Genomic DNA, 72,089 nt, shown 5'->3' with positions numbered 1-72,089 from the left:
CAGGGGCCATGGCAGGAGGCCGGCTCACCAGGCATCAGACACCTCCAGGTCCAATGGACCCTATGAGACGTGAAGTCACAAAGACTCCAGGGAGGAAGCAGAGTTAGTCAGGAACATGCTGCCCAGCTGCAGCGATATCCAAATCCATAATTTACTGCCAGCTGCAGCACAAGCGTAAACAACAGGGCGACTGAGTTTGCAGCCACGATGTCTCGTGCATAGTCCGAGTGAAGTTCCAACGCATCAATTCGTTGAGCAGCTACGTGTCTTGCCTGCCGTGCTCCATCAGGGTTTCCACCCGCGTACTGCAAACCGGCGCCACGTCAGCCAGTGTCCGGTGGAGCGAGAGAGTGTGCGTGGAAGTGTTGCTCACCTTTTATTTGTTGTCTTTTTTTTTACATTTCTTTTAACTGTTGGCACTAATCGGTCAAAGTACGTATTGTTGGTTGTTTGACGGTTAATTATTAACATCCAAAAAATTACACGCCCTGCCACGTAATTGCTCTTCCTTAATCTTCAGCCACACAGCTGTTCCAATGTCTGTTTTTATTTATCCCACCAGAAAACACACCAAAACAATCCCAGACTCTATCTCCGCTGAACAGTGAAGATATTCTGTGTGCTTGCCAGCCAATAAATTAATTTGAATTTGATCGCTGGCTCATTTAGCAGAATGTGATTCTTGCTTAGCTGGAAGACAATTAGAACCAATCAGCGATGAACACAGCTTTCCCATAAATCTTGTTCTCGAGTCCCACTGCTCATTCCTGTCTTACCTCAAACAAGACAACCCCCACCACTTTCCCTAAAAGCAACTGAGAGTATTGATTTTACCGTGTGATAATTATAGCTTTCATTAACAGAGTCCGCTAAACATATTGCAGTCTCCTCCAGAAGTCATTTCGCTTCCAAGGACGCGTGCGTGCGTGTGTGTGTGTGTGTGTGTGTGTGTGTGTGTGTGTGTGTGTGTGTGTTGTATTGTTCCCCAAATATGTGAGAGTGAATCTATTTCATGTCCAATGAATTGATTCGGAGCAGCTGTGCAAAAGTTATCAATAACAAGGTCAACTTCTGCTGAACTGTGTCTGCTGCCTTTCTCCACGCTGTGGAAAAACATGGCCGACCCGCTTCCCCACGTAGACGTGAAGGGGCTCATGAAAAAACTCCTTCTTAGTTCCAGGAGACTATCTTAGTCCATTTCCGCCAATAAACCCCTCCCTTAATCTGACCCACTTCCCTTTTTAAGCAGGCACGGTGTTTACCATCCTCACCGTCTAAGTGTGCTAGCACGCTAATATTTGCTCATTAGCGCTAAAGACAAAGTGCAGCTGGGGCTGGTGGGACAGTCATTAGTCTTGTCGCTATTTGAACATGAACCACAGTATTGGACATATTGAAAAATGTCAATTCTGGAGATCAGGGTCAATGTCTGCACCAAATTTCAGCGCAATCCACCCGTTGTTTAGTTTTTTTCTTTTCAATATGTCAGTCTGGATGGAAGAAAGGAATCCTTAGCTTGGTCTGGAGCACCGAGGGCCTGTACCTCTCAGCACAGGAAGGAGCTGGCTCAGGATGAAAACATTGGGATTCAGTTCCAGTCCTCTCCCCCTGTTTTCTATTCTGCCTGTGTGGAGCGGGGTGGGGGTGGGGGGAGGGGGCAGATAGACTGTTCTCTGTATCAGCACTCCGGGGGCCATGGCCGGCTGACACAAGTTTCTCCGTCGAATGGAGAGCTTCTCCTCTGTGTGCGCACGTTCGGAAAAAAACAGCCTGATATTTGAGAAATTGAAATGAGCTTTGCTCTGCTTTTAGTGAAAGTGCATGCTGGTGTAATATTTCAAAGTGACACGGCATCTGAAAGCCTGTAGCATTATAGCACAGGGAGAGTCAAAGTCCCTTATGAGAAACATATGTTTCAATGCGCCACAGTTAACCTTGGCTATGGAGAGGTTTGTTCTATGTGTGTGTGTGTGTGTGTGTGTGTGTTAGAAGGAGGTACATCATCCCTCCACTTGAGTAGCAAGCTGCCCTTGGGTTACTGCAGTATTTCTATCTCACTCTCTGTCGCCCTTTATTACAGTCTCTCTCTCTCTCTCTCTCTCTCTCTCTCTCTCTCTCACCATCGTGTAATTGTATCAGACATAAACTTGCAGACGTGCTTACTAGCATATGCTGCAGTCACACACTCACAGACACACACACACACACACTCTCAGGGCAGATGCGCAGGCTTGAATGACCCGCTGCTCTCGAGCGGTTGCTAAAAAAAGCATCTCACCCTGCCCCGACTTGATGGAATTGCTTAATGAATGTGATGTCAGCATTGTTCTTCCCACGGTAACAAGTGACGCCGACGGGCGACGGAGGCGAGGAGCGGGCGGCGTGATTAAGGGAGATATAGGGGCGAGAGAAAAAAAAAGCAGAGAGTGTTGAGAACCCAAAGGAGAGAGTCAAAAGTAAGTGAGATTGTCTTGTTTTTTATGTCACAACACACTAGCTGTACGTAATGTTTACGTAATGTTTTGTAGCGACGCTCAGAATCACGAGTGGAATAAAAATCTTGTTAAAGCCGACCAATTTGTGAAAGTCATGGTTGAAATATTTGAGCTCTCCGGTCTATCTGCTGGTTCAAAGGGTCACCGGGGTCACCGGCCAAGCAGCTCACTGCAGTGACGGAGGAAGTCTTCACCACAATGCAGAAAGTCCTGCATTCAAAAGTGTTACCTAAATGATCAAGAGTGAAAGTAGCAGATTGGATGCATTCTTGGATTAATATTACTGACGCATACATTAACTGCGAGGCAATTACTGAGTAACTGTCACAGCACTTTCACCCAGGAGACCGCTGTTGGTGTCCTGTGGGAACGCAAAAGTCAACGCTGACCTATTCTGCTGCCGCTGCTGCAGACTTTCATTTTGTGTTGATCTTGAGAAAAATAACTCTCATTTACCTGCAGCCGGGTCTCAGAGTCGGCCCCCGTGCAGGTTCTGGTTCTCCCGTGCATCCCTTCCCTCCAGCAGCGAGGTGTTGGCTCTCAGCGGCGACCGGTGGAGGAGCCACTTACTAACGTTCCAAGATTACCTACCAAAACAACACTTATTTCAACCCTAACCAAGTGGTCTTGTTGCCTGAACAGGTTCTGCTCTGCAGGGACTTGAGGAGGCGCTCTAATCCGTCGCGTTGCTGGACTTTCGTAGGAAGAATCAAAAATGACTTTTCATTCGATATCATATGAGCTGCTGTACGAGGATATGTTGACCAACAACATCATCTACCTCCTTGTCCCCGCTTGCTTCAAACGCCATATCTCTACTAACTCAGGGAAGGGGGTCTGATTAGGGGCCCACGGCTCGTTATTGTCCCGGGGTCATCATGACTACAACAAACACCCTTGAAATGCAGCAAAGTATAAAAGCAGTGTTCAGTAAAGTGTCCTGCCGGTTGTGGCCTCCTCCGGTGTCGCTCAGCTTTAAATCAAGACAGGAGGGAAGAAGGTGGAAGTCTTTAGAAACGGGGAACACGGCGGGCTGAACCACTTTCACAGCTGAATGATAGTGTTGATTTTCTGCCTCACCAGATTCATTTGCGGTCATCCCGCTCCAGCGTTCGCTGCTCGCTGAGCTCATCCTCACTCATTAATCTCAAACGGTTGCTCACTCGCTTGGCAGCAGGTTGTTCAGCTCAGTTGTTCATAAGCACGTTTCCCCCCCTGGCCGGCCCCCCCCCCCCCCCCTGTTACTGGGGAACACTAGTCTGTGTCTGCATACTTACAAACGGGACGGCAAAACGAAACATGCACGACGACATGTTGAATACGACACGATGACATATTAAATAGAAATATTTAATATTAAGCTCTCTACTATTTTATGTGGTTATTCTGAAATTAAAAAGTGAACATATCTTAACTTTGGATGGCAACACTGTCTACGTTAGTTTACTGTTCCAGCCTCACCTAACTTCATGATCCCGTGTGAATGCAGCGTGACGGTGGCTCTTTTTCCTCGTTGCTTGGTGCCTCAGCGCCGCTCTTCCTCACACACACTCAATATAGCCCACTGCTGTGTCACAAGCAGCCACGTCGGAGCCTCACGAGCATCTGACTCAGCTGAGGAAGAAGCCTGTGCCGTGGATGAAGGTCACAAGACAGTTATGGATTTCTTTTTTCTCACGAAGTGCTTTAAAATCTATAAACAGATCTGAGTCTACATCTTGTTATTTCTTCATCTGTACACTTTTTAAAGCTGCCTTAATCGTACTTCGATGGCGGTAGCAAAAACATCTGCTTCGACCGACATGTTAGCAAACAGTTTTCTTCTTTTCACATCCAGCAGACACAATCAGCATCGTCAGCATTTATTTGGGGCGTCTCTAGCGGATCTCCTTTTAGCTCCGCTGTATCCAGCAACACTGGAGAAAAACACGTAGCCGAACGCGGCGCTGAGTTCACTAGCGAGTCGCTCGCTTTGTCTGCCGTGTAGTGGACAAAAACCATGAGCTAAAAGAGGAGAAATAAAAAATAATTCCATAATGTTTGCAGAGTGGGATGATAGTTCTTTGTGGATTCATTGTTATGAGCAAAACATTTCACAACGCAGGTACTTATGTGATGGATTTTTACTGCAAAAATATTATATGGTGCAGCTTTAACACCGGAGAATTAAAGCTAGTGTCAAAGTAAAAGAAAAAAGGTATGTGTTCATATTTTATTGTGAACATGATTGGTTAGTGACAAGCAAAAACAAGGAAGGCAAGGAAAGACGATGTATTAGGAGCAATTTCAATTCAATTCAGTTTATTTAGTATAGCCCAATATCACAAATTACAAATTTGCCTCAGAGGGCTTTACAATCTGTACACATACGACATCCCTGTCCCAGGACCTCACATCGGATCCATTCACAACAGAAGAAAAACATCAAAAGTGAATATGAAAGAAAATAAGAAATGTTGGGAACTTTTGGAAACTACATAGGCATATTTGAAGAACTGAAGAACGACAATGTATTTTCTAGCAGTTTGTCCAATCTGTCCAACACAAGCTTACACAAGATGCCTCATCATGACTGTGCAGCGGCATGAAAACATGGCTTTGTTCCATCGACAGATAGTATGAAATATTGCCATCATTATCTTGACAGCTAGAACAATAACATCTGGTATAGAGCTAATCAATCCCTAAAGGATCTGTTCTATTTTTCTAATGGATGTGCCTTCAGCGCAGCTAATGAGATTTTTTTTTCTTCTTTTCTTTTATTAGCATTTCATTTGACAGTTGCGTAGAAACGTAGCTGGTGTATGACTCTCTCAGTGATGAATTTTGATGTCTTTTTCTTGTTATCTTATGGGGCCAAACATGTGACATGTTGGTTGAGTCTTGAGAGTAGCAGAAGGAGGACGTTTGAGTCCCGGCTCTGACTGGTTGAGTCACCAACTCAACTTCCCAGAAGGCATTGTTCCAAAGACGTGTAAGAGGGATTATAAGTGACATAAAAAGCCTTTTGGGCCCTTTTAGAACGCATCCCCGGTCACATCATGAACCTATTTAACGGTATTTGCAAAGGAAAATTACAATAAATCGATTTCATCGTCTCTCATTTTTGTATCGCTCTATTATTTTTCACTGGGGAATATGTCACAGTACAGAAGCTAAAGATGTTTTCACTTTCGTTTCACTGAAATCAAAACGTTCTCATTAGGATTAGACCGCTAAAAAGTGGGCGGGCTTAAAATGGAGCTACTATGGCTCCTCCCTTGTTGCAGATGGATTGACGGATTGATGTCATGATATTATTGGTTGGAATTGATTGGTTCTAGCTTAAGCGCAGGACGAAAAAATGTTGTTTATTTTATCGTTTTTAAGGTTGTTTATATATTATATTTATATATTTATATACGTCGTTGGGTCCAGTCCTTGGAGATAAATTGAAAACGAGTTCCAAACGGGAACATGTCCTAAAAATAGAGGCTCGGATCATAATGTAATATTACAAAGGCAATTATATTCTTGACCTGAGAATATTTAGACCCCATGTCTATTAAAACGCTGTGAATCCACAAACCCGTCACACTGCAGTAAAAGTCCCAAAGCAGGAACCGCCTCTCAAGACAACCTCAATTTCTAACAGGTTCGAAGCTGAAAAACAACATCATGCTGTTTTGGAGAAATAGCCATCTAATTACCATGTAGGGTCGGGAAAAAAATAATGAGAGAAAGCGCTGGAATGCAGCAGGAGGAGGAAGCAGGTGCCGAGACCTCTATTGTTCAGAGCTGTGGAGCGTCTGAGTTAACCAATTGTCTAATAGGCTGGAGAAAGTGTTGAAAATGAAACATTGGAAAGTATTTTCTGCCACTGTTCCTCGATCCCTCACCTTCGGATCCCCTTTACTGTTCCATATTGTGACGGACAGCACACAAAATAAATAAACAAAAGGCTTTGCTTTATTTCGGTGTCAGACGTACGGTCGTTGACTTAAAATCTCCCTTCTGGTGGCATCAGTGTAATCCTGTTTTATGGCTCTCAATCAAGCCAGACGGCAGGCCCATATCTGGACCTGGACCTGGACCTGGACCTGGACCTGGACCTGGACCTGGACCTGGACCTGGACCTGGCACTGTCGCTGCGTTGCAGTTGGAGTCCGGACCAAAGCGTCACGATGGACCGTGTAAGTGCTCCGTCACCTAAAGGTGAACAGCAGGGGGAGCGCCGCTCAGCAAACAGCCCGTGTCCCCCCAGCTATGACGTGTGTGTGCATTGCCGTCACACAGTTTACCAAGTGGGAGCAGCAGGAATTGTTCCCAGTTGTGAATGTGATCATGCCGCCCTCCCCATCCCATGACACACAGACACACAGACACACCTACACACACACACACACACACACACACACACACATACACATGCACACTCCTCTTAATGTTAAGCTGAGGCCTGGAGATAAGTCCAAATATAGCAGAGGGGGGTGAGTGAGTCATCAGGATCAACTGAATGTGTGTGTGCGTGCGTGTGTGTGTGTGTGTGTGTGTGTGTGTGTGTCCATGTTCATTTTGGAAACAGGGGAACTGAGAAACATTGTGTGTCTGAATAAAGATACCATTTAAATTTACGCACACAGAATAAGGTTGCACTTAACATCAGATGTCTCTTTTTAAAATGTTTTTTTTTTGCTCCTAAACATCCTGCTCGACATTAAAAAACTTGTCTTTTTCTAAATAATTGAGATATTGTAGAGAGTAGGGGTTGCTAGGTTGCCAATTTGAAACCATTTTGAGCAATTGGCAACAAATTCTTGCCACCAGTAGCAATCACTCAGCAAACAGCTAAACGTGTAGCCCAATATGAAAATGTTTTATGAGTTGCTGCATTAGAGATACATTTGACAAACAACGCTGCACATGCGTTCTGTTTGGTTGCTGTAATAAAGCTTTTATTGTCACATGTCGTGCTTTCATTATTATTTTCATTATTATTATTGTTCTTGGCTTTCCACAACTGCTCCTGAGTCATATTTATCCAAGCGGAGAGTTTTCCTCCGTTCTTACCTTTCACAATAAAAGCCTTGGACGTATAAACTGCATAACTGTGAACCAGAGGCAACTCATATTCACGTTTCACATTAAAGGAAACTCAATAAAACAGCATACGGTAGCTCAGGCTTTACAACTATTTACCTCAGACAGAATGCCAGACGCTGCTCCGGGTCAACAGGATCCTGCTGATTGGTCGTCTGTCTGCAAGAATCTATTTTTATTGAAAACTGTTGCAAATTTGCATGGTTGCCAGCACAAATTGTTCTCAAGCGAAATATAAAAAATTCCAGTTACCATGGTGTATAGGTTGGATGCAGACATCTCGAAAACCTTGTTAAATATAAACCGAAACCATCTGCATGGCTTCTCGCAAGTAAAGGTAAGTGAGAAAAGTTTTTTTTTTTTACCCGCAATTTGGGTGACGCGACCCCCGCAGATAATAGCGATAGTCATCAGGAATACGATTATTCAACCTCCAAACATGCACGGGCATATAAAAGAACATAACGTACCAAAGCCTGTGTGAGCCCAGAGCCGCTAGCATCAGCTGCACTGCAGCTGGAATGAACGCTCAGGAGGATTGGATACAGTCGGAGTGGCACGAGGAGAGCTTGAAAGAAGAAGGGAAAAAAAGGAGAATCATATTGGCGGCTTCCCTGGAGATGAACCGTAAACCTTGAGAAGATGAGACGAGAACCACAGGCGGTGACTCATCTCATTGCGTTTTTAACAGCGGCCTCCATCTTTATTCAAGCCGTCCTGGAACGAGTGGATCCACGGTGCGAACTCGAAGGCTTTCCCAGTAGAGTGGCTGTGCTGCGTCACAGCAAATCTAATGGAGCGGAGTGGTTTTTTTTTTTCATTTAAGTTTCATCAAGCTGCTCCTGAGCCCCCCCCCCCCCCTTCAGCCATGTGGCTGAAGACCAAATCTAACAGAGTCGAGTCTCTCTTCATCCACCGCCCCTCTGCGCTTCCCTTTATCCCATTATAACCAGGGCAGGGTGGGCACGGGTATCGGTGACCAGTGGGCCCCGAATCCGCCAGCCCACCCTACCTACGCTTCAGGTGGCTCCGCTATCGGAGCATGATTAAAGGAATATTTCCCACGGTGCTAAAGCGGTTGCATTCCCCTCAAATCAAATCATGTGATGTTTATGACCAAAACGTTTAGTGCTTCAGAAGCACTTGCTCAATTTGGAATCTGCTATGGATTTGGTCCCTGATTACAGTTTACAGGAGGTAAACAGTCAGTGTGTGTGTGTGCGTGTGTGTGTGCGTGTGTGTGTGTGTGTGTGTGGCTTAACAGATTTTTGTATGTGTTTAGGCTGTTATTTGTGTCAATATGTCTCTGCAATTCAGAACAAATTTGAGGTGGGAGTGTAGTCGTGCTGGTCCGTGTGTTGAGTGTGTGTGTGTGTGTGTGTGTGTGTGTGTGTGTGTGTGTGTGTGTGTGAGTGTGTGTGCGTGAACACCATGTACCCAGGCACAGTTTTCCTGGGTCGTGTCCAAGTGTCTGCTTGCAGCTATGTACTTGGTGGACACCTCCCGTCACGTCCCCCCCCCCCCCCACCCCCCATTCTCTGACCTCACCCTAACCAGATCTACCCATGTGACCTTAACTTCTCCCCCCACTGAAGTACATTCTGCTACTGACACCCCTCCAATGCCCTTGGATGGCTTTCTCCTCACTTCTTCACTCTCCTTCAGCTCTTGTATTCTAAACCTGACCTCCCCCCCCCCCCCCCCCCCTCTCCATCCATACAGGCTCTACCTTTCACTTGTCCTCTGGAAGTTTAGGGAAGTAGAGGGTTTTGTCATGTGAGGTGAACACGGTCTCCTGTGCCAAGCCTGCAGGCCAGTGCCATCTAGACCAAACAGAACCCCTAAAACACACACACACACACACACACACACACACTCTCTCTCTCTCTCTCTCTCTCTCTCTCTCTCTCAAGCGCTACACTAACACGTGCACTGAGAATTTAAAGTAGTAATCCTAGAGATCCTCTCGTTTTTATTTTGGCAACAGGTCTGGCGCTAAGCGGCCCTTTCCGTGGTGTTTTGTTCTCTGTGGCCAGGATCTTTGTGTTTCTAACGACAGGCTGTCCTCCATTTATCCATTTAAATAATAATTAAAAAAACCTCTTGATGTTTGGGTATGCTGGGGCAATGTCAGTTTTGCTCTCACTTTGTTGCAGTGGTCAAATGTGTTACCTTAACCCTCAAAGGTGCTACATGTGAGATCGGGAGCATTTCTGTTGCCTCCACATGGCTCTCAACATGGCGACGGCTAGCTAACGTTGCAAACAGTGCATCAATACAAAATGTAATTAATTGCAGTAGAAGCTCTTCAGGATCTCGGAGGAGGGAGGCGGATCCGACATGATAGAGAAAGACTGATACAGAAAGAGGAATGGGTGGAGAGAGTGAGAGTGGGGGAAGAAGGAGGGAACCGACGGGATGAGCGAGGGAAATCTGGGTTTAAGAGCTTTGCTCCGCTTTAACATGAGTAATTTATTCAGAGCCTGCAAACAATGGAGCCAGGAGAGGAAGAGGACACAGCTGAGATCAACACCATGTAGGAATTAATGAAGTTCAACACACGGCAGAGAGATTTTACAGCCCGGAGGCTGGAGACACTCGACTAATTGTGTTTTGATAAAACACAAATGTCTCAAACTTCGTTTTCCAATTAAAAATGCCGCATTGATTAAGACAGGATGATTTTCTTTTCTTTTTTTTTGCCGTTTTGTCACACAATTGACAAAAGTTGAGTAAAAACTTCACAAATAAATATACCAGCAGCAAGCGAGTTTTTCTCATTTTTTACTGACAACCGTGTCAAAATGTGTCGACTGTGACTAAATCATCCCCAGCAGCAACAACAGTCATATTCAGATGAATTACTTCAGTCAACTTAGAAGTGCCACCATGTGAATATTCTCCTTTACAAGTAAAAGTTGTGCATTCAAAATGTTAGTGGAGATTGCCACTAAGTGAAACTTCTCCTGGGGCTACCATGGCGACCGGCTCCGTGAAGAGGACCCGCCCTGTACGTAGATACATACACGGAGACACAAAGGAAGAAAAAGTACTTTTTTTTTTCCAACAGATACCCCTAAATGCTTCACACTGCTCCTTTAAAGCTGCACTCATCAATACTATCTTTTAGGCTCTTTAAGCTTGTGGTTTTGTTTTGCTTTTATGAACTCGCTTCTCAGCAATGAAAGAGCTGGCAGACGGACTCAGATAGCAAATAGCTAGCGAATATAGTGGAGACACAAACCGAGCTAAAAGGAGAGGGACACTTGACTTCCAATGAATTAATTCCTATTTCCATATTGCTCTAATGTGAAGCTAAATCAGGCCCCTCACTCGTGACGCTGATGTTTACGCTGCTGTCTGTCTGCCGGTGACGATGAGAGTGTCACATGGGAGTGTGTAGCGGCCTTGATAGATCATGTATCGATCTCACTCGCACACACACACACACACACACACACACACACACACACACACGCGCACACACACACACACACACACACACACACACACACACACACACACACTCTCTGTGCCTTTCTGTTCTGCCAGCCCCCTGATTAAACTTCTAAAGCAGATTGCATAATACATGCAACAGAAGCGAGGCAGTCGAGATTTAGAACAGTAGCCTCTGTTCCCCTCTCTCTGTCTCTCTCACTCTCTCTCTCTCTCTCTCTCTCTCTGATGAAGGCATTGCATGAGGAAGGAGAGGGGATGGATTCGGGTCACGGTGGCTCTGGGAGCCAGTGTGAGTGATTAGACCAGACACACTCAGGCAACTCCAGCTCGCTCCCAGCCTGGAGAGGATTCTGGGAGGCAGGGAAGTGGAGGAGAGTCAGACAAGAGACCGGCCTTCCAGACCCCCAACCCATTCCACTTGACTGCTGTTCTATTCCTGACCAGGCCGTGTGCCGTTCCCAAAATAAAACACGACGAAGGGGTGGGTGAACACTTGCACACGCGAGCTCCCCCTCCTCCCGCAAACACACGTCTGCACGCTCTCTGCAAACCGGTAGACCTTCGCAGGGGATGAAATGGAATGGGATGAAATGGAAAAGTCATCGATAAAAGAAAGAAAGAAATCTCCAAATGCTCATCTAAGGGACACATTTGTCACGGGGGAAAAGTGCAAAAAGAGAAAAAGAACACTTTTGTTTGTGTAGGTACACCATGGGATTTCTTCTCACAGTGGTAGTTGGTCTCTTTTAGATTGCCTTGGTTGTATTGACCCGTATTGAAAGTCTTATACATAGAAATTCAAACAAGGGACGTAACCACAGAGAAAGAAATTCTCTCTGAACTACACATGTGTTTAAAAGGTCAAGAAAGTAAACAATGTCAAATTGATAGTGTACTTTATTAATTGGCACAATTCAAACAAGATCAACATATTATTTGTCTCTGGCCATTGCATTGGACTACCATACATATTCCTGGAGTTGGATCCTATAAGGACACTGGAAAGGGGGGGACTTGGACTTTGCCTAGCTTAGCCTAAAGATGAAGCAGGAGCAAAAGGCTAGTCTGCTTCTTTCTGAAGTTCAAAAACACACCAACCAAAACCTCTAAAGCACTCAGACTGACAGGCTGTATCTGGTTTATTAAACATATACATCCAGCTACAAGTATCAATAAATTATCCAAAACATTCTTTTCCTGAAAACAGTTGAACATTTCTGCTTGGAGTATTGGAGGCAAGAGGAAACAGCTAGCCTAGCTCGCTATTAAGTTATCTTCTAAGGCTTAATAAACTAATATAGCAATGGCATTTTGTGTTATAAGGGACGGGTTAAGTGTGGGAACTATTTATTCATATTTTAATGTGTTAGCTATAGAGGTGCTGGCAGTTCAGCTAGCTGTGTCCCCTCACTTCCAGTCTTCATGCTAGCGCGACGCGTCCTGCATAACTCCACACTGAATGCAAAGACACCAAATGCTTTCATAGTTCTCAAAAACCTCTCAAGTAGAAATTAAGGAGAAACTGTGCTTTAAGGCATTGAATGTGGTGTCACATGACGCTACTTACACACCTTCTGCTATTGTCATAGGTGTAGTTCCAGCTATATTTCTACCTTTGACCACAGACGTGTGTACACGCATATGTCCTTTGACTGTGTACATGACCTGTGTACACACACTAATCTCCTCACACCTCCAGTCATCAAGCACATGATGTTAAATGTTTAATGTGAAAAAAACACTTAACACATAACGACGCTATGTACTCTTTGCTGATATTTACTATTCTAATGATTTCCATAACACACAGTCAGCATGGGATCTCATTATGCACACACATCAAAAACAACAACTGATGGCACCGATGAAATATCCAGGCGCAGTCAATCGAGACCGTTAAACTGCTTCTGTGTCACTCTATCTCGCCGCCGCGTGACGTGGAGATACATGAAGGCAGGATGCACCTTCCCCCTCCTCATTTACCACCAGTCAGTCACCGTTTGTTTGACTGTGAGCAGGGAAACCTGCTGAGTGTGCACTGTGTGTGCCTGTGTGTGGTTACATGTTGCCCCAGCCTTTTTATTACATAAGCAGCAGTGGAACGGACGTGACCGCGGGCTCAGTAACTGGTTTACAGTGGGAGGTTGTAAAAAGCCTAATCCGGCTGCTGGATGGGAGACAGCAGCCTGCAGTCCATTTGAATATAGCTCCCTTTAACGTCTGCATTACATGCTCAATTATCTGGGCCTTACATCCCAGCAGAGGACAGTAAAACTCCAGCAGCACCAGGACTGCCTTCCCCTGAACGTGATCCTGCATTGCGGGCTAATAAGGTTGTGACAAGCAGACCATTGGGCTCAGAAGTGGTCTACATGCTGCATGAGTCCATGAGACAACACACCAGCAGGTGGGATGTGAAGTGGAACGATGCTGCACGTCACTGGGCTTCAGACACATTACGTGAGGTCCCTCTGCCCTCTAGTGGAGCTGGAGGGGTACTTCAGCATCCCAGGGAAGCTGAGAGAAATCGGCCGACCGCAATTGCATTAGTTTCTTTTATAGTGTTGCCTGCTTGTTGTCATATGGGGCAGGAGCTTGACCCAGCATGCACCGTGAAAGTTACAAGGTTTAATCTATTGCTAGGATTTAGTTCACCCTTTTAAATAAAGATAATAATTAATTAATGAATGTGCCCTGATGGTGCCTAGATAGCTGCGTTAGTCCTTATAGTAATATAAACATTACAATATGTATTGATTATAAAACCAGAGGCCTTTAAAGACAAAGATGTCATAGGACACTTTTCTAAAAGAATGTTACTTTCTATGATGGTATGATAGCACAGTTCAATACACTAAATGAGTTGTGCAAAGTAACAACAACAACAACAACAACAACAACAAGACAACAATAAAGTGAGGGTCATGAGATCTCTGGTGCGAGTGGGAGAGGAGACGAGCAGCTGAGTTATGGATGTATTGTAGTTTGTTGGTGGTTTTGATGGATGTGCTGTACAGGATGCTGTTGCAGTGGTCCAGTCGAGAGGTGATGAAGACGAGGATGAGTGTTTCTGTGGCTGAAGAGGAGAGGGAGGGGCTTAGACGGGCAATGTTTTTAAGACGAAAGAAGGCGTTTTTTGTGATGTGCTTGACGTGGCGTTCAAAGGAGAGGTTTGGATCAAAGATGACACCGAGGTTACAGATGTGTGTGGAAGCAGGAACAGCATCGATGTAGAGGGAAAAGTTGTGGTGGGATGTGTTGAGTGATTTGGGACCGATGATGAGGATTTCAGATGTGTCGCTGTTGAGTTTGAGGAAGTTGGCTTGCATCCAGGTCTTTGTATCTGTGAGGCAGTTGCTGAAGGTGGAGTGGGTAGTGGGTGTGATGGATTCGGTGGCGATGTAAAGCTGTGTTTCGTCAGCATAGCAGTGGAAATGGAGACTATGTATGATGTTACCAAGGAAGGTAGAGGATGAAGAGGAGGGGACCAAGTACTGAACCTTGGGGGGACACCTTGAGACACTGGTGCTGCGTTAGAGTTTAATTTATTGATACTAATGAACTGAGAGCGGTCTGAGAGGTATGACTTGAACCAGGAGAGGGCTGTACCAGTTATATGAAGGGAGTACTCAAGACGGGAGAGGAGGGTGGAGGGGTTGATGGTGTCAAAGGCTGCACAGAGGTCAGGTATGATTAGGATGCTGACGGAGTGGTCATCAGAGGAGACAAGGGGGCAGTTTCTGTGCTGGGATCTGAATCCGGATTGTATTCATAGAGTTGGTTGGAGTCAAGGGGGGTTTTGAGTTGGTTTGCAACAGTGTGTTCCACTATTTCAGAGATGGGTCTGTCGTTGTTGGTGATGTCGGGGTCAAGGCCAGGCTTTTGTAAAGGATTGTTGTGATAATAATAATTTTGTGAGCAATCAGTCTGATAGCTGTAAATATATAAATACTTTGGTGACGCTCGTAATGGCTCTGTTAGGACCGCGCCAATGGAGGAAATGAGGAGGGAAGGAGTGTTCAGGGATCCCTCGATGCAGAAGTCTCAGAGCTTATCTCCAGGCATCAACACTCATGAGCTGCTTTGCGTTGACCAATCATGGTTGAATGTGGCCGTGCAGAGGGCGGGACATGAGGCTGAACCAGCTGCACACGTTTACATTGATTTGTGATTTATAAAAGGAAATTGTCCACAAGCTTTTATTTTTACTTTTGTAGACATTTTACACACATTGTGACTATTTGCTATGATTTTCTTCAACATAGAGTACCTTACTGTGACTTTCTTTTTACTTTTCTTTTTGTTGGCTTTCTTCAACATACTATACTATAACTCATTTGACTTTTCTATGACTTTCTTTTTACTTCAACACAGTAGGAAATTACTTTTTTTGGCAAACTATGCAATTACTTTTTGTTGACTATTTTCTACATTACTACACTATGCCTTTTTCTACTTTATTCAACTTGTTTACTTTTAAATATGTTTGACCTCCAATATTAATAATAATATTACAATACTATTAAAAACTATTTTTACTTACTTCCACATCCGATAAAATATATATTGTTTTGCATACATATTATATTTCACCTTTTTTAGACTTCCTGTACTATTACTTATTTTTGATATTATTTGGAAAATGATTCCAGTAATCACAGTGCTATAATGTTGTGCCACAGACCAAATGGTAATTAATTAGCCACTGTAGAATCTATCCTTAAATATAAAAAAATAAAATGTAATCACTGAGTGAACCGATATGTTATTAGTTTTTATTTCTGCCTCCTAAAATTAGATAATTGTGCTGAACAAGAGCAGCTTTACATAATCTAAGCAGTTGGCATTGACAGAAATAGGCTGTAAATAAAAATTGCACCATAACTAATAATACTGCAACTGAACATGTTATAGACACAGAGTTTAATTACCGTAACAAACCATAACCTTAAGCAAGAGAACATATATCAACAGAATCATGTACGAAGTCTGCTCAACACAACACCTTATGACACAGAAAGAGAAACAAGTGAAACACATTAGTGGCAAACATTAACCATAACTACAAGCAAGAAGCTTAGTTATTTAGATTAATCCTGCTTCATAAACTCTACAATCTTACACTAATTGTGTGATATTGTCCATGAGCCTGTATGCTTGTAGCTTTCCCTTAGTGCTACTCCACGGGTGGCGTTGACTTCCTCTGCAAACAACAATAGGAAAACTATAACAAAAGCAATAAAAGAATGCAGAGTCCTTCACACAATTATTTGACATCACCAAAACAGTGTTACAGGTACCGGCTGGTACCGGATAGACAGACCATAATTCATGCAAATAGGACAAATAAATAAGACAGAGCGACTTCACGCCCGTTCAGCAGAATGAGGGAAAACAAAGCCTAAATGGTCCTAAAGCAACGTGTGCACACACTATTAAATATCTAACAATAACACACCTCTTAATCAGATATGTCCTACACTTCCAGCTTGTTGGGACTTTTCCTAACAACCTGTCATACTGAATACTTCCAGCCTCTTGTCAATGGATCTATGTGCTGAACGTCTGTAGCAGCTTCATATACACAAGCTTTGCTTCAACACCAGAGGATGCTGTGGCTCACACAACCTAGTCTGAGCTGCACTGACACAGGGGCCACTACACTCTGCGCGAATGAGATTAAATATGAGCTTTATGCTCCATAAGGGCAGAAATGGGAGCGACGCCCACCTTCCGAACGCTACTTAATTGATCAGCACATTTGGGAAAACCAAACGAAAGGCTTCCGATTTGATGAGTAGAGAAATATAAGATTCTCAAACTCGACACTAGAATAATGATACTTTTATATGAATTATTCATTTCCTGGCTTTCACCCACACTGATTACCTTATCAGAGAAAGTGTCACTTCTGTCCGGGCCGCATTTCGAGGGGTGAAGTGCCTTACGAGTGTGATTCGAGGCCGTTCACTCAATCCTTTCCCCATCCAGAGCACAGCAGCTACCGGCTTCAAACGCTCCCCCTGTCACTGCCCTCAGGATGATATACGGCCATGGGACCGTGTTCATCTCCCGTCAATGCGTGTGAGTGGCTACTGTATCTTTTCAATAGACGTTCCAAATGATATGGCCATAACAGATGCAGGTCATGAATCAGAGGTCCTAAACCACCCGGCTAGCTGATCTGTTCAACAGGTGCCAGTGTCCGCTCTGCTCTGGATGCACGACGTGGAGGGCTGCGCATAGAGATACATGCCGGGAGCAAGCGGCTGTGTGTGGCGGCCTCCGCTGTCCTCTCTACCTGGCGCAGGTCTACATCGGGGCCCCGCATCGGGACCACACTGACTTCTCCTGCCTTGTGTGAACTGAGCTCGTGAACGCGTTGACCCCATGAAATGAGCAAAGGCTGAGAGGGGGGCGGGGGAGAAAATATATGAGAGAAAATTCCGCAGTGCATATCAAAGCATAACTCTTGTACCCTTTCACTTGGCCCGACTCAAATTAGAAAAGCATAAAAGGACTTGATCACACATGTTTTACATTTTAATTGATAATAAATTGTGCTTTTGTGGACCCCAGACTATGCATTTAAGTGGTTACAGGTGTTTTTTTGTTTTTTTTAAATGTATTTTTATGGGTGTAAAAATCTGAGGAGAGGAAAGATAATTGATGGCATTCGAGGTTGTTTGGAGGGTTTGTAGTTTGATAGGTGAACTGGTTCCCTCAGCTGAACTGTTGGTTGCATCTGTGATTGCTATCAAATTCACCAATTGGACTCGATCCAAGCTACAATAGCGGGACAAGAGACACATGCACCCCCGAACCCATTAAGAAACCATGAGTTCACCCCAAAGCTCCAGTCTGCGGCTTTAAGAGATCGTCGTCCAGCGGTTCCCAACCGGTTTGGCTGATCCTTTAAAATATTACACAGCGTACCTGTGGTTCAGTGGTTCAGACCACGAGCCAGGACCTTGGCCCCCTCTCTCCCTCATGTCCTGGTGTCTCTATCTAATAAATACAGAAGAGGAGTAGGACCAGGCATAAGGGGGAAATGAGATCAGGAAGAATGTAGTATTATTTTAAAGTTTTGTGGTTTCTTCTCAAAAGTTGGACGTTTATTCTCGAGATTTTGTCCTGATTCTCAAAATAGTGTTTCCACTGTATTCTTAACATATCCATTTTATTCTCAAAACGGTATTTTGCCTTCATTCTCAACATTAATATTTATGGTATTAAAACTTTACTGAGACGGAACTGAAAAAGCTCAACCATATACTTTATTCTTTCAATTAATAATGAATACATCGCCTTCATCTCATTTTTTATACTTTGCCTGAGAAGGTGAAAATAAACTATATATTTATAATAATATAAAGAATTAAAATAATTTTGTGCAACAAGCAATTTCCTTCTTTTTTTTGACATTATTACTTTAATCATTTCCACTGAAGTATATTCACTGGTAGATGCTCAGCATTGGTGAATGTGCTTTGAATACAGCACATACACATGTGTTGATAAACTATAATACATCATACTGCAACTTAAAAAAAACATAAATTCTCTTATTCCATCCACAAACCATCCCACTCGACTTAATGAAGAGATACTACGCACTTTCATTTGAAACTTGACTTAACCTCTCATCATTTTGAATTCATGAGTAAAATGTTTAACTTACAGTACTATATCTATTAATATTGTGATTCTAATCAAATTAATTAATCATGCATTCATATTCATCTATCTCTTTTCCTGGAGGAAATGTTCAATTCAATTCAATTCAATTCAGTATATTTTGTTTTATTTTTATTTTGTTTAAATGTGCTTTCATAGGATTGATAAATGCACACAAGCATGCAGCATGGACCATGCCTATAGACGTAAGATGTATAACACCAAAAGACAATACTTTTCATAAGAACATTTGTAGATGTATATTGCTTAAATGGACGGACCGTCAGTCTATTGGATCTAAATCTGGTTAGTTTCCCAACATGACCACCTCTAGCTTTAAAGAAGCATTTGGACACTCTTTCCTGCTAGTGTTTAAATCAGCTGCAGACCATCATAAATAAAACCTTCCGCGTGACTCCGCGTATGAACCCATCCAACCCACTGACCCCAGAACGTGCGCAGCAGCTAAATTCTGTATACGTAACCGTTCGGTGGGGGGAAATAAGAAGTGTGTGATTTTGAAACAAATAAACAGCGCTCGTCGAAAAGCGATAACATGTCTGTTGGTGGGTTCACGTCGAAGTGAGCCTTGTTTATATGGCTTTCTGATGCGATCCAAGGTGCTGCACATGTAACAGTTCTCTGCTTCAGAGTCCTAACAGCTGCTGAAGTGCAGGTTTGAACTCCCTGGTGGTTTGTCCAGCACATGGGCTGATCTCCTGCCTCCCTCAACCGCTCTGGATGAGAGAAACAGAATCTCATCTGGGAAGTGGAACACCCTCGTCGAAGCCCACCAAGGCCTGTTCCTATAACCCAGAGACGCCTGCTGGCACGGCATGAAACACATAACTCTTGTTTGGGATTGGATCTGAGGTTCACAGCTTGGGCTCCTTACCCAATTAGACTGGATCACGGAGGCGAAGCCAAACAGGGTGAAGTTTTTACAATGCCACAGGGGTCTCTAGAATGGATGGGTTCTGTTTGGTGTTTTTTAGAGGATGGGAAGGGGGAGGGCTGGGGATTCGCTATTCCCTAGTCTCTTTTATCACAGCCTGTCAGAGTAGCCACACAGGTTCAAGGAGCAGCCGCTCTCTGTCCTCCATCAGGTACAGAGGCAAAGAAACCAAACTCAGATCGGGTCCCTCAGTCACTGTGGACCTATACCATCAGCTTCAAAACACGAACGCACTCGGCCCCTGTAATTGAATATAGTGCAATAGTACATGGATATGAACAAAATTGATCAGAATCAATGAAAGGAGACTGATGGGAAAATTCCAAATCTTTATTTTCTTTGCAGAATTATACAAAATAATTTTAGAGGGAGAGCATGAAGTGCAAAAACAAGATAAAAGAAAAGCAGACAGGATAATAAATAGCCCAAAACGTAATAGCAAGTAGATGCCAATAATAAAATGACTGACTGGGACAAAATGTGGTTGTTAATAAAATATAATACAACTCATTAATTTGGATGAACCAAATCGTACCTAGCTGTATGTGCAATACGCTGCACGGGTGTATGGATGCATTTATACAACACGGAAACTGAAAAAAGATAAGGGGTAAATGTATGAAGTAAGGAGTGTGAACAGATATCAAAGGTGACAGCCGTGGAAATACGGCTGGAAAATAAAAAACAACGGAAAAATTGCAATCGCTTCAATTATGTACATGAAAATCTAACTCAATCGTGTCTGTTTTGCGCTTCAATGCAAATTCTGCAGCCTCCATTTGGGCCGGAGTCAGGAGAGGGCATGAGGGAAGTCAGAGTCTGGGGGATTAAGGCAACAGGAGGATCATGATGGATGTCTCTCGTCAACAACACTAATGGCTGCGCGGGGCCCCACACTACGGGAATCCTGAAAACTTTCAAAAACAAGAAAGACATCCATTAAATGTAGAGAATGGTCCTTAAATTCAAAACACTACTGCAGTTAATGCTCAGAAGAGAGCCGCCCGGTGTAGTCTAACCTAAACTTGATGGACATGTTACATCCCTAGTCCTAACCCTACTGCGGGCTGTTGGTGATCGCTTTGAGAATGTCACACGTGTTCTTGGAGATGACCTCTCTCAGCTTCCGTACACGGCGAGGGCTGGAGGAGCCCACGTAGCTCTCCTGGTGAAGGACGGCCATGCCGTCGCTCACGTTGCCCATGATGATGACCTGTCCCTCGGCGGCGACGCCCGTGATGTTCGGGCACGGGCAATTCCAGTCCATGTTGAGGAAGGTGACCTCGAGGGGCTCCTTGCCGAAGAACCGGAGACCCATCTTCTCGTCCCTCAGGATCTCCTCCACGGTCACGAGGGCGTGGCCCGAGTCCTTCTCCTCCGTGAGCTCCGTCATGCGGCCCAGGATGACGAAGTCGCTCCGGCAGAAGCTCGTCACCATCTTGCCTCTCGGCTTGCAGGCCTTGCAGTGGTGGTTCTTCGGGTAGGGGCACATCTCCTCGCAGGCTTCTTTGGATTCAAAGTTGTTGTCGTTGCCCTCACACCCGCCGTAGATGAAGGACTGACACTGCCGCAGGTTGCTGCTGTAAGCCCAGCGCGGTTCGTAGGCCTTACAGGGCCCCTGCAGGTTGGGGAGCCCGCAGGGGCCCGAGAGCTCAGGACCACAGCACTGCAAACACTCCTCGGAAGTCTCGAAGACCTTCCTGGGCTGCTGGTTGTCGACCTGGCAGTCGGTGAAGGAGAAGCAGTTGTTGGTCTTGGGCTCGTAGTACCAGTTGACTTTCTCCATCTCGCTCCCACAATCCTCAGGGTTATCGGGGGGTTTCCAGCACTCTTCGGGCATGCAGCGGGTCACATTCTTGGGCGCGGGGGTTTTGGGTTTGGGTGGCTCCGTGGGCAGCACAGTAAGCGGGTGGTCGGCCCGCACCGAGCCAGATGGGTTCTGAGCCGTGCAGGTGTAGATGCCTGAATCGTGCGGCTGGGCGTTGTAGATGACCAGCTGACCGATGTTCGTAACCACCATGTTCCCCCGCACATGATTAGGCCCCATGGCCACCTTCTCCACCCCCTCCAGCTGCTGCTTCTCCCAGGTGATCTCAGGCCGGGGGCGACCCGACACGTCGCACAGGAAGCTGGCCGTGTCCCCCATAGCCACAGTCTGGTGAGCGGGGCTGCTGACCACGGCGAGCTTCTCGGGCTCGGTGGGAGGCGGGACAGTCGCCAGAGGAGGAGCAGTGGTTGGGCGAAGAGTGGTCTCCTGGGGCAACGGCGGGCTGGTGTTGGGCCAGGTGAGGTGGAAGCGGCACGTGACAACGGCCAGGGCGATGCCCTTGGAGCACGCCTCTGCGTCCATGTAGCACTTGTTGTAGTAGGTCATGCCGTCGGACGCGCAGGTGAAGTGCGGCTCCCTCTCGCAGCGGTCCCGGCACTTACACACCGGCTGGCCGTCCCAGATGTCACACTCGGACCCCTGCTGGGTGCACATGAAGCTGTTGCAGGAGGCTTCCTTGGGCATCCCCATGGGTCCTTTCTTCCCGTCCAGGAAACGGGCCGCCACACAGCTCCGGTTCCCACACACATTCTGGCAACACTTCTCAAAGGACTCGCACTCCTGTAAGAGGAGAAAAAAGAGTTACAGATGCGGGAGGCTGCCGGCATCTGGAAGGCATTTCCATCCAGTCAACAATGAGAAATAACAGAATAGAGATTCTTTACAATCCAGAGCAGGAAATGAACAAACGTATTAAAATATAATTTAGTTAATACAGAGATGGCATGCAGCATAACAAGAGCACTTCCTTCTGAAAGGATACTTTAAAGGTATTACCAGATCAGATTCACACTCCCGTGTGCAGGTGCTCATGGCATCCACCCACAGGTTGGGGTTCATGTCGTTGGGGCAGATCCCCGGGTGTGAATAGGTGACATCGGGCAGAACTCCGTCCTGCTGCTCCATCCACACTGACACACACGCCAGGAACCAGATCCAGCGAGGAAACAGCATCCACCACATCTCCAGAGCGGAACGCAACTCGACAAGTGCTGAAGACTTCTTTCTTTCTTTCTCTCTGTCTTTTGAAGTTGCTAGATTTCTGATATCTCCAGCAATTGAGCAACACTCCACGGCTCTGAATGTAAAAGTAGCTCAATGGCACGTCCCAGGCATGTGAGTCTGATGCGTGTCAGCTGGTTTATCCCGTTTAAGAGCCCTCTTCTGCGGCCGAAGATGCGCTGTTTTATTCTAAGGAGCTGCAGCCATCCCCGTGAACATGACTCGCCAAGTTCCTCGCAACATGACAGTTATGAGTTGCTCCCGAGATGTTGGAAGAAGCTTTTAAAAAAGTCAGCGGTGAGCTTTGGGCTGGGACTGGCGGGGCACCTGCCTGTTAAATGGATTGCTGGTAACCCCGTTTAACCCTTTGCGGGCTCCAGCAGAGAGAGAAGAGACTGCTTAAAAGAATATGTATATACATATAGGCTATTGTTTGATGATTGCACGCAAGGAAAATACAATTGCAACAATAGCGCATGTTTGTCGTTTTATAGCAAATAGAAATCACGCTGGAGGTGTACTTTGGGTTTAATGTAGACTGGTTATGACGGAATACTATTCGTATAGAAACCACTGAGTATTTGATATGCAAATATGTAAACCAATATATATATATATATATATATATATATATATATATATATGCTTACCTGTTGAACCAATAGAAACTCTTCTGACCATCACTCCTGTTTTAAATCATATCTATTTAATAACATTGAGTTTATTTTTACTTACTACAAGTCTCGTAATTTCAACAAATGTGTTTTTGCTGCAACAAAATAGATTTTTTTACTAAACCCTTCAGAGCCCCCACGATCATTTTACATGGTAGAGTCTGCGGTGCCCCAAGATCTGTGAGAAATTATAGTGATTATTTTAATGGGTGAGAGATCAAATTAATTCGTAATTATCACAAAAGAATGTAATATTTCTTTTGTGATCATTAATGACTATTATTAGACAGGCAATTGGAAAATACAATTATTTTTGATACGTGTACTTTTTAATCCCACAGGAAATATAAGAGGATGTGCTTTTTTTTCTTTTTTTTTTCTGCACATTATTATAATGTGAATCTGAAAAACGGATCAGTCATAAAGAAAGAACATCTTTTATTTGTGATCACCAATAATAGTACATTTCTTTCAGGTTTGACAAGATAATATAAAGTGAAATATGGTCAAATAATGACCGTATTCCCTTCAGTTTGGAGCATTACATTAGATAGTTAAATAATAGATAATAGATAGCAAAAATAAATATAATCAAAATTCAAACTGAATATTAAAATACAGAGGGACCTGATGCAGTCAGAGCTTACATGTTGCTGTCCTGTAGAAAGTACCATTGTAATCGACTGAATAACTGCCTTAAACACACTTTATAGTTTCCTTGATTATTAGTTGTATAAAATGTTAAATGTTAAATAAACGGATTAGCTTACAATAAAATGAAATATGAAAGATGTACAAACACTCGATCATAACCGAATACATTGCATATAAATGTTATATTGATTAAGAGGTATTTTCCCCTGTCTCAGCATGTGACCGGTGATACGTGACTGCTGCTGCACAACCATTTCCATCCTTTCACTTACACTGAACAGCATACATGTTGCACGCACTACAAAGCGTGTCTTTGTACACAGGATTGGTGTCAACACGGCCGTTGCAAAAGCAGGCAGCAGTTACACAACTTCATTGCAACCTTACAACAGGTTACCACCCAGCACTCGCAGGTTTTAATTAATGGGTTTGGCTTCAAATGCCTTTGGAAACCTAAAATAGCAATACTCCCCCCTTTTCCCAATCCGTCTCGTATAGGCCAGCAGAGGTGAGGTGAGGACAGCCACTTTGAACATCAGGTGATGTGCTCCCCAGTGGGTGGGTGCGTTTGGCAGAGCATTTAATGAATGGAGGTGTAATTGCTCGCTCCTTTCCTGTGTACACTTCTCCGATTGGTTTCCTCCACAGTTCAGCCGAGGACAGCGCAGCGATTAGACTGCCTTCCAGTGCAATAACAGTGGACTCACGCTGTGTCCAAGTGTGTGTGTGGGAGATTGTTTGTTCTTGATGAAGACATCATTTCTGCGTGCGTGTGTGCGTGTGTGGCTGTGTGTGTGTGTGCATGACAAGCAAATACATATAGCCCATTTATCTCGAGTTTGCTGAACTTCCAGAGCTGCAGGTCTCAATCCTGTAAGAAGGATTATATTTTCTCTATTTCGCTCCCAATGACAAACAACTGCACACATTCTGCATGTATGATTAACTCTGTCAGTTTATTTGAACAGCCATTCATGTGTGTCTGGGTCTTTCCATTCTTCAGCTCTCTTATCGGCACTTTCTGTTCAACCTAACTGCAGAAATCCATGTTGATACGTACAAACTTCTCATCAGATATATGTAAAGAGCTCAATATTGCTGAAGAACAGGCACATCCAGACACTTGGCTCAGAAGTTGGCTCAACTTGCACGGCCCTTACAGTCTGAACCCGTCATGTAGAAACTTTTCGTTTGGAGGCAGAATTAACAACCTCTTGTCAAACTAAGTGAAGATGGATAAATCACAGGGCTACAAAGAGGCAGGAAATGATAGGCTTATTTTTCAGGAAATATCAATTATATAATAAAAGCACAAAATTATAACCTCTGTCAAGAGGATTCAAGCTTCAATAAAAGTAACAGCGACTAGAACAAGTCCTTAACTACATTCTTGTGTAACTTTAATAAGTAAATCCCACTCAGTGAATTGAGACTTCTTGAATCCAGAGTCAAACCAAACAGCTTCGGAACCTCAGTGCAGCTGACATTAGACTATTGAACACCTGATAATGAGCTTATACTGTTCCGTTCATGAATGGATACCGGGCACAGGTCCAAAGGCAAAACATATCAGGGGACCCCCGACCCTTCACCTGCAAAAGGTATTCAAAGAGAATCGTACCGACTACAAAAGTGATGACACAAATTGACAACAACGGGACACAAAACCACTCCAAAGAGACAGAAAACCACCACAAAACAAGAACAAAGAAACACAAAACAAGTACAAACAAGTACAAGAAACACAAAACAAGTAGAAAGAAACACAAAACAAGTACAAATAAACACAAAACAAGTACAAATAAACACAGAATAAGTACAAAGAAATGCAAAATAAGTACAAATAAACATAAAACAAGTACAAAGAAACACAATACAAGTACAAATAAACACAAAACAAGTACAAAGAAACGCAAAACAAGTACAAAGAAATGCAAAATAAGTACAAATAAACATAAAACAAGTACAAAGAAACACAATACAAGTACAAAGAAACACAAAACAAGTACAAAGAAACGCAAAACAAGTACAAAGAAATGCAAAATAAGTACAAATAAACACAAAACAAGTACAAAGAAACACAATACAAGTACAAAGAAACACAAAACAAGTACAAATAAACATAAAACAAGTACAAAGAAACACAAAACAAGTACAACGAAATGCAAAATAAGTACAAAGAGATCCAGAAATCCAGACACAAATCATGTAGAAAACACCCAAAATGACTGCAGGGACAAAACAACCAAAACAGACACAAAAAGACTGAAATATTAAATGAGCACAAAACACAAAGTGATAACATACACATTTCTAACAAAGAGATTCAAACATCTAGTGTGCATTCTTTGCAATCATTGGTTTAAATAAAGTGTTTTTTGGGGGTCAAAAACGACATACATATACACAGTAGCTACACCCAAAAGATGGCCACCCCTCAACAAATGTAGTTGTGTTTAAACTTTAGTTTGAATATGAATTTAACAAATGAGATGTTGCCTAACGTGTTAGCTGGCTGCTGGTTGTCGCCTCATAGTATTCAGACGTGAGGCTACAGCTAGCTTAGCTTAGCACAAAGCTGTGTCCATGTTTCCAATGCTAAGCTAACCATACCACGTGCTGCCTGTAGCTTCCTTTGGAGCGTACAGACACGTATCAACCTTCTTACTGAACTCTCATCAGGTAATCATGTTTTCCAAGATTCCTTTCCTTTTAGACAACCGTGGGTGAATACAGCAAGAGAACATCCAGAAGGCCTATCGGGGTCGGTCTCCACAAGCAAACATCGCCCCACACTCAAGAACAACAAAGAGCTTCTACAATCTGACGTGTGGTTGCTGCGCCTGAAGCACACACTTAGCCGGCAAGTCATCGGTGTGTGTGCGTGTGCGTGTGTGTGTGTGTGTGTTTCAAAGCATCAGAAATAGGAGGAAAGTGTTGAGAAACGCTACCCACAGCTTCTCTGGGAAACATCAACCCACAGTGTCTGTGGGGAAAGAGACATGTAGCTGCCAGGGATCTGAGCTGAACTTGTCTTCTTAGTTCTGCCACGGTGCTGTACTGCATGGGATTATGGGTAAAAACCTGCTAACACCTTCAGGTAAACCAGCACGTGCTAGAGACACTGAGACAACCACCCAGTGAGGGGACTGGAGACTTCTGGTGGATCCCCGATTGGCTGTGAGCACACTCTAGTGGATGACTGGAATAGTTACATTCTCAGTTATTATATACACCAAGAGGTGTTCCTAATATTTTTGTTCACCCATTTATGTAAATCAATAATGATTTTAGCTACCAGTGCATTCAAATGAAGCAGCATTTTCTAGATAATAAACTGTCAATTAAGTGAATTTCATCCCACTTATATAATATACTCATTCAAAATTGGGAACATTTTCAGTCCTAATGAATTCTGTTCTTTAAATCTGATCATGGACCCCTAGATTAGATTTGATTACCTTAAATTGAAATATCATAAAAAACCAGCACAAACATTGTTCTTTCCTTCTTTTTTTTTTTTTTAATAAAGGCATTTTCACAATTCATATGTTGGTGGTACAGAATTCAAGTTTTAATAGATTTGGTTCACAAAAGAATCACATATTTAATTGAGCAAACTTCCCTAGATGAAACAATTATTTTAAAAGTAGCTTAAATAACGGTACAGTACAAAAATAAGTGGGTTTATCACAAAAGTGTATAGATTTTTTTTTTATCAGGAAAGTACAGTGGCACAGTATTTTTCTTTGTAGAAAAAAATTAAATAAAAAAGTTCCTCCTTTTTTTCTTCTCTCTCGTTGTTTTGCAGCAGACAGCCGGATAGAAGATGATACATTCACATGCTTTCTTCATCCCACTGGCAGAAGGCACTAAAGGGCAGACTTGGATCAACTAGTATTTGCACATATGGCTTGTTTTTTTCCTATTTAGATGCCAAACGAGACCACGTTTACCACCCAAGACAATACAGGCAGTGCCGGAAAGTTCAGACAATCACAGAAGAGCACGTAAATGTCCCGATGCGGGTTCAGACAAACACCACACCTGTGTGCAACTGCTAATCCATCCAAGTCTGCAAAGGAGTTCAGGCTTAATTCAAAACCTTCAGCGAGTGTCATGAAAATATAAAGGTACTCTTCAGTTCCACGTCCAGGTTGGAATGCAGAGTCCGACTGAGCCCTGGTTTGTAACATTGGGGGAAGAAAGGCGGTTCTACTGTGTCAGCCCTGCGTCTTTAGCCATGCCGTAGAAGACACCTCTCTGGGACAGGAGGTTTGTTGGAGTGTCGAACTCTGCTATCTGTCCCTTGTCCAACACCAGCACTCTGCAAGGAGAGAGGAGAGAGTAAGTTTTCAGATAAATGCATCTACATCTATATTTACAGGTCAATTCCACCTTCTTATTCATTTGTTTATTTGTGGCCTACAGTAGACGACAGTCTGGTTGCCGGTTTGGAGAAACTGACAAGAGCAAAGCAGACGGAGGGCAGCAGATACATTTGTTTTAGCCAAAAAAAACATCAATGCATGCTATATTTAGAATATATTGTCACTTTGCCATCAGATTTATTTTAACTACCTAACCCATCGAGGCAGCGATAGACCAGAAACTCCCGTGTTCGACAAGGCAAAATGTCCCGTGGCTCTGAGCATCCATAACGGCTTCAGCTCCTCCGTCGGCTGTCCGACCGCAAGGTAACGAGGTGAAAACATTCATAAAATGGCGCACGCATTTACATACGGATATTTTAAGGGTCTAAAATACATTTTGCTGCACAGCAGTACATTGCTTTGCTCCTGTCTGCACCTCCAAACAAAACAAGAACCTCATACAAGCCCCACTTCAAACAATCCAACATATCCGTGTTCACAGGCTTTACAGCTGATCTTTATCGGATCTTTGTTGATGGTGGTGACCTTTGTTTTATTAGTTAGGGTTGACCCTAGATCAGTGCTGGTTTTTAAAGGTGCATTTGTCCTTCAAAGCAAGTATTCATGTATATTGGACCTTGTGTAATCCATTATTGTGTTGAGTCGGTGAGCGATGGTAAAGACGGTGCAGTCTTCAAACTGAGTCCGAATGGTAGACTGGATGAGATCATCCGTCTCCAGGTCTACCGCAGCCGTAGCTTCATCCAGGATGAGGATCCTCGTCTTCCTCAGGAGAGCTCGAGCCAAACACACCAGCTGCCTCTGGCCCACACTGTAGACACAACGACACATGAAACTCAACAGAGCGCAACAGAGAGCCTCCGGTTAGCCTACTAACTAAAACTAATCATTCAAACGCTGGTTTACTGCATCTCTTGCCCTCTGAGCCAACCTGAGGTTCTCTCCTCCCTCGGAGCACTCCAGGTCAAGTTTTGCCGGCTGGTTGCTGACAAACTTGTGGAGGTGGGACTGTTGCAGAGCTCTCCACACTTCTTCATCACTGTACTTCTCGAAGGGGTCCAGGTTCATCTTCAGTGAGCCTGAGAAGAGCACGGGCTCCTGTGGCAGAGAAGAACACGATGCAGGCGTGGAATCAAAACAGACGACACAGTCGCAAATCCAGCAAGAGACATTCTGCAATTTCCTTTGTGATTTTGGTGGCTTTTCAGTAGCTTTTAAACAAAAGCATTAACACTACATTATACGTCTGAAAATAGTTTTAAATGCTCATCTTAAGTTCCCAGAGCTCACGGTGAATTACTGTATTTATCTAACAACCAGTCCACAACAAATGTGTCAAGCTAAAGTATTTTCCTCTCGTCCGTGTGTTGTGTACCTGTGGAATGATGGTGAGTCTGGACCTCAGGTCGTGCAGCCCTAACTCGGATATCTTCACCCCGTCGATGGTGATCTCTCCGGCTGCAGCTTCCAGCAACCGGAAGAGGCAGAGCGTCATGGAGGACTTGCCGGCCCCTGTGCGACCCACGATACCAATCTGTATGGAAACAAACACACAGCAGGGATTAGTGAAACCCGCTGACCCACATTGTGTTTGCATATTGATTGCCTCGCCACAGCCCCCCCAACCTTCTCTCCTCCTTTGACGCTCAGCGTGAGGTTCTTTAGGACCAGATCCAGCCCCTCTCGGTACCGAACACTGTAGTCGTGGAACTCCACGTTCCCCTCCGTGGGCCACTCGGGTGGGGGCTTCTTGTCCTCCACCTCCCAGGGGGCCTGTGAACACAAAAGCAGCATTTCTGACGAGGAAAACTTTCTGAACAACTAATCAGCCTGTTTGGGATTTGTTTATCACAACAACAAAAAACTCAGAGTCACTGAGGGCTGCCAAACATTTATTCCACCTCTGAGACACACTGGATGCTCCAAACAAAAGTGTTCATTAACAACTACAGCAGCTCTAGAAGGGACACCTACTGTGATGGCTGCTGAAAGAGTAGCAACAGAGGGGCCCTTGTTGGCACCAGGTAACCTGACATGTCTGGATCTAGTTAGAGTTTATAGGTCCTGTGTTGTTTGAGAACTTGACTTGGCAGCAAGATAGTTTTTTGGAATGCGGGTAAATGCATGCTTTTTAACTGCAGCACACACACACACACACACACACACACACACACACACACACACACACACACGCACGCACGCACACACGCACACATACCTCTGTCTTGGTCTCAGAGTACTCCTTCACTCTCTCCACTGCTACTATGTTGCTCTCCAGATCTGAAGTCATTCGCACCATCCAATTCAGCGACATGGTCACCTATAAAACAAAACGTGCAAGTGTTTTTTTAAATTCCGTATAAAGTGTTTCAGTGAGACTTGGTAGGTACTTCTGATGTTCACCGTGGGTACCTGGAAAGATTGTGGAGCAGCTAAACTAATTTGAGACTTACCGCCTCCAGGTCACATCCCAGAGATATCACATTCACGAGAATGGGACGTACGCTCAGACAACCCATAATAATAACGCCTCAGACCATGGCTGTTGCCGACGCAGATGCATAACAATATAAATTCAATAAAAAATATATACATATATTGAATCAGCTCCAACACCTGAACAATTGAGAGCGTATGAAAATGTTATGAAGCAGAGCAGAGATCTACACAGTTATACAGTAATGTATAAATGGTAGAAATAATTCGCTATCCATAAAAGATTATTAGCTGACAGTCGGGTAAAAAGCAACAACTGGTGGATAGATGGTTGAAATAGTTAAAGATAGATGAAAGCTAAAAGTCTCCTAACTGAGATGACCTGCTCAATGGGTTAAAAAGTCTGATAGTCGGTCATAACGAGCAACCCATCACTCATTTCCCAAAAAAAAACATGATTAGTTCAACTTCAACTGAAAAAATATTGAAAGTTATTTGTAACGTCAACTTGTAGAAAGACCTGAATTAATGCGACACATTTTATGATAAAGGTCTGGTGAGATAGACACCATACTTTGACCTAACTTACCTATGTATCCTCGGACTTTTAAACATTGCTAACCTCAACTGCTGCTTTTGACATAACGTATGTACTCCACATGAATCATAGACCTGTAGAGAGTCGCCTCGTACCTGCAGGGCGTAGGACACCGACAGACCCACGAGGCCCGGGTTCAGATTATCTTTTCCAGTCACGGCAAACAGGGCAGCAAACAACACGATGCAGTTCCCGATGAACTCGATGCGCACTCCGAGCCACCTGTGTGAGAGCGTTGCAGCAGGGTTACAGGTCATAGGTCACAGCAGTGTAGTGTATGGTAAGAGAACATTGTAGCTACTGAACGTGTAGCTACAATGTAGCCGAGTGAACGTATCCCACTGCAGCGAGTGCTTGAAACTCTGCTGTATTTTGGACTTCGTGAAACATCTGGCAGCAGCTGTGTTCCAGTGTTGAAACATTTACATTTTTGTCTCCGCTGCCCGGTTTACTTCGGCGAGGGCTGCAGCTTTAGTTTTGTTCCGATATTGAAAACAGGCAAGTCAGCCCTTTTCACTTCCCCCACAGGATGGATGTGATGGAGTGGGCTTGTTTACTTAGCGCGTGTGTTGGATAAGTGATTAGCGAGCCTGCAGGAGGCCGCTGAACGCCAGCATGTGTGGGAACTCCGCCAGAGAAAGCTGGACTCTCTCACCCTCATGGGAAATCCATCAGTTGGTTGATAAACATACTCAATCAAACAGCTGTCATATCTAAATGACACTCTGTAAATTCAAACGCTTATGTGGCTTATTTGAAGTTTTCTTGAGGAAGATTTAAAATTCAAAAAAGGGGGACTGCAAGTCATCGGAGCAAAGGTGAAAATACCAACGCTGCTGTGGGTTTTTATAAAAGCTTCATGTTTTTTTAATCCTCACAAACATGCAAGTGGAAATGAAAAGTTGTGCTTTTTATACAGGGGTCGAATATTTCTGTGAATATCTGGAATATATAAACAGCCTCATTCAAGGTTAAAACAGAAGACGACACGCACTGGAAAACAGCTGCAGTAAACGGGACACTCGCTCACCTGTTGGACACTATACCCGGGTAGTAACTCTTTTGGTTCTCGTCCACCTTCATATCGCTCATCACAACAAAGGCAGAGTGTCTGCCGTAGGCTCGGATTACACTGCTGCCGGTGACGGTCTCGGAGAAATGGGAGTAAATGGGCGAGCGGCTGACTGACTCCAGGCGCTTGAGCTGCCGAGACGTGGCGACATAAAACCTCTACAGAGAAACAAACACAACATTACAACTGAACGAGCTGTCGCCGGTGCTCAAAAACAATTATGATGCACACGGACAAGCCCACGCACCCACGCATATGCACACGCACACACACACACACACACACACACACACACACACACACACACACTCGCACACATGCAGAGTCACAAAGAAAGCCTGTGTGAGCAAAACATCTGCAGTGGTCATTTGACATTCCAGTGCAGAGGTTTTTGGAGGTCACATTAGTCTCCAGAGTTCACGGACCAATCGCGTGAAATATCACCTGTTGCACGATAACTTGGTACAGGAAGTAAAATGGGTTGAACTGCAGGTGTTTTGTTTTGTCATCACACATGTTTTTTTTTTTTTAAATAATACATTCATGATCTAAGAACAAAATACAATTACTTTGGCATTTTGAAAAGCTTAGTAGTTCATCATATTTGTGCAGAGAGCAGTTTTGGCTTTCATTTGCAGAATTTCGACATGTATCATTTAAGCAGAAGCTATGATTAGAGACACACGAGGCAGCAAAGACGTAGGCCATGCAGGATGGATGGATTGCCATGACAACGCCACAGGAATAGTATGAGCTTGTGTTAGTACAGCTGGTTTTGATCATTTGGAGGTCCAGTTAGGGTAAACGCACACAGACCAGAAAGAAAACCTGTGAATCTCTCCTCTAAAATAAGTTTAGTGACTACTTGTACACTGTTCTTACTGATTTGTGAGTAGTTACAGATTACAGATTCTAAATATGTTAGGGAAATGCTTTAAAGTTGTATTGACTATCTTTTTGTCCTCCTAGACTTTTTCCTGATCCTTAAGGCGAAGACAACATTTTTAAAAGCAGCAGAGGACTGCAGAGATATCCTGGTTTGTATTCCCTAGTATGGGCAAGTCTCATGCCAGAGCTGATGTAACCCGGTGACATCATCGAGGTTATTTCATTTTGTTTTTCAAAGTCTGGATAGCTCCCCACAGAAAACATTACACAACTGTTTATACAGGCTGATAAGTAATCCTCATGACAAGTGAACTACATTTCAAAAAATGTGCCCCTTTAACCGGCTGTAAGAGCAGAGATATGCCATGCCGTGTCATCTTTAGGTCAAGTACAGGAGTGTGTGTCATCACATCTAAATTGTCCATTACAATGCTACACGTTAACCTCATCTCTTAATATCTCAATATGAACACAAAGAAGAGCCACGCCATATTTTAACTTGTGAGAATCAAATATTCTAATCACATTCATATTTGCAAGCCACAAGCAATTACGTTGCAAAGAATTAGTTTGGATGAATTAGTACGGGAGCCCTGAATGAAAGTGAGAAGAAGAACTTCTGGTCATCCATTTCGTCTGATCGAGTCTATACGACTTTACAACAGGTGGAAAGGGTTTTATTTTTTATTTTAAATCAGGATAATTCTTTAGTGTTTGTTGTTGTAATACTCACGTTGTCCACACGAGGCTGAAGTGCATCGATCACTCCATGTTGGAAACAGGACTTTCTAAGCCTTCACGATTTCTACCAGGTGAGATTTAATTTACATAATCTTGTAATCAAGGAATGCTCAACAAAAAAGTAAAAGTTATTTTTTACGGTTGGAAGAAGAAGAAAAAAACACAAGAGAAAAAGCTATTTAGATCAGACTTAAAAAATAGATCACCAGAATTGTTTTTCACTCACTTTCCGCTCAGGGTTTCCTTAAATTTGCCTTATTAATAATGTTTACACAAATTAAATAACTACTGCAGCCATCAAAACTAACCAAACCAACATCAACAACTGCTGTTCTCCAGCGACCGTAGTTCACCCGGCTCTGACAGCCCGGACCCTGACAGACAGACAGAGATGCTCCTGCGGCAGCAATAACCTTCATTAGGCCTCAGAGGGCAGACGCTACTGCAGCAACCCACTACAGCAGAGCGGTATGGTGACAATACAAAGGAACAGCACAGATACCGTTTGACCCACAGCTTCTTTCTGTTGGTAGACGGAGTAGCAGAACAGCAGTTGAGCTTAGTTCTGATCCAACACTGGGAAGTACAACTAGTGGGATTATCTCTGCCTCCAGAGCAGCTCTGCCTCTGAATACAAATGTATATATAACTGAATTTAAGATGTGTGTGTAGCCAACTAAACCAGGTGGTGGTGCTGCTGACCAGAGCTTCCGCAGTCTTTAAAACTACGCTGGGCCATTAACGCCCCAGCCAGCTACCACTACACTGCACCTACAGCCCTAGAACAGCAGTGGCTGCCTCAACCACATACAACGGTCTACCAGCTCACACACACACACACACACTCTCTCTCTCTCTCTCAGACATGCATGTTGTATTAATGAATGAGTGGACTTGTTTCCTATTTACCTGAACCCACCAATAGAACAGCATTAACGGGGCTATGACTATGAGGAACATTGGGGTGAGAGCAGAGCATATGAGCAGCACATTCAGTGTGTACCAGAAAGTGCGCATCCATATGTCAATATTGTCTGGGATCTGGGAGTCTATTGTATCCACGTCTTTACTGAAGCGGTTCAGTATGCGCCCAGTGGGGGTGCTCTCGAAGAAGGTCTGCGGAGCTCGCAGGACCCCCTGGAGCATGTTGTGGTGCGTGAGCTTGGCCGCCCGCAGCATACAGTAGGCCCGGCACAACAGGCAGTTAGCCAACAACAGCGCACCTGCGGGGAGGGGGGAGGGGGGAGGGGGAGGGTCAAGTGTGACAACACAACAACACCTGCGTTAAATGGATTAAGACCTGTTCCTTATGTCTAATGAATACGTGTGCCGCAGAGCAACAGAAAAACATCCCTTCTTGTGCGCCACCAGTTCCCTAAAAGTAGAGATGGGGAAGGAGAATGAGGAGGAGGGGGTGGGGGGGGGGGGGACTTTACCATCATATGCCTAATCAGTTGTGACTTCACATGGCCGTACATTGTGACTCTGTACAGCTACGCTGCTTTTAAAAAAAAGCTTTATTTCACACTGACTCCGATACCTCGCCGCATGAAACGTATCACAAATATCCTTCTGGAAGGTAAAGTAAGGCCAACTAGTCTGCAGCTTAAGGAAATCCTGTTTGATGTGGATCGGCCACATGATGCTTGATGCCTTCTGGTCACGAACCTGACGGCATCCCAGTGTTTAGAACAGTAACTGATGAATCTCATTGATGACTGACAGGCGGCTAACAGCTAAATAAAAACTGTGTGCGACACAGTGGTTTTAAAGAGAACACTTGTATTTGAATATTATGAGGAAGATGATGTTGTTGTTGTTGTTGTTGTTGTGTGATCCGCAGATACTCACACACAAACTACCTTTATCTGACCAGACAACATCTCTGCTACTTTACAACAACTTTACTATTTCAACTGGAAACTCATGCTCCATATTTTTACTTTAGCAACAATAAATAAATAAAAAGACTTCACGATCCCATTACAATCCCATGACTAAAAAAAAATCCAGACACTGCTGGCCCACATCATATGAAGTGGCTCCAGTTGTATTAACACTGGTCCACCACTAGATGGAGGTCCTGAACTACGAAAGGCAGAGTAATGGTACTTTTGCATAAGTCAACCTATCTCCTGTGCACTTCATTGGGGCTGTGTTGCTCACCCCAACAGTGTGCACATCTTTTTGGAGTGTGTGGAAGCAGGCTCATCACTGACAACATCACAGGCCACAGGAGGGACACAGGCTGGCATTGAGAAGGTTAATAAAGCTGCTGCTCCAACATGCATGCGGAAAAATTAAAGAAATTAAAAAAAAAGGAGGAGAGGCTCATCGGGCACACAAGCAACATTTTCCCGCTCGAGTACCTGCACAAAGATGTATACGAAAGCCAGCGGCGCTATGACAACGGCAAAGATGGGTGTGCTGGAAACGATAACTATCATGTTGGAGAGAGAGGCGAAGAAGGTGGCCAGGAACATGAGCACGGTGGAGGGAAGAGCCTCGTCTATGATGTAGATGTCCTTGGAGAAGCGGTTGATGATGCGCCCTAAAGGCGTGGTGTCAAAGAAAGACTGGGGCGTGTGAAATTTGTTGGTGAGCAGGTTAAAGTGCAGCTTCCGCGCTGCGCCGATGTTCCCCATGGCTAGTGTGAAGGAACAGATCAGGACCAGGATACCTGAGATGGGGTTGAATCAGAGGAGTAGGAATGGAGGGGGGGGGGGGGGGGGGAACAAATATTGTTTTTTACTGCGGCATGAGAAAGTAATGGAATTACTGGCAGACACAGTCAGCGTCTGTCAACTACACATCCGCAGCCACTTCCTCCGGCCGGCTTATTGCAGAAAAAAGATGAAATAAAAACGTTCAACTGGCTGCAAGGCAAAAATACATTTGGTTTATTTCAACACAGTCTGCAACGAGATGCTGATGAGGGTGGAACAGGCATTTGGCACCATGTAGTAAAAGCAGCTGTTCAGCAATAATGTCGGCACCATGATGTGGCAGCACATAACACCTGGAAACACAATGGTTGGATCTCTCCAACATGATCAGCAACGCCACAACCCAAATATAAATGTATATGGGAGCAGGTAACTATGGTACGATGTACAGATTACGTACAGATTTTGAAGTCTTCTTTCCCCCTCGCTTTTCTTTTTGCCTTCTATTCTTTACTTTTAAATAAAAAGAGGTTGCCTATGCATTTGTCAGTAGGTCTTAAATGTCTACATATACATGCACACATTGGTAAATAACACAGGCAAAAGAAATGTGTGGATTAATTCAATATATAAATCGAATCGATAATGAAGGCACTCCTGTGATGAACATTTCAAAACATAAAAACCTCTCAGACAGAGAGGAATAAAAGGCAGCTTCTGTAGAAATGCATACACATGACTGGGTCTTAAGAAGACTTTTTGCTTCTTATAATGCTCATTGTGACACTCAAATGTTTCTTACCTTGTGCAAGGCCCAGTGATGCGTACACCCCCACCCGCATATGAACATTCTCCTGGGTCTGATTGGTCAAAGCGTCATTGGTCCACTGGCTGAGCCAGATGTTCCCTCCGATGGCTGCTGCGCTCTGGCAGCCGTACAGGAAGCAGATGAACACCGACAGCAGAAGTCCCACCGCCTTAGCGTACTCCAGGAACACCTTTGTTTTTACCTGGTGAGGGGGGGCAGCGTTGAGTCGAGGTCGGCTCAGACAGCCTCGATGACAACGGTTTTAAAATGACAATGACGTGTTATCGCTTCCTCCAAGGAGGTTATGTTAATCATGGAGTGATCACCAATGTGCCCTTAGAGATATGTATATCATTGCATTTGTTGATTTCTATACACAAGGATTTGTTGCAACATTATGTCTGTGGAGAGGATTTGAGGATATGATGACAAAGAAGTTCAGATTTAGTAAACTTTGTAAATGAGCTATTTTGAAGCTAATATTGAACTATTATAATAACTATTACTTTGATGAGATCAGACCCGGTGCTTCATCTGGGATCATTTTTTCAGAAACGGTGCATGCAGGTAGATGTGATTTGATCTGTCTACAGCCGGAGGAGTCTATGATCGCAAATGATTAGTAGGGAAATATTATCTACGTAAGTATTGTAAATATGTCTCAAGAGCTCATTCCTCCACAGCTTGGCATTTGAATTAGATCCGTCTTTTCAGTGCATTAGTATCTTAGTATATTGCCAAAACTTTGCTCTTAAATTGAAAAGCTACAGGCCTCAGCAAAAGGTCTATCTGTACGTCTGTAAAACAGAAGTGGCTGATTAAAGAAATCTGCAGGACAAAAGACTGACCCTGCCGGTTTCCGCCGTCTCCGCCTGGATGAGTTTCTGCATCTCGTGTGGCGCCTTCTTCTCCTGTTGGTCGGAGTGTATCCTCTGGCTGCAGCCGTGTCTCCTCACCGAGCGGCCTTTAGGGTTCTCTCCGTCTACTGAGATGATGCTGATCTGCCTGCGAAAGGGAGCAAAGATGACCTCCGTGTAACGGCCACACTTAGCACCTCGCGGTCGCACGTCTCCGCCGGCCAGTTGAGTTGCAGTTCACGTCCATGTCTGTTCAAAATGGCATCATTTTATCCAATTAAGACATCCCATACGGGCAGCCCAAAAAAACACACATCGCCATTGAGCGGGCAGTGAGATTTACCAGAAAAACATTCAAGAGGATGTATCACCAAATAATAATATCCCGCTGGTCGTAGTTTACTGTCTGGCACTGATCTCTGATCTCATTCACGAGAAAAGTGATTGTATGAAATATGCATCCTTGTAGGTGGTTGGAAAGAAATAGTTCCTCTACCTTCTGAAATTCCTCTTGGCCTTATTGATCACCGGCTCGTTGTCCACTATGTCTGTGAGGTTGCTAAGGGCGTCTTCGGGGAACAGTTCCTCTTCTTCAATCAACTCCTCTGTGGAAAGCATGTTAGCCGTATGTTATGGAGCTTTTTTGCTTTCAATGAAAATGTGAGGTGATATAGGAGGGAAAAAGAAAGTGATGCTCTACCAGTGGCCTCTTCCTCCTCTACGATGTCCTCCAGGGCGTAGTTCCTGAGAAACTCTGCGAAGGCTCCGTTCTGTTTGAGCAGCTCCTGGTAGGAGCCCATCTCCGACACCCTGCCCTCCACCATCACCATGATGTTATCCACCTGAGGCAGGAAGCTGATGCCATGTGTCACTAGAATACGTGTCTGTCAAACAACAAAAGAAACATTGGTTGTTGCTTTTTCTTTGATGTGATAAACTACTAAACACATCATATCACAGACAAACACAGGCACACCTTTTTATTACGAGGTCAACTTCAATTACGTATTCAATGATAACATTTGCACTTTACCAGCAGACCCCAGTCAAACAGGAAGTCACCCAGCTCTTATCAGAAACCTGGGTGATATATGTGTAAAAAAACTGATAAAAGATCGCATTTCCTCACACACACACACACACACACACACACACACACACACAACTTCCTCTATTGAAACGATAGTCATGACAGCAGTTCTCTGAGGCTGCGTCATATATTTACGAACCATTCGGTATATTGTAGGTCCTTCATGTCTGGAGTGTTGTTGACATGGGCTTTTTATATCAAAAACTGGTATAAAAAAAAGACGATGACGAGAACCCGGACGTAGACTCTTCTCACCTTGCCCTTTAGCACCCCCTCTGGACCGATGAGGTTGTCAAAGATGTGTTTGGCCACGTGGGCGTCCACAGCCGACAGCGGGTCATCCAGGAGGTAGATGTCAGTGTCGCTGTACAGGGCTCGGGCCAGACTCACCCTCTGTCTCTGCCCACCGGAGAGGTTGATGCCCTATTTTCAGCGGTATAATGTATAAGAAAGAAGAAGCAAAGCTGGCTTCTGAGAACAGAAACAAAAAACACTTTGCGTCTCTTTTTTGTACCTTCTCGCCTATTTCCGTCATATCTCCTCCAGGCAACACTTCCAGGTCAGGAGTTAGGGCACAGGCCTCCAGAACGCAGCAGTACTTCGGCTCATTGTAGGGTTTCCCAAACAGGATGTTGTCCCGCAGGGTGGCATTCTGTATCCAGGCCTGCTGGGGTACGTATGCCACTGATCCCTGAGGAGAGGCCCACCAAGTGCAATTAGCAACCGGCCAGAAAACATCTATATCTATATACATACAGCCATATTATATTTACATTTAGATTAATCACTTCACTCTACTTGAATGACCGTACAACCAGGGTCAGAGCCATCTTTCCGAGAGTAAGACAAGAAGATCGATACCACTCTTGTGTGTGTCCGTTAAATATAAAGCTTAATGCAAACAGGTGATTAGCTTAGCTTAGCATAAAGAAATTCAATAACTGACACAATGCACTTTTTGGATTTCTCTGCCCAAAAAACTAAATGTAAAAACAACAGGCCAGGCTAGACGTTCCCCTGTTAATCCTCATGAGTGGAATCGATCTCATCGAACTCTGAAAGAAAGCAAATCATTTCACAAATGTTGGTATTTTATCTTAAACCTTGTGTGCATTATTTTCTTTTGCATTATTTTTCAGTGTGTTTGCTTTGTCAATGACATTTACAGTTACCAGTGAATCACTTCACTGACCCTGACTTGTGTGCTAAGGAGTGCATACAGGGGGATATGAACAAAGTCCAACTGACTGATTGATTGTCATCTCCTTTTCTGTCTTTTGTGAATGTATGCACACAGAATAAGAGCTGGTACTCTCACATGACCAGCATATATAATAACAAATAATAAAGGGTTGTTACTGTCATATAAACAAAGACTTGAGAGATGCTAAAATGCTCCTTAGAGTCGGTGAGAAACCTCTTTTACATCGATCTGTGTAAGGGAAGAGTATTTCACCTACACTCCTGGCTCCATACAATCTAAATGCAGTCATAACTTTTTTTAAAAGCCATCTAGTTACTAACAGCATGGCAAGACTACGCATAATAAAAATACAAGGCGTTTTCTCATTGCTGACATTTTTGATTTCACACCTGTCCTGTACCTTCAGCCCGTCCTTTCGTGTTAGACTGAGGACGGACTGGACACTACAGCGACTCTCTATCGCCTCTGGAGGTATAAGCGGTATTACAAGACAGGACTTGGCCGGGGGCTAGCTGGTTAGCATAGCTCATTTCAGTAGAAATCTTTGCAACACCATACACGGATGTCTTTGACCTCAGGTCAACTGCGTAACCTTTTCTTATCTCGCTGATAATGTTTGAGATAATGTTTTAATTTTCTGAAGTTTTGAAACAACATTCTGACCAGACCTTAAACATTGCACCGTCAACGTGAAAACATTGATTCGTGCAGCTTTAAAAAAAAAAAATAGGGATGGGGAAAACAAAAGGAGATCAATGAACCAACTTACTTGCTGGTTTGTTTTACGGATAATGAAAAGAAGTCCTACCCGAGTAGAAACCTCTCCTTCCAGTTTCTCGACTTCACCGAGCAGCGCCGAGATCAGAGAGGACTTCCCACAGCCGACGTGGCCCACCACTGCCAGCAGGGAGCCCTGCGGCACCATCACGTTGATGCTGCGAACACACGGCGTTCACATGTTTGTGCTCCACATATGACAACAGAGAAACACATGAGGTGTAGCTTTCCATGACATACTTGTGCAGAACAGGAGGATCTTCTTTGGCCCAGGTGAACTTCCCGTTGACGACCGTCACTGAAAACTCTGTTGAGAAAGAAAAGTCGTGAATTTCTTTTCTTTTCAGATGTGGTCCGACTGAACTGCATTCTTTTTAAGCATCTAGTCATTCAAGAGCTCTTCAGGCTTTGAGTCACTGGGGAAGTGGGTCTGTAAGTGGGAAGCAGTGACTCTGCTCTCAAGCCTCGTATCTATAAGAGCCTGTTGAGGTCACACAGCGGAATGATGACAGCGCACATTTTCTCCGGGTATTGCAACCATTAAAGTTTGTTAAAGCATGTGCAAAGAAAAACGAAATACATTTTCTCTTGTGTTAATGACTTTTTTCAGAAATGCTAAAAAAAAGAAGAAGAAAGAAATCTGACTGAAGCTGGACAAAGTGGTAAATCAAAAGGAGGAGACGTGTCTAATTTCACCTGTGGCTGTGTTGTTTCTGTCTACTGAACTCGGGTCCAGCTCATCGTGACTCAGGAAACGTTGGATTCGCTTCAGCGAGACGCTGGCCTGCGACGCAGAACAAACACACGGGCGCTCAATGAAAACCTGGAGCAAGGAAGAGGAGAAGAGAACGAGAGGGGGGAAACGTGCCTACCTGCACGAGGCTACTGATGACTTGGGGCAGCATGTTGAGAGGAAACCTGAGGATGTTGAAGAGCGAGAGCGATACGAAGGCTCTCTCCGCGTCTAGGATGTTGTTCTCATCTACGGTCACATACACGGCAAACGTCGTCAGGGCAACCTGGGAACACATCGGCAAACAGGCCGCTTAGAGGCCGAGGTCCATCAGTTTACCGTCGAGACGCCACACACACACACACACACACACACTAAGCAGCAGTGACCTCATTATCAGCAGATGGTGACATTCACCACATTACAGAGTTTATCACCGACACACACCGGCTCTCGACTGGTAAAGTGTCCATTTATCTGATAAATAAACCATCCATGACCACGAGATCAATCAGCTCCAATAGTATTCCCTCGGTTGTCATGGCAGACATTTCTCTGCTTTACTTTGACAAAACTATTACCCATCATGGTTATGATTTGGGTCAGTACACAGGCTGATGAGAAGCGGAGTGGAGTGCTCCACCGCTGGCTGAACTTGAGCGTGTCCAGCTTGGCTTTGCAATGAATGATTAAATGGAGTTAAATTTGACTTTGCACATGAAGAAGTTGAACATTTTTAGAAGAACAGAACAGCCTTTTATCACGATCAAACCAACAAATAAAGATTCTGAAAAACATATCGATGCTTTTATTTCGAATAGATTATACTATCGCTCTTTTTGCTGGTCATTCGAATCTGTCAATTGAAAAAAATTAACTTTAACAGGACTGTGCTGCCCAAAAATAACCAAAATAATGGAGAGAGAGATAAGAGTGTAATACCCCGGTTTGAGCTACTCTTCATCGGCTCCCAGTCTTTAACTCTCTACTTTACGAGCTCTTAGATCTTCTCCTGCTGGGTTTTTAATACAAACAATTATACGCAAAAGAATGTTAGCAGCACATATTGTGTTTTAAACAATTCCCCAAAATGATGCGATATCCTACCAAGAACTATAAGAGGGTACCTTTATCTGTTAACATTTTAAACAGCTGAAAGCCTATTTATTTAATTTGACTTAAATTAATGTAATTATTCTTACTAATCTTTCACATTTTGTGTATTTGCTCTTGTTTAAATGTGTTTTCATTTTTTAGTTTTCATTGTAAGCACCTTGAGCTACATCTTGTAGAAGTGTTTCTAAAATAAATAAGATGTCTTAAATTATTCCTACATTTAGTCCCTAAATCTTCTGCACTTGTTATGCACTGCCCATGTTGCTTTGAAATGCTGACTGAGGTAATGGTTTTGGAAGCGTTGAATGATGACCCAATGATTGTCCAAGCTGATCTTGACACTAAGCCAAATCTATCCAAGCCTCCGGGTTGCCGCCACGACAGGCACCGATGACCTTCCGGCCACAGCCCCGAGCAGCCGCGTCCACAATAGAGGCTTTGAACAAGGTCCACTCGGATTCCATGTCCCCAGCCTCCCTCGGGATTTGTGAGAAGTTCTTCCGGAGGTGGGAGTTGAAGACCTCCCGGACAGGATCCTCTGCCAGACGTTCCCAGTTCACCCTCACTACACGTTTGGGCTTGCCAGGTCTTTCTAGCCGAATCCCCGCCATCTGATCCAACTCACCACCAGGTGGTGATCAGTTGACAGCTCTGCTCCTCTCTTCACCCGAGTGTCCAAGACATACGGCCGCAGATCAGATGATACGATTACGATCATTGATCTCCGGCCTAATGTGTTCTGGTACCAGGTACACTTATGAGCCACCTTATGTTCGAACATGGTGTTCGTTATGGACAAACTGTGGCTAGCACAGAAGTCCAACAACAAAACACCATTCGGGTTCAGATCGGGCAAGCCGTTCCTCCCAATCACGCCCCGCCAGGTTTCTCTGTCATTGCCCACGTGAGCGTTGAAGTCTCCCAGGAGAACTATGGAGTCGGCAGGCGGCGCCCTTTCCAGGACCCCTCCCACCGACTCCAAGAAGGCCGGATACTCCGAAATGCTGTTCGGTGCATAAGCACAAACAACAGTCAGAGCCTTACTCCCCGCAACCTGTAGGCGCAGGGAGGCGACCCTCTCGTTCCCCGGGGAAAACTCCAACACAGCGGCGCTCAGCCGGGGGCTCGTGAGTATCCCCACTCCCGCCCGGCGCCTCTCATCCTGGGCAACTCCAGAAAAGGACAAAGTCCAACCCTTCTCCAGGAGCTTGGTTCCAGAGCCCATGCTGTGGAGGTGAGCCCAACTATATCTAGCTGGTACCGCTCCACCTCCTGCACCAGCTCCGGCTCTTTCCCCGCTAGTGAGGTGACGTTCCACGTCCCTAGAGCTAGTCTATGCCGCCGGCGATCGGCCCGCCTAGGTCTCCCGCCTGGCCCGCCGCCCGGTCTACATAGCACCCGACCCCGATAATTCTCCCTGCGGGTGGTGGGTCCACAGGGTGACTGCTGCTCCATGATGTTTTTTCGGGCTGAGCCCGACCGGGCCCCATGGGCGAAAGCCCGGCCACCAGACGCTCGCCGACGAGCTCCCCTCCTGGGTCTGGCTCCGGGAGGGTGCCCCGGTTTCCCTTGTCCGGGCAAGGTAGCTTCAGTCCGTGGGCTGCTTATCATCAGGGTTTATATATATATATATATATATATATATATATATATATATATATATATATATATATATAAAATAATATGTCTATTTTATTTGATTTTTTAAAGAGATGAATAAGAGGATCGTATGTTGACTTTGAGTGGTATATTGCTGCTGCTGTGGTTCTACTGGTACTTATAAACGGTACGGCCACCCATTGCCAAACACCACTTCCCATAAACCGATTCTCACTGACTCATGCTTATGATGAAAAAAATGTCATTTTGCAAATGCATTATTTAGGAAGTGTAAAAAAAAAAAAATGACAAACTAAATAAATACTAACTATGACCTGAAAACTTCAGTTTCTAAACAAATGAGCTCCTAACTAATTTCAAATAAAAGTTGCAGTAAATTCTTGTGTGATTGTGTTCATGGCTGTCAAACATGATCTTTGGTCTCATGTAGACTGCCTGGAGGCAACAAGACTTCCTCTAACGAGCCCTAATTGGGAAACAACAGAGCAGATTCTCATGTTGTCAACTTCATAAAAATACATACTACGAACACATTTTTGCCGACACTTGTAAAAAGCCTGTTTGGATTTGCTCCGTCTCATATTCAACTTTCACTTCACACAACGAAACGGGATGAAGAAGGCCACTGCTTATCACGACATTCACCTAATGCCTAATTCCTGACCAATCCGCTTCACAGCGGTCTCTTTCAGACATCTGGACTGAGCCCCTACCAGGAAGGGGGCACTGGTCCAGGCCATGGTGGACAGCGCTCCCAGGTAGGCGGTCTTGCGCAGCACATTGAGCTCCTTCTGCCGAATGGCGAGGACCTTTTCTTTGAAGGAGTTCTCCCAGGCGTAAAGCTTCAGGACTTTGATGCCGTTCAGGATCTCGTTCATCAGCTTGATACGAGAGTCCTTGTATTGCATCTGCTCCACCTGGGGATGGAGGGGGAGAGCGGAGGAAGAAGTCGAGGACAAGGAGGCAAACTGTTCTTTATCTGGGAAGTCGTAGACTAACCAAAGAAACAGAGAGAGGTGGACACGGATGGACGGCTCATACCTGGTAGGCTCGCGTCTTCATGGCGATGACGGCATTAAAGGGGATCAGCATGATCATGACAGCCAACCCAGCCAAAACAGACGGGCCGAGGTTCTGTAAAATCAGTGAATCACTGCAAAATTAAATTCAAAAGAAATGCAGCGATAAAGCGCAGGTCATACTGCATACATTACATAAATATGTGTGCATGTAAACAAACTGCAGAGGGGCAATGCCGAGTCATGACCATCTTCAGTCGCTCGCCGTGGAATCTATGCACGTACCTGCCAGAGGAAATATAGTGCGAGCATAATCTGAAGAGGGGCGGACCACAGCAAGTTGAGGAAGGTGGTGAGGTCCATGAACCTCTGTGCGTCCACCGACATCAGGTTGACTACCTCTCCGACTGTAGATGAACGCTTGGCAGCGTTAGTTATCACCAGCGCCTGCAGAACAACGATGGGGGGGGGGGGGGGGGGGGGGGGGGGGGCCATAACTGTACCGATCACTGAAGTAAATGTATTTTCTGTGATGCATACTGCATTTCCTGTGGGCGTGCATTTATGTATCCGGACAACTGAGATGTTCAGAATGACCGCATACCTTCCTGTAGATAGCTCCTATGACGGCCGTGCGTATATTCATGCCGGTGACGAAACAGTACTGAAAGTGACGGTGGAGGATGAGGGTCTGCAAGACGGCCGTGAAGAACATGAGGAAGGCCAGCGAGTAACCCCACCAATCGGGGGCACCCTTCTGCTTTGTGAACGAGATCAGCATCCTTTAAGAGTGAGGGCGGGCGGGGGGGGGACGACACACATAGGTTTAGATCACAACAATGAACTTCTCCGTAAAGACCCGTGCTGTGCAGAGGTACGATACACTACTCTCAACACACACTTTTGCTACGATAATGGCCCCAGAACAGCAGCAAGGGTTTACACCAAAAAATCTACAGAGATAGATCCCAGATGAAACACCTTTTTTAGTCTTTTACACCCTCCCTGTAACCTTTCAGCAAGAACTTCAAATAGGACTTCTGAGAAACTGTCTGGTATCTCTGCACTCATATGAACTGCAGATACCCCAAAACCACTTTAAAATCGACAATGCAACTAGTCCCAGATTAATTATTTACAATGTTACACATTAGCAGAGACTTTAACAGCCTTTTTGCCACCATGCCGTGAGAGGATCGTTACACCTCCATTTGCTCTCCCAGGAAAACCTTATCTCATCTGTATCTCGTCTGAAACAGGCTGATTGTTATCAATATCAAATATGTTATGTATTTGCATCACCCATCTGTGAGCGTGTAGCAGTGTACTGTTCTGTTCCGATGGAACAGGAATTACAGTCATGAAGCGCAATATGTCCAAAATATCATCTGTGGCTAAAAGTTTCAAGGGGAACCAAACCTGTGCAAATAGACTGGTCTTTGTTCGCCTTTAGCTGAAATAATAATTTACATTTTTAGAACTACGTGTTTTTTACTTGATCGTCTGCTCTTTTTCAAAGTTCTTTATGTTGTTGGTTGCTTAGGTGAGGTAGTTGAGGAGGAACGTTAGGCATAATGGTTAGGTTAGCATAACGTGCTAGCCATCGTCACATAGTTTGCATACTCGGTTTATTCAGGCAGACTTCTCGCTAACCTAGCATGTCGTTAGCCCACTAACTAGCTTAATGTGATACGTATGCTTGGTCGCTTGCGGTAGAAGATTATTTGATCTTTGGTTGGTGGGTTCATGCTAGTAAGTTCGACGTGTCATCAGCTGGTTTGTTGCTGGCTAGCTGGGGACGTTCTGCAGACTGTCGGCAACACTGAATATAAAGTTAGAGGTGTTTTGTAGATTGTCGAGTGTGCGGGATGCTCGCACACACTGTTGAGCCTTCTTTGTGTCACGGTCCGTTACGTGCAGATTGAGTTGTCAAGCCAGCCTCTGTAGTTCAGCCTGAGCAGATACAATGAACTTCATTCTCTCCTCAAGACGTCAAAACACCACTATATCTTTACATTGCAAACAGTTGTTTCTATCCTGTGACTAGTAACTATATGCAAGAGCAGTGGAATCGGACAGGCTAGGTCGACAGACATGAATGTTTACTTAAAATGTTTGTATTTAAAAAATAAATTAAAAAATAGATGCTGAAGCATTAATGACAATGTGACTGAAAGTTGCATGAATTTATTTGCTCTGATCATTCTGAACTTTGACCTATTTGACAAAAATCTGGACATGGAAGACTATTACTTAACAATCTTCTGCAATGTGTCCAACACACTTCAACTCTGATTAGAGGTTTGATTTTTGCTCCTGTAGTCAAAGACTCTCCAAAGTCCAAGAGATGTGTAAGTATCTCAGTAAAACTAAAATAACTGGTACACAATAGAACCTCCCAGTCTTAAACAAGGGAAGTCCTAAAGCTTTACTTTCTCTTTTCTTATTTTATGTTGGTCATCAATTTAAAAAGGCTTAAAATAATCAAGTATAAAACAGTATACTGACTGAAACAGAACAACTTTAGTCAGAGCATAAGACTTTAATAGTGATATAATATCAAAATAAATTCTGTGAATTAAAATGATCTGACAGATCAAGGAGAATTTGACATTATAATTAAACTAAATGTGGGCTTACTCAACCACATGACCATAACAAAATACCTCCAGGGAAACTGCGTGGTCATCCATTTCTGATACCTTATCTCTTAGAGATAAAAGGCTTCCATAAAATATCTGCCATCAATAAATTCCCACCCTGGTCATTTAGAAGGTAAAATGAAAAATACCATATATAAAATTATTTTGCATCCTAAACAAGGACACTATGTAGTTTAAAAAAAGACAGCTGGAAATATATTGGCTGATGCAAAGCAGCATGCAAAAACATGCACACAACATTCAAAAAGACGTCATGAAAATAGTATTCAGGAACTACGAAACAATGGTAGCTTATTGATGTTGCAAACTTGCAAATATGGTGTGGCAAAAGGAACATTTAACCTCGTCCTCTACCTGAGCAGCTGAGGGTTGACGAAGGTGATGACATCCTGCAGTAGCTTGTAGGCCGAGCCAATCAGAAAGTACGGTCCAAAGGTTTTGATGAGGGCGCGTAGGAAAGACGGCTGACGGGACGCGGCCTTTTGATTGGACAGAAGCACCTCGACTTCCTCCGGGCTGCTTTCTCCTCCACCTCCTCCGATGTTTTTGGTGGTGGACGGCGGGGGCTTGGAGTACGCAGCCTGGCTGGACAGATTCTCTTCACTGTGGGAATTTGGGAGGTTGTTGGTTAGGAAAGAGACAGAGAGACAAAGGAAATCTTCAAACTGTGGGGCGTGCAGACCGCCCTCTGCTAATACAGGTAAATACACCGACTATGGATAAGTACCTCATACACTTCAAAACATTCATACTATCCCTTTAAGTGATGGCTGAATAAGGCTCAGGCTGCCACTAATACCAGTTTTCACCATTGATGAATGGATTAACTTTTAAAGCTCCTAATTATACCAAGTAAACACATTCCATACTTCATAATCAGTTATGATAAATCCCTTCGACAAAGCTGGATTATTGCATTAGCAAGTAGTAATGCAAACAGAAAAAAAAAAAACACATCCGTTTGTTAACAAGAATGTTCATTTGGTCAGAAAGAGATCAGAAAAGTGTTCAGTGAAAAGAATATTTTGCAAACAAAAACTATTCTAATACCGGCTTAAAGCGCAAGTGTGGGATTCCAGATGACGACTAGTGAAAAGGCGTAATCAAGCTTTTCCATATCGTTTTACAAGTTGCTCTCAGTGAGAGGGCACAGCAAGACTCTCGACAGGAAGACTGCGGCACGGAGAGCGAGAGGAAGCAGCCGCTTCGGAGGTCGGAGTTCACAGGGCTTGTCGAGTGCGTTTTGTGCACAACAAGCGCTTCTCACTGGAGTGGCACAATGTGGAGCTGAAGACCTTTTCTCTGTGGCCAAGCAACTAAACTCGTTTCTCCACTCTGGAGCTCAACTTAACTTATAGTGGGATAAGTCATTTGATCTGTCGCACATTTTACAGAACTGAGGGCGTTGGAGTGATTCCTTCAAGGCTACGACGTTAAAAACAAAAGTTAATAACATGAGGAATTCATCAGCAAAGCCGCAAATGAGAGCGAAGCAACACGCACACACGCCGTAAAAGTCAACATCCTCTCCCCTCTCTTCTCCGACAAAAAAAGTGGACAGAAGGCTAGGCCTTACCTTCCACATTTTCAGAGCAGATCAGCAATCAGAGGACATGTTTCCGAGGCCACAGATCTGAAGTGTCATACAGTAAGTAGGCCTACATGCGCTTAAGTAACCTGGCTGGTGTCCCATTTCTGCATTAACCTGATTTCTGAATGTCATTTAACAAAAGAAAAATCTGGTTAACGCAAATTTAATTCCGCTGGAGAAACTCTTTTCTCCATTTTTCTCCAACAATTCAATGATCCTACTGCAGTAAAATGTATCCTGATGCGTCTTCGCAAATACTGACTAGAACACCGAATGTAGATAAATCCGCCGCTGAAAGTAGTAGCCAAAAAACGCAGCAGTTCTTCCTGTTTGAAAAAAGAAAACGTTGGCAAAAAAACTAGTGACCAGTTGTTTTACATTTTTCCTTAATAAATTTATATAATTGTGACCCATTTTCAAAGATGTCTTCAATAATAACCAATGAGCTTGGGGGTTGAAATAGTCAGACGGGAAAAATGTGTTGCAGCAGAGAAGAAGGGAAACATCATTGCCCACAGCTGTATCCAAGGTAATTGAATCCAAAGTTCTACTAGAACTGAACTCAATAAGGACAAATATGCCTCTACACCAGACTACATAAAGGCACACACCTTAGTGCATTAAAGGAAACGCTGTGTTCCCACTAGCCTGGTCTCTCACTGCGACAGCGAAGGGAAAACTTAACAAAATAAAGCTCTCTTGAAGCTCCAGCATCATAAAAATAAATAATATGGTAAGGATTAAATGTGATTATTGACCAGCTGTGCATGTTGTAGTATCCAGGTTACAGCAGTTCTCCGGTTTCCTGCTTTAACCTGATTTCTCCCAATAACCTGCTGTCTTTGTCAGTAAACATAGTGTCTGCTTTCATGCACTATGGCACCACGTACAGCTTTCATATGAGGAACACAGACCTACTGGGAAAACCTGAAGCTTTAACTGTGTATTTCAGAAATGGAGAATGCATCCCCCATTCATTGATCTCCCCCTTTTCTTCTACAAACGTACCTCTTGGCTTTGGCCAGCTCCTTCTCCCACTCTTGGAGGAGTTTGGGCACCATAACCTTGGAGCTGTCGCGCTGGTTCAGAGACCAAAGGTCTTTGTTCTCCAGAGGCGTTTTGTACCCTTTAATAGCCAAGCTGAGAGAAAAGGAAACAGCAGTTTAATGTAATCTGATGTATTTAGCAATTCAACACAATTCAACACAAACAGGTGTAATTGCAGTAAACAAAGGAGACATTAGAGGGTCATCAGCCTCCAGTGAATCTTTGTAATAAAGTATCTGTCCCCTGTTGTGTTTTTCAATTTGTAGACAAGGGATTCTTAACCTAAAATCCTTTAACTTAGACAACTTTGAGATACTGAGACAACTCAGTAAGAATGCTTTCCACTAAGACACTTAATGGAGTTTCCTGGATTTGCTAATCATCATTATGTACTAGTGGATCGGATGTCACCGGAAATTGGCTTGATGCATTTTCCGGCATTAGGGATGGTTAGCTGACAGGAAACTGGAGAAAGATGCTGTATGTCCATTAAAAAAAATTATAAAAAAAGAGCATTATCTTGTGTGTTGCAAGATGTATAAATATAGTCTCACTTGTTTACAGAAAATCCATAATCGGCATCATAATGTAAATATGTTACAAAGCCTCTTTAGCAATGAAAACTACATTAATGTGATTTACAATAACATACTGCAGGGAGCATATATTGGAACCTTTATATAGTTTATTATTATGGCACCTTTCCCAATTCTTTTATGACATAATATACCTTTCCATAACAGTGTTCGCTTTCAGCCAATCACATGCAGGCTAAACAACTGCTACTAACAAACGTAGCCAATTAGCTCCCATTAGCTAAGGCAACAACACAGCCAAATGATTTTAAATCAACCAAGTAAAAGCTGTAAATAAACAGCACACATAAAAAACATCTTATTTATGTAGCTTAACAATACTGAATGATAAATAGCCAGCTAACTAGTTAGGCAAGGTTGAAGCTTTTACTATTACTCAGCATCAAAGCGTCAGCTTTAAAAGCAACAGCTAGCTGGATACTTCAAAGCTATCCCGGCAGTGTTTTGATTCTAGAGATATTTATCAGAGAATAGATAACAGAAATTGTCTCCACACTAAAGCTAGCTAACACTGTTAACAGTTCACTTTGAGGAGCAATCCAAGCTCGCAACCTTGTCTAGCTAATTAGGCGTTAGGTAGGTAGCATGTTCCCTCACCTTAAGGTCAACAGGTTTTATGAATGGGTTTTTGGTTAGATTCCCGATACAAGGTGTGTGGTTTGACACAAGCTTTTTAGACCAGGGATTTCAAAGTGTTGTTCTCCAACCTAAAATATGTCAGTAAATACTCCACACTTGAATTTTTAAGCTTTTACGCGTCTTTAAAAAAAAAAGGCGGTTGCTAACACGTGGCTAAATTAAACTACTAAACGTCATCAGGACAAACACTAGTCCGCTATTAGTGGCGGTGTCTTGAAGTCGTGCAACCATGGTGTAGTTTCTTTAAAGCCTAACTTTATCTTTTTACTTATTGCCTTTACACTTCTAAAAATCTTAATAAGTGGGGTACAGTAGCTGAAAGGTGAGGGGGCGGTCATGACAGTGACATATAACTTTTTGAAAAGTTACATATAAAAAGTCCATAATATTATTTGTTTCCTAATCCTTATTTTTGTATCTAATATTTAATTTACTTTGTAATCCTTATATATTCACAATAGAGTGTGGGTATATGGATGATGCAGTGAGGGAGAGCAAAGTTAACCCACCTTGTAAACCACCAGAACGTTAAAGTGGAGAGAAATCCTGCTGTGGTTTCAGGGCAGAGATTCTGAGAAGAAAAAATGGGAAAATGTCCAGACAAATAGGCCAGAGAGGTTAAACAAGGATAAGGATGACAAACTTCTGGGAGCAGCCAGTAACAAGCGTGTTTGCCTTGTGCGTGAATGGTATGTAACCTGCTTGAACTAGCACGGAGCTGCCCCAAAGCGCCCACTCCAGACTTTTAACCACTCAGGACACTGAAAACACAGTGTCGGCAGGGAGAAAAGATGTTCTCACGAATAACATACAGACACACACAAGCTTCATGTTGAGCAGATGCCGCAGCGGGACGCATAACTCACAGGGTCTGTGACAACATTGGAGAAGAGAGGAGGTTTCTCATTAAAGCAGCAGAGGATCAGCTCACAGACTGCCAGGCCGAAGTATAAGTAGAACGTGGTGAATCGCAGCTTGTCAGTCACTTCGTTCTGAAATGTAAAAAAAACAAAAAGGCACACACAAAGAAGTGAGTTAGGACATACAGTTGTAAGCATCTCCTGTCAATCAGTGCATTTACATGCAGGCAAATTAGGCCAATCAAGTGCTGAAATGTTGTGGTTATATTTTAGTCAAGGAAGGGAAGATCATGACATTAAGACAATATAAAGACATTCAGAGTGAAAAATATTCATAGCGGCACAAATAGAGTCCGAGTAAATATGTTTGTGATACAGTTGCCGTTACTACCGCATTGCATTGTGGTATATTCATTCTGGCGTAACAAATGTTTGCATACTGTAATATTTCTATGGAAATAGTATTGCATTTGCATATTTTGCATATTAAGGTGTAAAGACAAAAAAGCGTTTCTTGTTCTGTTGTAGCCATACTGTAGAAAATATGGACTCTGTGACCTAACCCGTAGGTTTCTGAAGAACCAAAATGAAGCTCAAAGTGGGCGGCTCCAGCCATCGCCATCTTTGCAGTGATCGAAAAACATAATTAAAAAAATGGGCAACGAGGTGGATCGTAGATTGAGCTGCGGTAGACCAAATGAAGCCAGGTTGCTGAAACGCGCTCACCTAGCTCAAAGCTACCTAGCTAGCCAAGGTTAACAAGCTGGTAAAAAGCTGGTCAACATGCTACTCTGTGTTGCTAGCCACCTATGTTAACCCTGTGGCCTTGTTGCTTATGGCGTTAACATATATGGTGCGACTGTGGCTCAGTGGTGAGCAGGGTCGTTCTTCAATCAGAGGTTCGGCGATTCGATCCCTGTCTCCACTAGCTCATGTCGATGTGTCCTTGGGCAAGACACTTAACCCCAAAATAGCTCCTGTAGCTGTTCTACGGTGTGTGAATGTTAGTTAGTCCTGATGGGCAGGTGGCTCCTCCCATCAGTGTATGAATGGGTGTGAAGAGGTGAATGATGTCATGTAGTGTTAAAGCTCTTTGAGTGGTCGGACGACTAGAACCCATGAAGCACACGTCTGATTTGCTCTTGCCATCGTCCTTTACTCTGACAGCTCATTATATAGAAATAAAGTCATGGATGAATGGATTTAGCAAAAGTTTCACTAACATTACAGTTCTTTATATCCAGTTGAAAACGGCGTACAACTTACCGCACACAAATATCAGAACGATCAATCCAATAATCTTCAAAATATCTCACACAAAACGTCATTGTCAAAGGAAGGCTGTACAAAATGTCACAGCAATCCATCTAATAGTTGCGGGGCAGAACATTTTTAACGTGATGTTGCCGCTAGGTGAAAATTCAAAGGATCTACTTTGTTGATCATCCTGTGGCAATTAAGCACGAGTTTCTGTACCAGTGAGTACAAATATAGCGGATTCTTAAAGCAAAAACCCAGCTTGCATTGCAACATGGAACGAGTTGTGTTGCTTCACGTCTATTGGGGGAATGAGTCTACTGTAAACACCTTAATCAAACTACATCAATAATGCCATGCATTAATAACACTGTCGAGATGCATTGCACTCGTGCAAATGTACCAACGGTCAACTTGCATCATTCACTTGAGTTCTCACAACAACAATGCTCACAACACACACACACACACGTACAAACACAAACAAAAAGAGGGAAGCCACGTACTTTTCTTCACCAGCAGCAGAATGCGATTATCAATAGAGGCGCGGAATCCCTTCACTTTTCACCTTCACTGAACTATACTTGCTCGTGGGCTTTCTGGATCAACGTGATTACAGCAGCACAGTTGTGCGGTTGCCTGGGCTGACCTCAACACATGGGGCTGGTCCTACTTTCATCACTATAGCAGCTACAAAACGTCCTCGAGACGACTTTAAAAACATGACTTTTAATTTACCTCATATTTGGGTGTGAGGTATACATTTGGGCAATTAACAAAGAAAGCTAAAAGCTTTGAGGGAAAATGTCAAATGCCATTCAGCATGTGGAACAAAAGGACTAAAATACAAAGGATTAAGATAAAATAAGATAAGATAATCCTTTATTAGTCCTGCAGTTAGGGAAATGTACAGAATTACAGCAGCAAAGGAGGTAAAGTGCACACAAGACAAAGACAAAAGCACCTAATCTGTGACAGCAGAAACATGTTGCACTCTGACACACACCTGCTGGCTGGATAGGCGTTTAAAAGAAATGTAAACGCCTACAAAGATCTTACAGCCAGCTGTAGTTTTAGCCTCAATGTGTGGCACTATCATGATGACTTTGCATTTCTTCTACATCTGGTCGAGTTTTTACATGCTCTTGCTCTCACTTTGTTGAGGTCACCACAGCCACAATGCATGGTGGCTTCATACATCAGATAATCCTCCACACATAGTAAACATGAATATTATGAAGTAACGTAAATATGTTAATCAAGAGGAAGCAGCATCACTCGAATAATGACCACAATCCAGTGATTGCGTGCACCTTAACACATTTTCACAATGCCGAAGAGCAAGTGTCCCTATTGGAGCACAGACCCAACAGAATTGTGCTCTCAAGATGGAACAAACAATGGAACAAACAATGGAACAAACAATGGTCCAACCAGCAGTTTTCTCTTATAATTAGGATGTTAGGTCTGGTCCCGTTTGTTAGCAATGAGCTTCATGAATTCTGCAAAGAAGGAAACAAGTACTAGCCAGTCAGCGGCAGTAGGGCGGCTCTGCCAATAGCTGTCAGCCAGAGGTCATTTAGCAAGCGGATGGGAGGGCACTTCAACATTTTCCAATTAACTTCATCGCACATTTTTGCACACAATTGCTATTGCATTGGTAAAGTTACCTAAGCCTAAACTGGCTCCACTGTGACCCCAAAAATACTGACGGTCTTCTATTTGGTGCTGGACCGTAAAGTTAACAGTGGCTTTTCTCTGAAAACGGTCGGAGACAAAGCTGATGAGAGCAGCGAGACGGATCTGTAAAAACAAAAACAAAGAGCAGAAAGACGCTACAATGCTCGGGGAGCTCATCACTGGTGAGGTAAATAATATTAATTAATATTAATTAATTAGTTAAAATAATATTAATTACAGCAGCTGAACATTAACCTTTCTTTCTTTAAAAAAACAACAACAGTCTTCAGCCTTATAGCGCAAATGTTTAACAAGTCACCAATTAGGAGTCCTGTAGTTCTAGTAGATTAGAGCTTTAGAGTTCTAGTAGCCAGAATTCCCAACACCGGGCCAAGTAATCAGCCGGGTCAGAGGTATTCATCAACAACTCCAATCAACCCCCATGGAATGTTAATGTTGTATTTTGGGGGCGCTTCCTGCAGCTGCTGCTGCACATGTCTTCTCCAGCCTCTCACTTCATACACCGTCTTGTCTGCTGTCGGGGCTTGTTTGAAGCTCCGTTGGTGAGCTGCGCAGCACTAGAGGTCAGATAAATACGCTGCTGCAGTGAAACAACAGGCCTACTATTCCCTCTCTCTGCTTAGCGGTGCCCTGGGCTGACCCATGCAAAACATCCACTCACTGTAAGCTTCATACCAGCTCCTGAGACAGCAAGATGGGGGGAGAGGACATAGCTTACTAATGAAGTAGTCTTTAAACCTAAAGAACACTGAGGACTATAAGTGACAGACAACTGGGAAGAAGAACAAGAGCAAAGTACAACAAGTACATGTAGGTAAGAAGACAAGGAAATCGGAGAGATGAAAAGGGCGATGACAGACAGGTGAAGAGGCATTTGAGGTCCTTGGCGTGTTCTCACCTGGCTTGAGGCCTGTAGGATCTTGGAGCGGAAAGGCACGACGGCACACAGCACAGACAGGAACCAGAAGATGAAGAGGACCCCTGAGGACTGGACCCCGCGTAACCTCTCAAACTGGATTAGAAATGTGGCCAACAGCTGAGAGAGAGGAGGGAGGGAGGGAGTGGGGGAAAGGAATGGGTGCCCAGAAGGGAGAGGCAGAGTTAGATTAGCTGGTACAGAATCCCAGAGGGCATGTAAGGTCTGACTGGTTCAGGGTTTTATGCTGACTGCAGCTCCCCCGCCGGGTGAGACAAGCTCATCTGTTGTTGGTTTTTTTAACCCGCCGTAGCCCTCAGGAGAACTATAGATGAGCTCTCCTCAAGTATATAAAAAAAAATTAATAGCACCACCTCAACTCTTTAGGCAGAGCGAGCCAGGGGTCTACGGTCTCTCAATTAAGATTTTATGATAAAAGGACATTATTTTGTTTGTTTGTTTTGCAAATATTTTAAAATGCATATCATAGAAATAAACATAACGACAAAAGCCATTTTTTCGTACGCATTTTCTTCCGACAAAAGAAATGGAGAAAATGGTCGCGGCTAGAAACAAATCAAATAAATTGTGGGTGGTGGTGAGATCAAGGAAGATCTCTTTGCAAAGTTTAAGTGACAGTCATATTCCAAATGCGCTATTCATTTGACGGCCCATTATAAAATGGTAGGTATGACCATTTTGAGGCATATTAACTGCTAAAACTCTTATGTGACAATTTTATACCATTTGTATGCAAACATTGTTTGTATATTTTCCAAGGCCTCCAAGCTACTCAAAAGACATTCTTAAAATAGCTCTGAAATATTTAACACAGGTCAGAAGGAGCATTCGATTATAAAACCAGAAGCGCACATCTTCTTAAGAAACCTGAAAAGAGGCAACTGTTTTAGGATGGACATATCTCACCATGGTCATGCCCAGGACCAGCGGGGTGACGAAGTAGATGGGCGGCTGGGTGTGACCCTGCCGAAGCTCATGGAATGTGTAGAAGAGATCGGTCCAGCACACAATCCATAACAACAAGCCAAACACCTGAGGGCAAACAGAGAGGGAGGATAAAAGATTAAAAACAGACAGTAAACACTGTAATAAGGAAGGAAGGGAGATGATTAACTAGCGGGGTTAGCTTGTCCTGTGCAAAAGTGTCTTTGAACTTGCATTCTCTCTACTGACTATCAGGGGGCGACGACACCGGTTGCAAAAAGAAGTCAGATTGTATAGAAGTCTATAGAAAATGACTCTACTTCTCTCTTGATTTATTCCCTCAGTAAACATTGTAAACATGAGTTTATGGCCTCAATCTAGTTTCAAGTCTTCTTCAATACAGCATGATGTTCATTTAGTAAATGATGGTCCATTTAGAATAAAATAGACCATAAAGCAGAGTATGCTAGGCGGGGCTACTGTGATTGACAGGTTGCTGCCGCTACCAGAGACGTCTCTATGTCACTCCTCCACATACAAATATGGTCACTTCCATTCATTGGTTGCAAAAAAGCCAAGATGGCGACAGCGAAATCGTCAAACTTGAGGCTTCAAAACAGCTATCCACAAACCAATGGGTGACATCACTCATTAGTAATTTGTGATTTTGGGCTATGCAAAATAATACTTCTCCAATAGGTTTCTGAAGAGCCACTGTGAAGTCTTTAGTTCTGGCCGTCGCCATCTTGGAAGTAACAACGCAGCACGACTCCCGGCTAATCTAAAAGTGGGCGGTTCATGGAGCGGAGGCGGGCCCGACCGGGTGACGCAGCAGAGGAGACCGCCAGCGGACCTGAGACAGCACCCACCGGTCACTCATCACTAATAACTTTATAGTGGTCTTAAAATCTAAATTTTTACACTACAGGACTATGACGCGCAACAGTCAGTTTTCACCACAGAAATTAGGATTCCAACCCGGAAGTCTGAAGCTAGACACTATTTTTTGAATATTTTTCTTTTGTATACTGTAAATCATGCATAGCAGCAGCATAATTATAATTTCAAGTGAGGAGAATTCCAATCTCAGTTGATGGCGCGCCGAGTGGCCGGTATCAACCACACGAGTCAGCGCTTTGGAGGACGTGGCGTAAAGATGTACAAGATCATCTCACCGTTTTGAATCTGTTCATGATGGACATCATGATGTAGCCTCTGTGGTTCTTCTTGAGATAGAAGAGGTAGATGGGGCAGACGGCCCACAGGTAGACGCACGGCAGCCATGACAGGACAGAGAGCTGGAAACACTCCGGGAGGTCGGGCCGTTCTGTGTGGAGCGTCTGGTTGGCTTCCTGCGGAGACACACAACATGGGGAGCGGCACATTAGCTTACATGCTATCTGAACCGTCCCACTGACCAGCAAACATCATGACTCAGACTCGCTCAACTAAAATCACATTCGGAGGCTGCAGCAGTGTCCCCTGTGAGGAGGAAATACCAAATACCATACGTAAAATTCCACCCCGATTATCAATAGAGGCAAAGAGGCTGCATACAGAGCTTCACAACTGTGATACTGTGTTCTCTTCCTAAATGAATCAGATCAGAGACTTATTGCAGCTGTTAGTCAGGTGTATTCCTTAATTCTGTGGATAAAAGCGGTCATGTTTTCCCCACCAGAGTCTCTTTTAGAAAACCTTTTGTTTTACGGCGGCAGTCCGACGGTCTGCCCTGAACCTCACTTAGTTCACCAAGGTTAAGAAACCTCTGTATGACAACTTCTCCACAACACAGTGTAATTCATTTATTTTGCTGCAGCGGGACAATGGCCGAGTGATCCAGAGGACATCCGGAGGAGGAAGGTAAAGTAAACATGCATCTCAGTGACACGGAGGTTCCCGTGCTCCCCTGGACAAACGCTGGTGTGGGCCCACCCACAGATGGAACTAAGATAAACACAGCTGCTAGATGCACCGCCACACCAACCTGCGTGAATCATGGGCCAAGTGTGGGAGTGAAAGTGTTGCGGGGGGGGGGGGGGCAGATAATTGAATAAACAATGAGATCATACTAATAAATGGATTCCTCCCACCTTCCCCACAGTTTTAGTAAGTGCTTATGCTTCCACATGGTACATCCAACTGCGCCACACCAACTAGATCCCATGGAGAGAATGGATGAGCTGTTGCTAAATATTTACAGAGTAACTGCCAGATGTAACTACTGCATAGCTGATCTGGGGCACATATTAGTCAAGTGTGACTAATCTGTGTGGAGGGTCACTCGATGAAATGGTGTTCGTTGAGGAGGTAACTTGGGGAGATTTTAAAATCACATTCCACAAACTCAACACCACTCAGCAATTATGCAAATAGCTTTTGACGCGATGACTGAATAATGTCAGTCAGGTTAGCCCAATCAGATATCTCCCTATCATTCTAGCTATGTGAATACCACCGATTCTGAACACGCCCATTTCTCCATGTGTGCAGACAGAAATAAAGTCAGAAGTACAACCTCTCATGAATCTCCAAGACGGGTGAGCTTTAGAAGTAATGGGGGTTGCTGCACTATAGGTCAAGGAGCCTTAGTGCACCTGATCAGGTGCTCATTGAAGATGGGGCAAGTAGTAAAAAAACTAAAACAGTAAAAGTATCCAAAGTATTCTTTTATCAAATGTAAGAAATGGCTTTATTCAATATGCTGGTGTTTTATTGGGTTTTCTTATGCTCTGGGATACTCCAGTAAAAACCTGTCATTAACACTAGACTAGAACCAAACAGGACATACTCGTGCTCCTCTGTATATTCGTTGGAAGTAAAGCAGTGTTTTCATTGCAAATATGTCACATATATGTCCTCCCATATTATTTTTTATCTTCCGTCCTTCCGTCAAGCCAACCTGAGGAGCCCGAGAGCAGGAGGCCTGTGATGGGTTTGACAGTTGATTGGCCGCGAAGCAGCAGCAGTCTGGAGCTTAGCTCCTTCAGCGGGGCTGGCTAGCGTTCCACGTTTTACTACACAGTCCACATTTTGCAGGCCCCAGATTATAAGACTTATAAGACCCTTGAGGAAGCTCCAGCTGCAACCCAGGTTGGACTCAAGTTTTGTTTGACAAATGTCATTTTTTTTGTTTCTTCCCAGTAGATCTTAACTGAACCACATGTGCTTTATCATATAGGTATTTGTGAGGCAAATCCACGACTTCTTGCAAACTATCTGGGTTTGTTTATTTTTCTCCAGGCCTGAAAATTGCTGTTGTATTCCATGACTTTTCATGATCCATGATGTACCAAACACACCTCTATCTCACCCCGCATGGAATAGTAAAGGTCAAATTTAAAAGCATTCAGATATCTTCCCCCTGTACACTTGGGAGAAAAGGCCAGGAGCAAATACCATGTTTAATAACTGACCGCACCAGACGAGGAGTTATTCTTTTCTTATCTGGGTGTCAAAGGGCACTTAAATGTACACAAGACGTGGTGTAATTAGTTTCTGCCATGGCATAGGCGACAACGGGGAACCTTTTAAACATTTGCTGCAGGATATTCTGAATGTGAAAACGGGAGATTGTTTCCATGGATGAGGGGAAAAATGAAAGGATGCAATTTGTGAGCTCCTTAAAAAAAAAAAGAAGAAGAAGAATCATTCACCCGATATAGAGTCTGTTTTAAAAAAAAAAGATTTCGACTTTGTAACTGGACATAACAAAATTAACGATCAATTTCAATTCACACAATTATTGGTAACGAAATACATTACATTTAGACGCATTTCATAAGCAATAATAGTCACAAGCTCTCCGTGAATGAAAGCTATTAAAATGGCAACTAGCGGTTTTACAAAAGGCACCGGAAGTTACCATCATTCACAACCAAAATAGACTCACTGATGATAGTTATGAAAAAGAAAAGCTGCTCTCGACACACTCTCACCAAATGCATCATGGTTGCCCTTCGTTCCATTTCACAGACTTTCAGGCGGTAATCACTACACTTGAAACCTGAAACCCGAAACTTCAACAAAAGATGAGATAAAAAAAAGAAAGAAAAAGGGGTGAGGCGCTTTGCTATTACAGCCAGCCGGCTGTGAAGGGAAGATTACTTCAGTTGGAAGGGTTGAAAAACAGGGAGTCTGACACAAAACCTCTGGATGATGAAACAGAGAGCGCTAACCTCGTGAGGATTGTTGCATAGCACCTAGCTGTTATCGAAGGATGGTTCCAGAGCCCCGGGGATATCACTAACGCCTGACTACATAAACACACATGAATGGAATTAATGTGAACAGGGGTTAGGCTTTGGAATTGGGTGACATGTGACAGAACGGTATTTCTGTGTATGTATGCATGTATACATGCATACTGTACATACACAGTTAGTATGCATGTTTATAGGGATTTTGGTCCCTTTGTTGTGTTCATGTACTTGCCCGCAATTGTTTTTTACTCATTTTTCTCCACAATAAGAAAAATCTGAAAAAAAAGTACTGAAAAAATTGTTTCAAAGTCTGTAATATCAAATATCCATGATGGAATACGCAACAAACAATGTCAAATTTGAAAGGTATACTTTAGCGTTGCAATAAACAGTTTGCTCAAGTCTACAATCTAACGGACGCTAGACACAATGGATCTCCGTTTGTCTGGAAGGGGTGTGAATCTCTCAGTAACTCACGATTTGATTCAAAACATGTCGGTGTGTGTAAGAAGATGGAGTTTTGCTATAATGCACTAAAGTAAACATGCTAAACCACACAATCAAATACACATTTTTACTAAACAAGGAGTTTATTTCTCAGAAACTGGCCAGGAGCGATGCAGCATCGGGCGCCACTTTTACCTGAACTTTAATCGGACGCCGATTTATTCCCGACTCTTGATTTGAAGGCGCCGAGGAGGCATGAAGTGACCTTCTCCAATGAATAATTGCCGTACCTGCTTCACAGTAAAAGCATTCCTGAGGCTGAGTGATGGAAAGCTTTTAATGTGAAGAAGCAGGAAGTTTACATTAGCAGTACCACGCCACGGCTCCGAAGCAGACCGACAGCGAGCCTTGAAACCCTCCTAACCACAATACTGTGTTACAAACAACTGAGCACAGCAAGACTTTGACGAACTGCGCTTTCTGGGGAGTCGTCTGCCTGACCAAAGTCCTTCTAATGCAAAGCCTTCGGATGAGGAGCTTCACAGTTTGAACCCCTCCTCAAAAACAGGACTTGATTTTGGAAAATATTTGCTTTCTAGCCGCGAGTTGGATGAGAAAATCGATAAATCTCTCAGATCTGTACGGTAAAGCTAAGCTAACCTCTAGCAGTCAGTGAGCTTAGCTTAGAATACAAACTGGAAACAGGTAGCCTGGTTGTTGTTCGTATGGATTCAAAAACAACCAAATATTTTTGTATAATAGTTTGTGTGCTTTGGAGGTGATTTCGTTACCCGGGCCAGGCCCCCGATAAAGCTATTGTAAAGCTAATGCTTGATGAAGCCACAGCCTGGCTCCATTGATCCATCACAACAGGGAGAGAAAACTAAATGGAAGGTTTCTCTGTCCCTTGCGTTTTTAAATTAACCTGCAACAGTGCATTCGACCGGACACAAACCAGCCAGACGCCAGATTTAGCTTGAGCTAATTAACAGGACATTTAAGCTGGGGAGACACTGGCGAGACATAATGTTATGGAGACATAATGTTATGGAGCTTTGGGGATATGTCATGCCATTAGTCAGAGCGGTCAATCAGTTCTTTGGTTTTTTTGTTGCTCTCCTGAAGGTTTCTTCCCTTTTTTCCCTGTGAAAGGGTTGTTCCTGGGACAGGGATGTCGTATGTGTACAGGTTGTAAAGCCCTCTGAGGCAATTTGTGATTTTGATCTATACAAAATAAACTGAATTGAAGTTCTTCACAACAGAAACATCCTTGAGCAATACCTTATCAAATATAATAATAATAATAATAATAATAATAATAATAATAATACAGATCATTTATGGAGCACACATTCAAAAGATTCAGCTCAATTGCTTTACAACAGAACAGATTTGCAGATTTACAGATTTTTAAACAAAAAATAAGACTATCAAGAACAATAAAAAATGTGAGAATTAGTTGCCTGCTTCCCCAATGTTCACATATTGTTTTTTGTTTGTTTTAAATACCTTTATTTTCCAAGATGTGAGGCACCATTGTGACATAACTTAGGTAAATAGGAAATAAAGAAAAGTAGAAGCATTGTACAAGAAGACAATTAAGGCTTGTTTGTTTTTTTATAAAACGCATATACAAAATAGTCGTTAGTTGCAGCCCAAGTAGTCTCATATTTACAGTAGTGATATCAATCTTCTTATCTAACGCTTGGCAAAAAAAGAAATCCCAAAATGTTGATATCAATATTTATTTTATATCAGTGTGGTTATCCCCTGCTATGATGTTGCATACTTAGTGCAAGTGGAAAAAAGGTATTACATTCGTACATTACTGCGAGTATCATTTTATGGACCAAGTGGAATATTTTTTTTCTGAAAAGGGTTTGTTGGTTAACGGACCCATAGGAGATAACTTCAAAACAACAAGGTACTGGGACTGACCCTTCGCTCGACCCCTTCCCTGACTGCTACTCTGTCAAGCTGTCAGAGCTACCATGGAGCCCCTCGATCTAATCTTTTGTGAAAACACGATTTTAAAGAGAAGCAGACCTAAGGCTCCACAATGAGCGTTTGAAGGATATGTCCAGGATGTTAAACATGGCAATCTGGTCCTCTGCTCGGAAAGTAAGAAACAAGAGTTCCGCCGCGAAAAGGTCTGTGTGAAAGGGTACTTGTACCAGATCCACGGAACCGGCCTGAAAATTAAGAAAATCTGGAAAACAACTGTGAGAAACTGCGGAGCACCAATCGCTGCTGTTCGCCAACATGGAAAACATTGGCGATGTAATTCACGTGTTTGTGTTCTTCACAGCGTAGTGGATACCACCGGATTCCTTAAATGCGGATTATTGAATAGGCATCCCTTCCTGCTTTACAGAGAATTTGCTGTCTTACACACAGGAAGGGACTAAAACGGGAAGGATAATAAATCACAGATTAGCCACAGATTTGACAGATAAAAATCATTTTTGCTAGACTTTTAAGGAACACATTTAAAGACTTTTTTACCTTAACTCACTTTTACTTCACAATTAATGTATTCTCAATGTTGCCAGACTGGACTGACAAGAAGTGGTCGATTCATAATAATAATAATAATGTATCCTTTATTGATCCCATAGTGGGGAAATTCTTCTCTGCATTTGACCCGTCCTTAGTTATTAAGGAGCAGTGGGCTGCAGTGAAGCACCCAAAGAGCAACCGGGGGTTCAGTGTCTTGCTCAAGGACACTTCAACATGCAGCTATGGGGAGAGCGTGGATTGAACCGGGTGCCTTGTGGTTACAGGATGACTGCCGCCCCATACAGCCTAGAACACTGCAACATGGCAAATGTTTAATTAAAATAAAAAGATAGCATTAAGCTAAACATTGTCAATCTCAATCATACTTCTTAGAATATGAGGGAGAGCTGTGAATGTGAGGTCCTAACGACCAATCGCTGATCACCATTCCCCTCGCTCTTCATGACACTGCAGTTCCACACCCTACATGATGTGTTATAACTTGGTGGTAGATTTAAAAGTTATGATGAGAAGGACAGCTTGTACAATAATTATAGCTAATGATACAGTCACAGTCAATTAAGTAAAGCTGAATTTCATTCTTTTTTAAATTGAATTTGGCATTTAACTCCCTAAAAAACCTATTTGGCAGAGTGTTAAGATTGACTCGTTGATGAAAGTTTAGCAGATAACAGCCAGCAGTTGTATTTTGTAGTTTAACCAACTCTATAATTTAATCAATCATTTTTATACAGCTTATAAAATGTAACAATGGCTAAGTCCCTACCAGACAGAGCTACCATGGAGCCCACACTGTCACTAACTGCACTCCATGGATTAAAGTCATCATTTCTTTGGGAAGAAACTGTTACAATCATTAAAAAGCCAATGCAACATGTGTATAAATCCAATATACCATCAGTAGCGAGCATAGCATATAAGTGCTAACGCTAGCTGCTAATGTTAACTCCCCAGGTTTTTACATAGGAACGTAATGTTTTAGAAACGGAAATCTCCTTCCGACCTTTCCAGGTAACAAGTATCAATATTACACAATGTTTAACCGCGGTCATAGCAGAGCCGGATAGTTGTCGGACCGGGGCCTGTCCAACACTACAATTGGACTGCATTCAGGGGTTTAACTAATAGTGATGGGTGGAGGGAGGTTGTATTGAAGGAACATTTTATATTTTAAAAAGGCGTCATTGTCCCAACGGTACACTCCGGCTCAAAACTTGCAGGGGTTTTGACCAATCATCTAAAGAAAAATGTAATGAAGGAATTAAGATTACATTTTAGATGACATTTATAATAAACAAATGGATGGACTAATAATATTATATCAGAGACGAAATAAGTCAAACCTAAATAAGAAAATGCCTAATTACATTATGGAGTCATTACCAATAATATTATTACTTCCCCTGCAGTCAGATTGTTCATTCACAGTGTGGAAATACCGCTCTAACTACTGGGAAGCATTGCACTTTCCCACCAAACGCCCGCTCCCCTCCCCCCTTTGTCAATGTGACTCAGACTTCTTCAAACACAACCTTCCTCTTTTTCACTTTCCACTCAGCCTCAGCCTACAGCGGCAAAACCTGAAAATCCATCCAGACTTATGCAACACCTTATTGCTCACACAACGGCAACCCAAGCTGCCGCCGACGGATTGGATTGTCGCATTAACTGCTGCTGATGAATGGGTTTGGGGTCACCTGTCCGTGGGTCAACTCGGTACCGGGCTGCACAGAAACAATTAATGAAAGAAATGTTGATTGATTATCCAGGTCGGAAAGATGTTTATTTTGAAAAATGACTGGATACATCCGTCAGTGCATCTGGCTTAGACAGCCAAAAACATCCTATTTATTACGTCCTATTTATTACGTCCTATTTATTACCTCCTATTTATTACCTCCTATTTATTACGTCAGACGTCCTATTTATTACGTTCTATTTATTATTTATTACGTCATATCTATTACGTCATATTTATTACGTCCTATTTATTACGTCATATTTATTATGTCATATTTATTACGTCAGACGTCCTATTTATTACGTTCTATTTATTATTTATTGCGTCATATCTATTACGTCATATCTATTACGTCATATCTATTACGTCATATTTATTACGTCCTATTTATTACGTCATATTTATTATGTCCTATTTATTACGTCCTATTTATTACATCCTATTTATTACGTCAGACGTCCTATTAATTATTTATTACGTCATATTTATTACGTCATATTTATTACGTCATATTTATTACGTCCTATTTATTACGTCCTATTTATTACGTCCTATTTATTACATCCTATTTATTACATCCTATTTATTACGTCAGACGTCCTATTTATTACGTCCTATTTGTTATTTATTACGTCCTATTTATTACGTCCTATTTATTACGTCCTATTTATTACGTCCTATTTATTACATCCTATTTATTACATCCTATTTATTACGTCAGACGTCCTATTTATTACGTCCTATTTATTATTTATTACGTCATATTTATTGGGCTTTGTACCGAGTTTGTTTTACCAACTGCTGTTTGCAAACGTCAATACTTAACTTTCACATCACAATATTTTTTACCTCCGTGAGGAAACAGTCGGACAGAGACAGCTCACGCAACATGCAAATCAATTCCAGTGACATGTCAGTCACACGCCAGCCACAGAATCCAGCTGTGACACACTCCAACATTTGCATGCCATCCTTGCAACAGTGTACTGTTGTGGCTCTCATGAGCAAGCTCTGCACCTTTCACGTGAAACGATTGCAAAAAACCATACGCATGTTAGTTATTCACCCTTGATGATGACAAACCCAAAACAAATGCTGTAAAACTTAGATTTGGTGATTTTAGAAACCAGACAATGAATTGATTCATCCTGAACATAATCAGATTTAGCAATATTGGTTGCAGTCCTAATCTGGTAGCCTATTAAATAGGATTTAAAATTCAATTGGAACATATTTTAATTTCATTTATATTTGCAGCAAAAAAAAAAAAAAAAGGGATTACAAACTGATACCACCACATAATATTTAACACACTGCAGGTTTTCTCTTCATCACACAGCCCTTAAGTGGGAAACAGTGCTGTACACAGACCTCCACATATTAGTGACACACAGGCACTAAAGTCACATTCAACGATTTTCGATGTTCTTGTCTTGCAAATCAGGTCTCAACTTCCTTCGGTATGCTTTTGGGATCAAATCTAAGAGCTCTTGATCTTTTGAAGATGACACATGAAAGTGACAAGCTAACCATGTTAGCAGATACGCAGGACTTTCAAATCCCCCTATCTTGTGAAGATTGTGTCAAGGCTATTGCTTGAAAGCTTGCTCACAAATCTTCCCTCCCAAGCAAGGAGCGATTGGAGCGCTGACTTTACCAACGGAAGTCTCGTTTGAACTTGAGTTTTTATCAAGTGGAGATAAAAAGGTGCCGGTTGTATCTAACATATTTAGCAAACAATGAGAGTGCAAATAAAGTCCTTGGTCCTGAAGCCTTTGTGTTTAAGCCGAGTTGCACAAAACATGCATTTTTGGGTACTTACGGGATTACAACTGCCTCCAGTTTGTTTGAAGTGGAAGTAAACAGCAGTAACTAGTTTAGATAACCTCTGATGATCTCAACTACAGGCCGGCCCTCTGTGGCATACATCGGGAGGAAAATCAGGTGCACATTCTTAACCCCTTTTTGACACAAAGAGGCTTCGTCATGGACACAGCGCGAGGCGGTTTGATGAGAAAACAGTTTGTGTTGTTATACTGATGAGCCCAGAAACCTATCCTCCAAAAAAAAAAGAAGAAAAATGTAAAAAGCAATATGTCACAAAGCAAGGAAACACCACGGGGTTACTGTGAAGCTGCAAGGATGTGACACAGCCTACAAACCAGAATGTATAGTTGTTGACTGAGGGTGTGGGGTTGTTTTTTTTTCTTTCTTTTATGCATCAGGCTAATAATGTCGGAAATGTTACGTGTTCGTATCTAACGTTACATTTTAAAAGTTACACTTTTAACACGATTCTTTCATTGCGCAGACAAACAATGTGTACACTAGCAGTGCAAACAATAAGAGACACTATCAAGCGGCACACTTTTTTTCTACACACAATAACAACGAGAGATCAACACTGATTTACCACACCAACCGGTCTATAAACAGACATAAACCTATACACATACTGGCACAAGCGTCGAATTCAAAGAATCCTTGTTGACAGTCGAGGCTGAACTTGCACAGATCTGCATCAGACGTTGATGTGAACTGGCGGTAGGATGTGTGGCTGTGGGGAATACGCAATTGCAACAGTTACAGGATTAAACCCACATTATCATTATTATTATTTTGTTGTGTTAAAGACACTGTGCCCTGAACAGAGCATCATCATCCAGATCTCTAAGGAAAAGTGGTGGATGGAAAGCTTCCATAATATTCCCATTAAACCGGTCTGTGTGTGATACCTCCTTATCCAAATATCCCACGGCATTTCTCATCTCTTATAATACTCAAAATTATGACAGAGTGTGTTGACTGATAGTTCTAATACATCTCTTTTTGGTCATTTCATCTATAATGGTATGTGTATAAAGTGACTTTTACACTTTGTGATGTATATCACCTGTACAGAAATATTCCCAATGAGCCTGCAGTGTGTCTTTGATACTTCCAACATTGTAGGAAGTATCAAAGTAAAGTAAAGTATCAAAAAATATTATATCAAAAGTAAAGTAAAGTATCAAAGTAAGAATACGTTGTATTGATGTTATGTTTTTACCTTGCTTCTATGTAGAGCACTTTGTAAACCCTGTTTTTAAAAGGTGCTATATAAATAAATGTATTATTATTATTATTACATTGTGGTTTTGTTATCTCTGCTGTGCTATCAGTGTATTATTCCTAGAGGGACGCAGCTACTGTATACTGACGGAGATAAAGTTCACGCACCTTATCGCGTAGATGCTGTACACTAAATACGACAGAAACATTCATATTTACATCCTATATCGTTTGACAGTCGGTCCTCGAGGACAGCAGTGTCCGTCCTCTCTATACAGTAATTCGGCTTTAATTGAGAGCTTTGTTAACACTAAATGCTATTAAGATATTTATAGTCAGCCATGACCGTTGCTATACTTCTAAATGGCTAACCGGAAAAGAAAAGAAAATACATAACATTGCTCAACCTTGCCAGGTAGTACACACGCACACATACACACAGCCAATGGAGTTACAGTATCTTGTAACACACACACACACACACACACACACACAGCCCAGTCGTGGAAAACCCACGAGAGCGGAGGGCGGCGGCGAGTGGCGGAAAACGTACTCACCCAGAAAGGGCGCTCCGGTCCGCACAGCCGCTCCATCTCTCTCTGGGTCCGGAGACCCGGGACAACCAACCGAGAGCTCTTTAACCCCGCTGCCGCGCGACCTCTTTTTTTCTCTCTCTCTCTCTCTTCTCTCTCTCTCGCTCTCTCTTCTCTCTCTCTCTCTCTCTCTCTCTCTCTCTCTCTCTCTCTCTCTCTCTCTCTCGCCGAACAGCTTCCCCTGTTTCCTTCCTTCGAGAAGAAAAGAAAAAGAAAAGAGAAAGACGCCCGCTGACTGTCACATGCCACCCGGACCAGGTAGGTGTTGCGGAGGAGCTTCAGTTCCGTGGACAGCCCCCTTCCGCTCTGCTGGGAGACGGAAAAAGAAAAGTGGTCTCGGAGCGAAGAGTTAGTTGAATGGGAGGTTGTGGCGACCGCAGGGCAGAGTGGCAGCTAGCTAGGCTCCGCCCCCTCGCTCTCTCTCCTACCCTCCACCCAATCAGTGTCTGTCCGTCCCGTCATGAGTCTGTACCGCTGAATACCTCATTATATTAATTCCCTGTATTTCTCACGCAAGCAAGGGGTGACACTGCAGGTGAATACGACTTTAACTGATAGATATATAATGACACTTCCCCGGTTGATTACTTATATTGAGACAATTGGTTTTTGAATGACACTTTTTTTTTTTATTCGTGTTGTTCTATGTGCAAGCAAAATCTTATCTCAATTATCATGCATCTCCAGAACTGAAACCTGAAGATTGGATAAAGCTAGGTTAATTTCATGTCGTAGGTTGTTTACAGAGAGAATATAGGATATAGGATATTTTATCTCTCCATAAATCAGAAAATACTGCCAAGAAAATGTGCCAAGTTTTAGGAATACAATGTTGTATACATCAGGCTATGAATTATATGTATTAACAAACCCCTCAGTGGAATCCTTCAGAATATAGACATGAATGGAACTAGAAAGTTTGGTGTTAGTAACTGCCACTTAAGTGGAGATTGAGAACAAACTTATTTGGAGAAAAATAATAAACGTTAGCCAATGCCGACTTTGTCCACGAACAAACCAGCGCAACAGGACTTAATGAGGACAGAACCGCCCTAACCACTCCTTCACCCTCGGACAGTTTGTCTACAGAGCCGACAGGCAAGTTTGTCTCACCCTCCAGGGCCTGGACTCCTCTAGGCGCAGGATCCTGGTTGTGGATTTCAGCTGTGCCTCAAACTCAAACGCCATCAATCTGGCTCTGCTGCAGGACAAGCTCTCCCCAGGAGAGCTGGATCGTATACTTCCTGTCTGACAGGAAG

General features: G+C 43.3%; 2 protein-coding genes across 5 annotated transcripts; both read right to left on the bottom strand.

Annotated features, from left to right (window-relative positions):
* Positions 1-20,722: 20,722 nt before the first annotated feature.
* On the bottom strand, positions 20,723-22,675 carry wfikkn2b (WAP, follistatin/kazal, immunoglobulin, kunitz and netrin domain containing 2b). The gene is made up of 2 exons (XM_034559043.1): positions 22,490-22,675; positions 20,723-22,273 (listed from the first exon to the last, which is right to left on the bottom strand). Exons 1-2 carry the CDS (start codon positions 22,673-22,675, stop codon positions 20,723-20,725), a joined length of 1,737 nt encoding a protein of 578 aa, XP_034414934.1.
* A 4,889-nt stretch (positions 22,676-27,564) lies between these two features.
* On the bottom strand, positions 27,565-71,227 carry abcc3 (ATP-binding cassette, sub-family C (CFTR/MRP), member 3). Of its 4 annotated transcripts, none has more exons than XM_034559511.1 (31): positions 70,795-71,227; positions 59,452-59,628; positions 58,259-58,384; positions 57,314-57,451; positions 53,464-53,589; positions 53,107-53,168; positions 51,324-51,455; positions 49,079-49,327; positions 46,666-46,843; positions 46,347-46,508; positions 46,084-46,176; positions 45,756-45,959; positions 42,446-42,592; positions 42,270-42,357; positions 41,814-41,880; positions 41,605-41,731; positions 40,107-40,283; positions 39,848-40,015; positions 39,203-39,386; positions 38,999-39,107; positions 38,494-38,650; positions 37,640-37,847; positions 35,081-35,394; positions 32,501-32,700; positions 31,566-31,692; positions 30,655-30,756; positions 30,063-30,209; positions 29,812-29,970; positions 29,368-29,534; positions 29,053-29,247; positions 27,565-28,369 (listed from the first exon to the last, which is right to left on the bottom strand). In XM_034559511.1, the coding sequence occupies exons 1-31, from the start codon at positions 70,828-70,830 to the stop codon at positions 28,258-28,260; spliced, it is 4,638 nt and encodes a 1,545-aa protein (XP_034415402.1). In that variant the 5' UTR covers positions 70,831-71,227; the 3' UTR covers positions 27,565-28,257. The 4 variants fall into 4 exon arrangements, with proteins under 4 accessions (XP_034415402.1, XP_034415404.1, XP_034415405.1 ...); XM_034559513.1 differs by lacking the exon at positions 35,081-35,394 and adding an exon at positions 36,541-36,851 and having other exon boundaries at positions 28,258-28,369; XM_034559514.1 differs by lacking the exons at positions 27,565-28,369; positions 29,053-29,247; positions 29,368-29,534; ... (2 more) ...; positions 30,655-30,756; positions 31,566-31,692 and having other exon boundaries at positions 32,601-32,700; positions 35,175-35,394.
* Positions 71,228-72,089: the final 862 nt, after the last annotated feature.

The sequence above is a fragment of the Cyclopterus lumpus genome, chromosome 19, assembly GCF_009769545.1.
Source record: "Cyclopterus lumpus isolate fCycLum1 chromosome 19, fCycLum1.pri, whole genome shotgun sequence".
NCBI lineage: Eukaryota > Metazoa > Chordata > Actinopteri > Perciformes > Cyclopteridae > Cyclopterus > Cyclopterus lumpus.
Note: the sequence above shows the minus strand (reverse complement) of the source record. Positions and strands in the feature narration are given on the sequence as shown.

Excerpts from the sequence above, each read along its gene's own strand:
- wfikkn2b (XM_034559043.1), bottom strand. The coding sequence starts at position 22,675 with ATGTGGTGGATGCTGTTTCCTCGCTGGATCTGGTTCCTGGCGTGTGTG. Across the intron at positions 22,274-22,489 it reads GGGAGTGTGAATCTGATCTG|GAGTGCGAGTCCTTTGAGAA; the intron begins GTAATACCTTTA and ends CTCCTCTTACAG.
- abcc3 (XM_034559511.1), bottom strand. The coding sequence starts at position 70,830 with ATGGAGCGGCTGTGCGGACCGGAGCGCCCTTTCTGG. Across the intron at positions 46,177-46,346 it reads CACTATATTTCCTCTGGCAG|AACCTCGGCCCGTCTGTTTT; the intron begins GTACGTGCATAG and ends CTGATTTTACAG. Across the intron at positions 40,284-41,604 it reads AAGGAGAGGTTTCTACTCGG|GGATCAGTGGCATACGTACC; the intron begins GTAGGACTTCTT and ends GCCTCTCCTCAG.